The sequence below is a fragment of the Topomyia yanbarensis genome, unplaced genomic scaffold (genome assembly GCF_030247195.1).
Source record: "Topomyia yanbarensis strain Yona2022 unplaced genomic scaffold, ASM3024719v1 HiC_scaffold_171, whole genome shotgun sequence".
Classification (NCBI taxonomy): domain Eukaryota; kingdom Metazoa; phylum Arthropoda; class Insecta; order Diptera; family Culicidae; genus Topomyia; species Topomyia yanbarensis.
Window position 1 is genome coordinate 1 of NW_026683351.1, and position 71,745 is coordinate 71,745.

The following is a 71,745-nucleotide window of genomic DNA, read 5'->3' on the forward strand; positions in this document are numbered from 1 at the left end:
TGAAAAAGGCAGCGGATGCTTCCCCGGTCTATGCCGGTTGTCACTAACACGGGAGATTATCCGATCGATGGTAGAAACAGTTTTTTCACTTCGCAATGTTTTCACTTCCGATGGCAAATTTTATTTTCACTCCCGAACGGCGCTGCCCGACCGAAGGGCAGCGGAGGCTTTCCCGGTCTATGCCGGTTGTCACACTCGCGGGAACCGAAACAAAATGTTAATTTTTACACTTCACTTTTTCTGCTGATTGCTTTTGCGCGCGTATTCAAGAGCGTCTGCTTGCTATGCTCGAGTACTTCAGAGCGTCCGCTCGGCTCGCTTGTCAGAAACAGACTGATGTGATGATAACCGAGGGCCCGGTGTCTGTTGTTTAGGATCGTATTCATCGGCTCTGTTTGGGAAAGCGTAGATGACGGTTGAAAGTTACTATTCGATCGGTGCCGGTAAAATTTTACGGACTGTTGTTTTAAATCAACTCGAATCGAATTACTGCTTGTGAAAAGTACACTGGAAGTTTGCTTTCAATTTACTGCACTGTCCGCACCGTCCAAACTAACACCCGCTGAACATTCTATTTTAAGCGTATGGGCGCATATTATCAAATCATGTATCCGACTATGGCGGCACGTGCAAACTGAATTGTGGTAAATAGGTTAATTTGAACCTTCTAGCAATTGGAAAACCTTTTCGGTGCTATCCAATCGAAAGAAAACTTCTCTCTATATAAAATTATTTCATTTTTGTATATATTTGCTCGAGCGGAAGTGCTCGTAATTTGGCGACCTGCGGAAAACGTTTCGGTCGGCTGGTCCTTTGCTGAAAACTTTCGTTATTAAAATTACTAAAAAGAAAAAGCTAACGGGTGGCAACACAAATTTCGGATTTTTTTTTTTTCGCAACCTGTCAAAAAAAAAAAGACAAACGATTTGATTGAAATCGAAATTAGAAGATACGTTCTCCATTGTTGACCAAAAATTAGTGAACATTTCAAACCGATCCGTAATTGGATGCTGTTCGACGAAGTTTCCGTTTGATGTCGGAACAGGCGCGTAGTACGGCGTCTACGTCAACTTTGCTAATGCATTTCGTGATCTTCTACCAATCAACTGTTTGCAATTCGTGGCTCTCATAACAAAAAAAAACTCCCGCAGAAATCGGCGATAGGGCGACACTGAAGCAAATTGTGAAGCGGGCTGTGATTTTTAGGGTACAAATGGGATCGAATGGGCATTCGGGAGCGATTGTGTTTTTTTGGCCAGGCAAACAGCTTTCTTCGTGCAAAACAAAATATTTACGCAAAATAATTTTTATCAACCGGCAAGCGGCAATGAGATTGCCGCGTCGAAAGGTGTTGTAAACAGTCGATGACGCAACATTTTCGCTTTTAAAATATTGTACCGTACACTTTTCGCCGGGGGATCCTGTGTTGCTCGTAGAACCGTACAACGCGCTTGCGAAATGCTTTCTTGTTTCGACGGCAGAGAGAGAGAGAGAGAGAGAGAGAGAGAGAGAGAGAGAGAAATACCTTGAAAAAAAATCCAACATTTTAGTTGCGGATTTTGATTTTAGTGCACTAATCATCAGTGTTATTTCGCATTGCTTAGGCTAACTCAAAATTCTATTATTTAGAATATACTGATCAACTCGCTACATCGTTCTGTAGCAGACTTCTCGCATACATAGTCGTCGACATGGCTGTGAGCTAATAAACCGCACGCGTCGACCATCACATCGAAGGTGCTTCAGCGCACGCATCGATGGGAACGATTGTCCCCCGACGCAGATCACAAACTGGTCTTTTTTACGATTGCTCAATCTCTCTCCCTGTGTGTGTGTGTGTGTGTGTTGTAATTGCTTCCTGTTTGATACAGTACTAACTCACCAGCCATCAACTTTACCTAACTTTCAGACCAGTTAAAGGTACGCAAATTCATAGGTAGACACAGATAGGTGAAAGCGTGGTAAGCTGAAACGAGCGCGCGCGAACAAAAGAGTCGGTCGGCGGTTCGTTGCTATCGAGAAACGAGCAGTTTTGTCCCATGATACGCAAGCTCAGGAGAAAGAAAAAGGAAATGCGTATATGAAAAAAAAAAGATGGGTGGGTAATGTCTAGGACATAACCGGAGTGTCGTGACTACTCGTTTGACTTGTAATTCAAATCGAATGATACTCAATGAAATATGTGGGAATGTTTCAAGTTATTCTTTATAATAATTATGGTGGTTCTGAAAAGAACCTTTGTTGTTGGCGTCTGCGTTGATCGGGGATGCGCTGGATTCTAAGCTCGTTGAGACATTCATTCATGAAATGAACAAATTTCATATTTTCTTGCTTTGAACTATCAATGTTAAAATCTCTCGAAACAACCATCGGAATCTTTTCCGTACAGAAATGAACACGCTTAGCGAAAAACTAGGGGCGGGTAATGTCCGGGACATAACCGCGATGCTCATATTCTTAAAATTCTGCTTGTATCTCCTTCAAATGGCTAAATTTTGCGCATTAAGTTCGATTCACCGGGCTCAGCGAAATTTTCCTGGGGATCCCGTTCGTTAGTATATTCAGCAAAACAATTTTATTACCGAGTTCTCCGCGTTGAATACAGGTCAATAATTTCATATAATGATTTCAACATGCAGACAATGTACATGTATGACAGGTGGGAGTGTTCTGAAGTGGTTTTAGTGGAGGTAACAACATAAAATCATGTATTGGACATTTTACAATGATTCTCCTTAACCCTGCAAAACCACGTGGTTGGCAGCAGAGGGTTAAGTTGTTTGGAAGAGATGACAGTTAATATATGATAACTAAAAATATAAAATTGTTCTATAAATTGCAAAGTTATTGCCGCGTTGACCTGAAAATTTGTCATTTCATTCATAAAGGAACAATCATTGAAATTATGTCAATTTATGCTTTGCAAGATTTGAAATAACTTCGAAGTGTGGTCACGACACCCCTGTTATGTCATATACATTACCAACCCATCTTTTTCCATTTTGCCTTTGTCCTAATAAGGACGGTTTGTGGATAACTATGTTGATACAAGACGGGAATCTTTTAAAACAATTCAAACCTTGCAGACGATTGTTTTTACTGCGTACATCCATACGATCTTTCCCCTTTCGCAGCTCACGCCGAATGAGCACACTTTTCATCAAGCTGTTCCTATTTATTGACTTTACAATGCAGATGGAAGGATGTCCTTTTGTTCGATAAATGAAAATATTTTCATCATTCGTTTTGGTGTAGCTTTCGCTTAGTGGCAGAGTTGCCACATTCACTGATTTTCTTGGAAGGATTTGCAAAAACCTTCGGGTTTGTAGATTGGAAAAACATTTTCTTATGATTCACTGGTAAAAGTACAGAATTACCAAGTGCAAACTTAATACTAGTTAATAAAAGAAACTTTCTAATTAAATTCTTTTTCCATTTTGCCTTCGTCCTAATAAGGACGGTTTGTGGATAACTATGTTGATACAAGACGGGAATCTTTTAAAACAATTCAAACCTTGCAGACGATTGTTTTTACTGCGTACATCCATACGATCTTTCCCCTTTCGCAGCTCACGCCGAATGAGCACACTTTTCATCAAGCTGTTCCTATTTATTGACTTTACAATGCAGATGGAAGGACGTCCTTTTGTTCGATAAATGAAAATATTTTCATCATTCGTTTTGGTGTAGCTTTCGCTTAGTGGCAGAGTTGCCACATTCACTGATTTTCTTGGAAGGATTTGCAAAAACCTTCGGGTTTGTAGATTGGAAAAACATTTTCTTATGATTCACTGGTAAAAGTACAGAATTACCAAGCGCAAACTTAATACTAGTTAATAAAAGAAACTTTCTAATTAAATTCTTTTTCCATTTTGCCTTTGTCCTAATAAGGACGGTTTGTGGATAACAATGTTGATTCAAGACGGGAATCTTTTAAAACAATTCAAACCTTGCCGACGATTGTTTTTACTGCGTACATCCGTACGATCTTTCCCCTTTCGCAGCTCACACCGAATGAGCACGGTTTTCATCATGGTGTTCCTTTTTATTGACTTTACAATGCAGATGGAAGGACGTCCTTTTGTTCGATAAATGAAAATATTTTCATCATTCGTTTTGGTGTAGCTTTCGCTTAGTTGCCACATTCACTGATTTTCTTGGAAGGATTTGCAAAAACCTTCGGGTTTGTAGATTGGAAAAACATTTTCTTATGATTCACTGGTAAAAGTACAGAATTACCAAGCGCAAACTTAATACTAGTTAATAAAAGAAACTTTCTAATTAAATTCTTTTTCCATTTTGCATTCGTCCTAATAAGGACGGTTTGTGGATAACTATGTTGATACAAGACGGGAATCTTTTAAAACAATTCAAACCTTGCCGACGATTGTTTTTACTGCGTACATCCATACGATCTTTCCCCTTTCGCAGCTCACACCGAATGAGTACGCTTTGCAGTCTTCGATGTTTTGGTGGCATTTTTAGTGGCAGTTACTACCGCTTTTTCAGTGACTGCGTTTCTTAGCCTTTGGCTTTTTGGCCTTCTCACCGCCACCACCTCCACCAACGTTTTTCTGCTTCTCTCCGATGGTAGCTGATTTGATTGGTCGTCCGATGCAGCTTCTCACGACCACGCACGTCTGTTATGCACTGCGTCTTACACACGTCTGGTTTTGAGAAAAACTGCGACACCCCTATTTATAGGTTTTATCATTAATGTTGATTCTCATTTAAAGTAGTTTTTGAACTATTTAAACAAATTTTATATAGCAAACAACGTATCGGTAGCAAGCGTTGAACGTTTTCCTTCCGATTTATGAAACAAGATTGGCAATCCGTTTAGTAGAAGAAAAGTTATTAACGTTCAAAATGTACGTAACGCTTTCGCTAATATGCACTACTATCGCTTTCTCGCTCGTTCTCGTGGCGTGCATGAGCCTTTCCTTTCCGTCCGACTTCTAATGGCTTAACCAAAATTAATATCCCGGCTTTCCCCCACCAACTGCTCTCGTCAAGCAACCCAATACGAATAATCATAGGAACAAATGATTTGATATTGATAAATGATATTTATTTTTAGTTTTTGTCGATGGCTAACATATTAAATTTTTAAGTGACACAGAATATTTCTTTACATCTTTAGTACTAAGCTATTTGTAATTTATATTGAAATTTTTTAGACTAATTTGTCTTGAAATGATGGACCACCTTGGTGGATAGTTTTGTTTAGAAGCAAAGTTGGGAAATAAACTACTTAAAACTACTATATACACCTTAAATCTACTATATACAACTTAACCTACTATTTACACTTAACCTACTATGTACAAATTGCTTATTAAAGCATATTCTGATGTGCGGCATTTTTCCACGAATTTTGTTCTGATATCCTCGATGCTTGAGTCGATTTTTGGAACATTTGCCTCCTCATGTAGGTCTGATATTCTGGTGTCAAATGGACGATTTAGGATCATCCTCAACACTCGATTTTGTGCTACCTGGATCTTGTTCCTGTGAGTTTGAGCACATGATTCCCACACTGGTGTTGCGTAGAAGATCGCGGGTGCTATTATTTGTTTGTAGACAGCCAGTTTGTTCACCCCTGAGAGGCGGGATCGGCGGCAAATCAGCGGATACAAACACCTAACCAAAGTGGAGACCTTAACTAGGGTTCTCTGAACATGCGATCGAAAGAGAAGTTTCTCGTCAAACAGCAGCCCTAAGTAAACTACTTCGGTGGACCACTCAACCCTTATGCCGTCCATGGTTATTGTGCAAGACTCGGGTGGTTTTAATTTTGGGGACTGTCGATGTAAGAACATAATTGTTTGGGTTTTAGAGGCATTGATTTTAATTTTCCATATATTACAATACTCAGCAAAGGCGTTAAGGCATCGTTGGAGTTTGTTAGTAATTTCGCGAGGCATTCTTCCTTTGACTGCTATTGCAGTATCATCTGCGAACTGGAAGAACACACAACCGTCCCCGAGAGGAGGAACGTCGGAGGTGTAGATGCTATACAGCAGGGGACCTAGCAAGCTGCCTTGCGGCACCCCCGCTGGGATGGAGAACGTGTCTGAGAGGCAACCATTTAGTGATACCCTAAACGACCTTTGCTGGAGATAGTTACGGGTGATTTTGACTAGATGTGAGGGAAAATTGGAGTTGCAAAGCTTGTATACAAGTCCGTCGTGCCAGACATTGTCAAACGCTTTTTCGACGTCTAGCAAGGCCATGGCTGTAGACTTGGATACAGATTTGTTCCTCCTGATATTATTTATCACCCGTACTAGTTGATGTGTGGTGGAATGTCCCTTCCTAAACCCAAACTGTTCCGGTAGGAGGATGTTCTGTTCATCGACAAACTTGAGTAAGCGATTGAGAATCAATTTCTCAAACAATTTGCTCAGCGCTGAAAGTAGGCTAATTGGTCTGTAGCTGGAAGGTGATGTTGGATCCTTCCCGGGTTTTCGGATTGGTATAATTTTTGCTACCTTCCAGCTGCTTGGAAAGTAGTGCAGCTCTAGGCATCTGTTGAAGATAGTACTTAGTAGTGTGTAAAATTTGATGTTCAATCTTTTTAGTACCAAGTTGAAAATTCCATCAAACCCGGGGGCCTTCATATTTTTGGTATATTTCAGCGCTGAGACAATTTGTTCGGATGTTATTCTATCCTCTGCTGGAACGACACAAGGGGAGGCATCGATATTCTGGACGCATTGCGCAACCTGATTTTCAAGCGGACTTGGGATGTTCGAGCCAATCAAATGCGATGAGGCAATGTGATCACCAATCGCATTTGACTTCTCTAGTGGGGTAATAAGAAGCGAACGATCAACCCTAAGAGGAGGAACGGGCTTGGGGTGGGTTCTCAGGACTTTAGCAACCTTCCAGAATGGTCTTGAGCGATCGTCCAGATTTTGGACAACACGTCCGAAACTTTCGTTTCGGAGTGAGTCCATTCTGGAAGCAATCTGCCTGTTCAGATCGGCCATTTCGCGCTTTTTATTCAGATCACCAGACCTCTGAAACTGGCGTCTACAAACATTTCTTGATCGAATAAGGAATTTAGTGTGGGAATCAATGGCAATAAACTTACCCCTCACAGGAACTTGTCGAACGTGCATCTGGTCGGCCACGGAAATGGCTCGTTGAAGCGCCTCCAGCGCACGGTCGATGTCTTCTACGGTGTCTAGCTGCGGGTTTTCATCGATGTTCCTGTCCACCGTGTTGCTGAACTGCACCCAGTTGACGTGGTGGTAATCCTTCCTCATGCAGCTCGGAGCAGGAACCACGTTGACACCGATCTCCGTCACCACCGGTTGATGGTCGGAACTGAGGTCGTTGAGAGCCACTGGCTTTGTCATGTTGATGTTCGATAAGAAGAAATCCAGTGTTGAGGGATTACCCGACGGAGAGATAAACGTTGGTTCATCTGGAAACTGCACTGTATACAGCCCATGCTGCGCGTGATCAAACAGCAGACATCCATTTTGGTTCCGCTGATAGTTCCGCCAATCCTCGTGTCGAGCGTTCAGGTCTCCTCCGATGACGAAACGAGAGTTTGTACGAGTGATGAGGGTCAGGTCGTTCTTGAATTTCGCCGCTAAGCCGTTGCTTATGTTGCACTGTCGAGGGCAGTATACTGCAATGAACCGAACGTCTCCAGTTGATGTTTCCACCTCCACACTAAGAGCTTCGATGACAGAAGTGCGGACGTGGGGCAAGGTGCGGTACTTAATGCCTTTCTTGATGATGACCGCAACACCACCCCCCCTGGAGTTGGTGCGATCAATCCGTACGGTGTTATAATCTGGCATCCAAAAGCTGTCACCAGATTTTAGGTGGGTCTCGGTGATTAGTCCCACGTCGATGTTGTGCCTGCGGACGAAGTCAGCAAGCTCGATTCTTTTTGCCCGTACAGAGCAAGCGTTCCATGTGACGATGGTTAGCGGTTTACACACCATACTGGATGATAAATTTTCCTAGCACTTGAATCTGCTCGGGCTTATTTCGGCACTTGCGAAGCGCACCGGTCATGTTGACGAATATTTCCATCAGTTCATCTGCAGAGAACAGATCGGGGTTGTTGTTTTGTGGTGTTGGTCTCCGGAATCCAGGGGGGAGGGGTGGAGATCCTTGCTCGGCGGAAGCACTAGGAGTATCTGGACGGAACGCAGATTGCACCTGCGAAGGTAGCGGCGGAAAATCAGTTGCATTGAAGACTGGAGCTTTTTCCTTCTTGCGACCCGGTTGGTTGATGGCTGCAGCCTGCTTTCGAATGCGTTTGAACTCCTCTCGTTTCGGACACTGTTTGTCTGTACTTTGATGAGCACATTTGCAGTTGGCGCATTTAAACGGCGCAGTTTTGTCCTTAAGGCAGTCAGACGTGGCATGATTTTTAGCGCAATTGTTGCAGCGTGGGTTGATGTTACAGTTGCGGGTACCGTGCCCGAAGTTAAGACAACGCTGGCACTGTGTTACGTCACGACGACCGCCACGATATGGTTCCCAGCGGATGATGATCGAGAATAAGGTACGGATTGCTTTCAGAGCGTTGAGCGTTACCGTTCCCTTCCGAAAGTGAACTAGGAAAAGGCTGTCCGGATACTTTTTATCCTCTTCGTCTTTTCTCGTCATCCGGAAAACAGCAGTTGGTTCTAGTTTGTACCGGTCCACGATTTCCCTTTCAATCGTCTTGACGTCAAAGTTCGGTAGACCCCTGATGACAACCTTGAAGAGCTTATCACCGGGAATGTCATGTGTGAAATATTCCGCTTTGGATTCCTGCAGAAATTTCACAACCAGATCGAAATCGTCTTTCTTTTGTAGCATCACCTTGGTTCCAATGCGCGTTAATTTATATTCTGCTTTTACACCCATAGCAGCGAAGTTGCTTACGAGCGTCTCAAGCGGCACTTTTTTAACCACCAATGGTGGAAGTTTTATCTTAACTGCATCCTGTACAGCAGCATGGTTTGGAGAAGGCTTTTGCGTGGTTGGAAGTGGGTCCGGTGGGGCAGTAGTACTGCAAATGCTGACGTCGTCAACCGAACCGAACGATGAACGCTCGCTTCTAGAGCGAACAGAATTTTGTTTCCTCTTTAGGCTGGCAGCCTGCTGCGATGAATCACTGCCCGACGATAGGATTCCAGCGCCAGGCTTCTTCTTCCTCTTCGGCCTGTTACGGCCCTTCCCTTTACTCATCTCACGGGTTGAACGAACAAAATAAGAGCGAATGTAAAAACACGTCTATACCGCGCGAACAAATAACGAACACTCCATCATAGGAACAAACATGTAGTGGACCTTTATATAAACTTTTCATTATTTTATTGTTCATTTGCTGCACCATTTTGACGGCTCTGTGCGGGATGGGCTGAAAATTTTCACTTTTCCGAGTCGTTTTCGAAATATTTTTCAAAACACTATTTTTCCGTTGATAATGAATATCCTACATATTCCAAAATTTAATACAACATTGGTACAAATATTTTCGACAAAATGCCGAAGAAATTGATTAAATCCATTCAGTACAACAAAAGATATAAGCGTTCAAAATCTTACATCATTTTTCTTCCGAAATTTTGAAAAGGGGCCCCTATATTGAAAGGTAAGTCGTTAGTCACGACAAAAAATCGGTCGGTCTGTTTTGGTCATCATTCGTCGTTTGAACAGCATCACAGTGGTAGCTACTACTGTAGAGCAGCATTTTCGCGACATGGCCCGTACGAAACAGACCGCCCGCAAGTCCACCGGAGGGAAAGCTCCCCGCAAGCAGTTGGCAACGAAGGCTGCCCGTAAAAGTGCCCCAGCTACGGGTGGCGTTAAGAAGCCCCATCGCTACCGACCAGGAACCGTCGCGCTACGAGAAATTCGTCGCTATCAGAAGTCGACAGAGCTACTAATCCGCAAGCTGCCCTTCCAGCGTCTGGTTCGTGAGATCGCGCAGGACTTCAAAACCGATCTGCGCTTCCAGAGCTCAGCCGTCATGGCCCTTCAAGAAGCCAGCGAGGCTTACCTGGTTGGTTTGTTCGAGGATACCAATCTGTGCGCTATCCATGCCAAGCGAGTGACCATCATGCCGAAAGACATCCAACTGGCTCGCCGGATCCGTGGGGAGCGGGCCTAAATTTGGTGTGTGCCCAGAACGAAAAAAAAAAACAGCAACAAACGGTCCTTTTCAGGACCAACCAATCATATTTTACTAAGAATTATTAGCAGAAATTTTCCGTTTCCCTCCAAAAATGCTCAGGCACCTGCATGGCTGTGTGTGTGCGTGTGTTAGAAAGCACGCGGATGGGGGGATTTTTTGCCAGCACCACCTCGTACCGATCGACAGTAGTAGCGTGTGCAAAACAGAGGACCCATTGAGGGAAAACTTGCGCGGCCGATTTGTGATTTAGCACCAATTCGATGAGTGAGAACTTTTGAGAGATAAGAGTGCGGGGTTAAATGAAATCGTCAATGCCATGATAATTATTATTAAGTGTCTGACGAGCATTGCAAAGAAACTTGTGCAATGCTCACAGAAATGTACGTTGATGATTATCGGAGTGAAAATCAAATTAACTCTTTTTATCAGAAGAAAATAGTCGCCCTGAAAAGGGCGGTTTTTTCGGCTAGAAAGGAGCGGGATTTAGGTTGCTGCGGAGGCCCTCTTTTCAGTCTTCTTCGGCAGCAGAACGGCCTGTATGTTAGGCAACACGCCACCCTGGGCAATGGTCACGCCGGAGAGCAGTTTGTTTAGCTCTTCGTCATTTCGAATGGCCAGCTGCAGATGACGGGGGATGATTCTGGTCTTTTTGTTATCGCGGGCAGCGTTTCCTGCCAGCTCCAGTACTTCGGCGGCAAGATATTCCATTACAGCTGCCAAGTATACTGGTGCTCCGGCACCGACACGTTCAGCATAATTTCCCTTCCTCAGCAGACGGTGAATTCGGCCAACAGGGAACTGGAGACCGGCACGAACTGAGCGGGATTTTGGCTTTCCCTTCGCTTTTCCTCCTTTACCGCGTGCAGACATTGTCGTAGGTTTATGCGTGTGTAGTCACGTAGACAATACGAGTAACACTGATGCCACTCGCGCACACAGCACCCCTTGTTATGCATTCGCTTCATTGCACATCGTTCGCCAAAGGGGCGGAGTAGCGAACGAACGAAACGCGCTAAACACAAAAAAGGACGAACCTTCGTCTCGCTACACGATCGTATATAAGCGATATGTAGTGATTTTTGCTACCAAAGTTCCGTTTGTAACGCGAGCAGATTAAGACGTGTATTTAATAGTTGGAAAGTGGTAAAGTTGAAAAGTCGTACAGTTGGATCGGCCTCATGGGCAAGCGCAAAAAGAAAATACCGGGTGCTAGCCCCAATTCGGCTAATGTCACAGCTAGCACGCCAGAGCAATTAACAAAGAAGCAGTGCAATTTTGATGACGTTGAGTCCGTTCTATCGAAAAATCGGTTCAGCATCCTCAGTGAGGAAACGGCCAACAATATTAGTGACCTGAACGGGTTCGGGGATACAGATGCAGGCATACAAAAACCCGCAGCACCCCGCCGAGAGAAACTTCCACCAATTGTTGTACAGTCAATTCGGTTGGACAAATTATCGGAAATCATCAGTTCGATGAAAATCGTTGCAGAGTATAAGCTGACCAGGACAGGGATCAAGGTGATGACCCAGTCGCGCGAGAGTTACGACAGAATTAGAGGCTATCTGAACAAACATAATGCAGAGTATTTCACCCACGACGTAGTATCTGAAAAACCATTCAAGGTGATTGTCCGAGGTCTACCAAACATGAAGACGGATTACATAAAATCAGAGCTGGAGGAGCGGTACAAGCTGAAACCGATTGAAGTGTATGCAATAACCAGAAAGCCGGATGATAAAAAAACTTACAGAGATAGTTTATACCTTATCCACTTCAAGAAAGGCACTGTTACTCTCGGGGCGCTGAAGGCAGTGCGCTCATTGTTCAACATCATCGTTTCATGGGAAGCGTATAGAGGAACATGGAATGACGTCACGCAGTGCATGAGGTGTTTACACTTTGGTCATGGATCTAGGAACTGCCGCATGAAGGTACGATGCAATGTGTGCGCTCAACAACACGAAACAAAAAGCTGCCCAGTCGCAGACGTTGCTGCCTACAAATGTGGAAATTGCCTTAAAAATCATCGAGCTACTGATCGTGCGTGCCCAAAACGCGAGGAATACAAACGTATCCGTAAGGAGGCTTCAAGTAAAAATCAACCAGGACGAAGGCCAACTAAAGGGCCGATGCTGACACCGGAAAACTTCCCGCCCCTCCCTTTGCAGGGAAACCAACACAACGGTCGTGTTCAGAATTGGAACACTCATCAACCGCCCGGTCCCTCCCCCCAGCAACAACAACAAGAGCCCGCAGTCTGGCCCTCTACGAGCAATCGCAACGAAACAGAAGCAGGAAATGCACCAATGTTCACCGCTGAGGAATTGCTACCAATTTTCAGCACGATGTGGACTAAAATGAATCAGTGTCGCACGCGAGCGGACCAAATCCTTTGTCTTGGTGAATTTCTAATTAAATATGGACATTAGTGAATTCAAGATTCTCCTTTGGAATGCCCACGCTGTTAAAAACAAAGCCGTGGAACTACTTGACCTGACGGTAAGAGAAGAAGTGCAAATAATCGTCATCACAGAAACATACCTGAAGCCCGGTGACAATTTCAGTCTCCCGGGATATACTGTAACAAGGCTCGATCGGACACACTCAAAGGGAGGAGGTGTAGCCATCGCAATCAAACAACCAATCAAATTCACGACGCAGCCACACTATCGAACATCCACAATCGAAGCATTGGGAATCGAAATAGACACCACAAATGGACCACTCCTAATTATTGCTGCCTACTGCCCCCGGCAGTGTTACGAAGGACAAGGTAAAGCGCAACAATTCAAGAACGACCTGGTGAAACTGACGCGGCACAAGAAAAAATTCATCGTAGCAGGCGACATAAACGCGAAGCATGAAGCATGGGGAAACCATCGCCGAAACAAGAACGGTAATCTACTTTTCGACGAGTTACAATTGGGATACTTCTCGGTTCAGGCTCCAAACGAACCAACGTATACATCGCCGGCTGGTGCCCCGGCTATCATCGATATTTTCCTCTCAAACGTTACGGTCTCTACACCATCAACAATCAACGAGTTGAGCTCCGATCACCTACCAGTCATACTGCGGGTTGGTGGTGAAGCAGCAGTTCGACAGCGTCGAGAACGGAAGGACTACCATCGTGTAAACTGGGTGGAATTCCAGCGAAGAGTCGACGCCAGAATCGACAGCGAAGCCCAGCTAGAGTCCATCGAAGACATCGACCTTGCGGTGGCAAATCTTCAAAATGCCATTGCGACCGCCGAAGAAGAATGCGTCCCTAAGGTAGCTATCGTAAGTAAACAACTCCAACTCGATCCTGAAACGAAAAGTATCATCCGAGCTAGAAATGTGTTTAGGCGACAGTTCCAGCGTACTGGAGACTTGTCAAAAAGGTCAGCAGCTAATTACCTAACCAGTTTAATAGCCTTTCATGTCCAGGAACTCAAAAATTCTAACTTCAGGCAGGAACTTAGTAAAATGAACCCCTACTCAAGGCCATTTTGGAAGGTGGCAAAAGTGCTTAAAAGTAAACCACAACAAATTCCACCTCTCAAGTGCAATGATAGCCTCCTTGTAGCTCCCTTGGAAAAAGCAAATGCAATAGCAACACAATTGTCCCAAGCTCATCTGTTAGGTAGCAACATAATTAGCCCCATGGAACAAGCAGTTGCAGACACCTTGTCCATCCTGAATAATACCCCATGCTATGTTCCTGAAAACAGAAAAATCACAACTGAACAAGTAGTGTCAGCGCTCAAAGGTTCCAGAAACATGAAGGCACCCGGTTTCGATGCAATTTTTAACCTTGTCCTCAAGAAGCTTAGTATATCTTCCCTTGCCCACATAGCAAAAATTTTCAACAAGTGTCTTGACCTTAATTACTTCCCGTCCTGCTGGAAACTGGCCAAAATTGTCCCAATCTTGAAGCCGGGTAAAGACCCCACAAGCCCGAAGAGCTACAGACCCATTAGCCTGTTGTCCGCTCTAAGTAAGCTGTTTGAGAGGCTAATACTCGACCGTATCCAGACCCACGTGCTAAATAACAACATCATCCCCCCAGAACAGTTCGGTTTCCGTAAAGGACACTCGACATGTCATCAACTATATAGAGTAACGAAGATGATTAAGAGGAACAAAGCTGTTGCTAAGTCCACCGTCATGGCTCTTCTCGATGTAGAGAAAGCCTTTGACAATGTGTGGCACGAAGGACTGATCTTTAAACTCTACAGATACAATTTCCCAAATTATCTGATAAAAATGGTACAAAGTTACTTGAAGGATAGAAAATTTCGAGTGTCCCTAGGCGGAGTCCTCTCAGAAAGTCTCCTCATACCTGCTGGCGTCCCTCAGGGCAGTTTATTGGGTCCCATAATGTACAGCATTTACACATCTGATGTTCCCCGACTTCCGGATGGTTGCTACCTGTCTCTCTTTGCTGACGACTCAGCAATAATGGTCAAAGGAAGATCGACCAAAACTACTACTAAAAAGCTGCAGGAATGCCTAAACTCGTTCCAGGAATATGCGTCTACGTGGAAAATCAAGCTGAATGCGAGCAAAACACAAGTGATCATTTTCCCATATAATCGCTCCCAACGATTGGTTCCCAATGAAAGCTGTAAAATTGTCATGGGGGGTTCTACGATAGAATGGTCCCTTGAAGTTGTATATCTGGGACTCACGATAGACCAGAAACTGCTCTTCCGTTCCCACTTGGAAAAAGTAAAAACAAAATGCAGCAAAATTGTTGGAGCACTATTCCCCCTAATCAATAGAAACTCTCGAATGTGTTTGAAAAATAAAATGGCAATATACACGCAAATCATTTCCCCTGTTATTTGCTATGCGATGCCAATCTGGCAAACAGTAGCAGGATCTTACAAAAGGATCCTACAAGCGTTTCAAAACAAAACGCTACGAATTATATTAGATTTGCCATATAACTCAAGAACCAATGAACTGTACAACCTCTCGGGTGTCCAGACCATAGAACAACAAATTACAAATTCTTGTAACAAATTCCAACAAAAATGTTTGCAATCAGAACACGAAACAATAAATACACTCTTCGAGTAGATAGGTTTAGTTTTAAGTTAGTTAGTAAGTAGTTTTAAGGAACATAAAAATCAACATTTGCTCTAAAGCAAAACACACTAGAAAGAATAAAAAGAACAAATTAAACGAAATCATAAATTAGAAAAACGAAGATGAAAAGTTGACAACTGAATCACTTGATATGTAAATCATACACAAATGTAAAATTGAAGAAAATAAATTATAATTGAAGTTAAAAAAAAAAAAAAAAAGTTTTTGCTACCAATCAGTCAGCGCAGTTCGCATCGAGAGCGTTAACAGCAGCACAACCACGTCGTTACTATGGCACCGAAAGCCAGCGGAAAGGCTGTGAAAAAATCCGGCGGCGGCGGTGGCAAGGCACAGAAGAACATCGCCACAAAAGCAGGAGGAGGAGAGAATAAGAAGCGAAAGCAACGCCGCAAGGAAAGCTACGCTATCTACATCTACAAGGTGCTGAAGCAGGTCCATCCGGACACCGGTGTCTCGTCGAAGGCGATGAGCATCATGAATAGCTTCGTGAACGACATCTTCGAGCGTATTGCTAACGAAGCATCTCGTCTGGCCCATTACAACCGACGGTCGACGATCACCTCCCGCGAGGTACAGACCGCCGTTCGTTTGCTGTTACCGGGCGAGCTGGCCAAACATGCCGTATCGGAAGGTACCAAGGCCGTTACCAAGTATACCAGCTCGAAGTAAATCGTCGCCCGCCCCGCCGCCGGATGTCACACACCATCGTCATCGGCCCTTTTCAGGGCCACCAAAACACGTTCTGGTAAAGAGTTGAATTGAAATGTACACATAGTTTATATAAACATTAGTTGTTGTTGTTTGTTTCATTAGAGCTAAAAAGGTTGTCATTTTTTTCTCTGTCCATTTTTCAAATCAAATGTGTTTTGCTGTAGTTTGTGGAAGTAGTCTTTCCCCTTACCGCGCTAGTTGACTGTTTTTCGTTAAGACGGAAAACGGTCTTTTTGTCGTCTATTCTATTCAGTTTAAAACAGCCCATTATATGACCGACCCCCAGCGTGTGAGAAAATTCTGCCGCAAAAAGAACACACTTCTGGATCATACTTGTTAATACAATAAACTTCCCAGTCTTCAAACTTTTGATCTTCGTAGAAACCGTACCCAACACAATTTGTAATCTCAAAGTTGATCGATCAATACAATACGTTCGCCAATTTAGGCTAAAAAATCGGTAATTATCGTTCGTTCGTTTGTTTATTGTGCCAGCCAATTTTTCTCTGTTTTATTATAGCCAAAATAAGCGCGTTGTTTGCTAATCAGAGTAATATTATACTTGCTCTGTTTGTTTGCTAGGGCAACAGAAAACCACGGCCTACTATTAATTTACCTGTACGTACGTTTATCTGAGCAAGAAACCGCGCCTATTTACTATAGTGATTTGTTTAATCAAACTAACGACTGATTTATCTTGCCAATCGGCGGGCCAGTTGAATGCGGGTGTGCTGCTCAAGCTAGAAAACTCATGGGGGGAACGGAGCATTGACGGAAAATAAGCATCAATCAATTCTTTACAATTTTGTTAGTCCTGAAAAGGACTGTTGTTTTGGGAGGACGCGCACGTTGTCGGGAATTTACTTCTTGCCGGCGGTGACCTTCTTCGGGGCGGTGGCGGCCTTCTTTGGCTTAGGGGCCTTCGGCTTGTTCGCTGCAGCCTTCGATGGTTTGGTGGCTTTCTGTTTAGTGGCAGCCGTTACCGCCTTGGCAGGAGCAGCAGCTTTCGTTTTCTTCGCAGCCGATTTCTTAGCGGCCGGGATCGCCGCCTTTGGCTTGCTGGTCTTCTCACCACCACCACCAGCCGGCGGATTTTTCTTCTCTCCGGATTTAGTAGCCGATTTCTTCGGTTTTTTCGCTGCACCCGATGGTGGTTTCTTATCGCCGCCAGCCGGTTTCTTTGCTTCGACCGTCACCTTAAACGATCCGGAAGCACCGGTACCCTTGGTCTGGGTGATGTTTCCCTTCTCGACACCCGTTTTCAAAGCCTTCCGGATAAACGGAGCCAGCCTGGCGACGTCACACATGTAGTTGGCGGCGATGTACTTTTTGATCGCCTGCAGTGATGATCCGCTCCGTTCCTTCAGGGTCCGGATGGCAGCCAGAACCATCTCACTCACTGGTGGATGGGTTGAAGATTTTTTCGGTTTCTTGGCGTCACTCTTGCTAGCCTTGGCCGCCTGCTTCGGTGGTGCTTTGGCAGCTGGCGGAGAGGCGACGACGGCAGGGGCCGTAGCAGCAACGTCGATAGCAGTTTCAGCCATTGCGCGTTCGTTTCGTTTGGTTTTCTTCCACACACAGTTGTAGACGACGAATTGATGGATGGACGATGCACGATGATGCAAGTCTGCGAATATGGTAACCGAGGGCCCGGTGTCTGTTGTTTAGGATCGTATTCATCGGCTCTGTTTGGGAAAGCGTAGATGACGGTTGAAAGTTACTATTCGATCGGTGCCGGTAAAATTTTACGGACTGTTGTTTTAAATCAACTCGAATCGAATTACTGCTTGTGAAAAGTACACTGGAAGTTTGCTTTCAATTTACTGCACTGTCCGCACCGTCCAAACTAACACCCGCTGAACATTCTATTTTAAGCGTATGGGCGCATATTATCAAATCATGTATCCGACTATGGCGGCACGTGCAAACTGAATTGTGGTAAATAGGTTAATTTGAACCTTCTAGCAATTGGAAAACCTTTTCGGTGCTATCCAATCGAAAGAAAACTTCTCTCTATATAAAATTATTTCATTTTTGTATATATTTGCTCGAGCGGAAGTGCTCGTAATTTGGCGACCTGCGGAAAACGTTTCGGTCGGCTGGTCCTTTGCTGAAAACTTTCGTTATTAAAATTACTAAAAAGAAAAGGCTAACGGGTGGCAACACAAATTTCGGATTTTTTTTTTCGCAACCTGTCAAAAAAAAAAAAAAAGACAAACGATTTGATTGAAATCGAAATTAGAAGATACGTTCTCCATTGTTGACCAAAAATTAGTGAACATTTCAAACCGATCCGTAATTGGATGCTGTTCGACGAAGTTTCCGTTTGATGTCGGAACAGGCGCGTAGTACGGCGTCTACGTCAACTTTGCTAATGCATTTCGTGATCTTCTACCAATCAACTGTTTGCAATTCGTGGCTCTCATAACAAAAAAAAACTCCCGCAGAAATCGGCGATAGGGCGACACTGAAGCAAATTGTGAAGCGGGCTGTGATTTTTAGGGTACAAATGGGATCGAATGGGCATTCGGGAGCGATTGTGTTTTTTTGGCCAGGCAAACAGCTTTCTTCGTGCAAAACAAAATATTTACGCAAAATAATTTTTATCAACCGGCAAGCGGCAATGAGATTGCCGCGTCGAAAGGTGTTGTAAACAGTCGATGACGCAACATTTTCGCTTTTAAAATATTGTACCGTACACTTTTCGCCGGGGGATCCTGTGTTGCTCGTAGAACCGTACAACGCGCTTGCGAAATGCTTTCTTGTTTCGACGGCAGAGAGAGAGAGAGAGAGAGAGAGAGAGAAATACCTTGAAAAAAAATCCAACATTTTAGTTGCGGATTTTGATTTTAGTGCACTAATCATCAGTGTTATTTCGCATTGCTTAGGCTAACTCAAAATTCTATTATTTAGAATATACTGATCAACTCGCTACATCGTTCTGTAGCAGACTTCTCGCATACATAGTCGTCGACATGGCTGTGAGCTAATAAACCGCACGCGTCGACCATCACATCGAAGGTGCTTCAGCGCACGCATCGATGGGAACGATTGTCCCCCGACGCAGATCACAAACTGGTCTTTTTTACGATTGCTCAATCTCTCTCCCTGTGTGTGTGTGTGTGTGTGTTGTAATTGCTTCCTGTTTGATACAGTACTAACTCACCAGCCATCAACTTTACCTAACTTTCAGACCAGTTAAAGGTACGCAAATTCATAGGTAGACACAGATAGGTGAAAGCGTGGTAAGCTGAAACGAGCGCGCGCGAACAAAAGAGTCGGTCGGCGGTTCGTTGCTATCGAGAAACGAGCAGTTTTGTCCCATGATACGCAAGCTCAGGAGAAAGAAAAAAAGATGGGTGGGTAATGTCTAGGACATAACCGGAGTGTCGTGACTACTCGTTTGACTTGTAATTCAAATCGAATGATACTCAATGAAATATGTGGGAATGTTTCAAGTTATTCTTTATAATAATTATGGTGGTTCTGAAAAGAACCTTTGTTGTTGGCGTCTGCGTTGATCGGGGATGCGCTGGATTCTAAGCTCGTTGAGACATTCATTCATGAAATGAACAAATTTCATATTTTCTTGCTTTGAACTATCAATGTTAAAATCTCTCGAAACAACCATCGGAATCTTTTCCGTACAGAAATGAACACGCTTAGCGAAAAACTAGGGGCGGGTAATGTCCGGGACATAACCGCGATGCTCATATTCTTAAAATTCTGCTTGTATCTCCTTCAAATGGCTAAATTTTGCGCATTAAGTTCGATTCACCGGGCTCAGCGAAATTTTCCTGGGGATCCCGTTCGTTAGTATATTCAGCAAAACAATTTTATTACCGAGTTCTCCGCGTTGAATACAGGTCAATAATTTCATATAATGATTTCAACATGCAGACAATGTACATGTATGACAGGTGGGAGTGTTCTGAAGTGGTTTTAGTGGAGGTAACAACATAAAATCATGTATTGGACATTTTACAATGATTCTCCTTAACCCTGCAAAACCACGTGGTTGGCAGCAGAGGGTTAAGTTGTTTGGAAGAGATGACAGTTAATATATGATAACTAAAAATATAAAATTGTTCTATAAATTGCAAAGTTATTGCCGCGTTGACCTGAAAATTTGTCATTTCATTCATAAAGGAACAATCATTGAAATTATGTCAATTTATGCTTTGCAAGATTTGAAATAACTTCGAAGTGTGGTCACGACACCCCTGTTATGTCATATACATTACCAACCCATCTTTTTCCATTTTGCCTTTGTCCTAATAAGGACGGTTTGTGGATAACTATGTTGATACAAGACGGGAATCTTTTAAAACAATTCAAACCTTGCAGACGATTGTTTTTACTGCGTACATCCATACGATCTTTCCCCTTTCGCAGCTCACGCCGAATGAGCACACTTTTCATCAAGCTGTTCCTATTTATTGACTTTACAATGCAGATGGAAGGATGTCCTTTTGTTCGATAAATGAAAATATTTTCATCATTCGTTTTGGTGTAGCTTTCGCTTAGTGGCAGAGTTGCCACATTCACTGATTTTCTTGGAAGGATTTGCAAAAACCTTCGGGTTTGTAGATTGGAAAAACATTTTCTTATGATTCACTGGTAAAAGTACAGAATTACCAAGTGCAAACTTAATACTAGTTAATAAAAGAAACTTTCTAATTAAATTCTTTTTCCATTTTGCCTTCGTCCTAATAAGGACGGTTTGTGGATAACTATGTTGATACAAGACGGGAATCTTTTAAAACAATTCAAACCTTGCAGACGATTGTTTTTACTGCGTACATCCATACGATCTTTCCCCTTTCGCAGCTCACGCCGAATGAGCACACTTTTCATCAAGCTGTTCCTATTTATTGACTTTACAATGCAGATGGAAGGACGTCCTTTTGTTCGATAAATGAAAATATTTTCATCATTCGTTTTGGTGTAGCTTTCGCTTAGTGGCAGAGTTGCCACATTCACTGATTTTCTTGGAAGGATTTGCAAAAACCTTCGGGTTTGTAGATTGGAAAAACATTTTCTTATGATTCACTGGTAAAAGTACAGAATTACCAAGCGCAAACTTAATACTAGTTAATAAAAGAAACTTTCTAATTAAATTCTTTTTCCATTTTGCCTTTGTCCTAATAAGGACGGTTTGTGGATAACAATGTTGATTCAAGACGGGAATCTTTTAAAACAATTCAAACCTTGCCGACGATTGTTTTTACTGCGTACATCCGTACGATCTTTCCCCTTTCGCAGCTCACACCGAATGAGCACGGTTTTCATCATGGTGTTCCTTTTTATTGACTTTACAATGCAGATGGAAGGACGTCCTTTTGTTCGATAAATGAAAATATTTTCATCATTCGTTTTGGTGTAGCTTTCGCTTAGTTGCCACATTCACTGATTTTCTTGGAAGGATTTGCAAAAACCTTCGGGTTTGTAGATTGGAAAAACATTTTCTTATGATTCACTGGTAAAAGTACAGAATTACCAAGCGCAAACTTAATACTAGTTAATAAAAGAAACTTTCTAATTAAATTCTTTTTCCATTTTGCATTCGTCCTAATAAGGACGGTTTGTGGATAACTATGTTGATACAAGACGGGAATCTTTTAAAACAATTCAAACCTTGCCGACGATTGTTTTTACTGCGTACATCCATACGATCTTTCCCCTTTCGCAGCTCACACCGAATGAGTACGCTTTGCAGTCTTCGATGTTTTGGTGGCATTTTTAGTGGCAGTTACTACCGCTTTTTCAGTGACTGCGTTTCTTAGCCTTTGGCTTTTTGGCCTTCTCACCGCCACCACCTCCACCAACGTTTTGACGTAGGACTTACGTCTTTCTTTACTATACTGGGTGTCATTTCAAAATTTTCAAAACGGATGCGTTACGTACACTTTGAACCTTAATAACTTTTCTCCTACTAAAGGAATTACTAATATTGTTTCATAAATCGAAAGGAAAACGTTCAACGCTTGCTATTGATACCTTGTTTGCTATGTAAAACTTGTTTAAAAAGTTCAAAAACTACTTTTAATGCGAATCAACATTAATGCTAGAACCTATAAATATGGGTGTCACAGTTTTTCTTAAAGCCAGACGTGTCTAAGCCACAGAGCAGAACACACGTACGTGTGCTGCTCAACGAGAAGCTGCATTTGGACTATCAACCAAATCATAGCTACTGCCTTATTGCTGCCAACCAAGAACTGTCGTCGCCCTGCGTGAAATTCATCGCTCTCAGAAGTGGACAGAGTTACTAATTCACAAGCTGCTCTTCCAGTGCCTGGTCCGTGAGATTGCACAGCATTTCAAAACCGATCTACTCTTCCGGAGCTCGGCCGTAATGGCCCTCTAAGAAGCCAGCGAGGCCTGCCTGGTTAGTTTGTTAGAAGATACCAATCTTTGCGCTATCCATACCAAGCGAATAATCATCATGCCGAGCGGGAAACGGCGAAATAATATTCACAACAAACGGTTCTAATTAGGACCACAAAATCGTTCTCAGAAGAATTACAATTGAAATTTCCATTTCGTGCTATGGAAAATAACTTCCCTCTTATCGGGTTAGTTATTTTCTATAATAATATCCGAAAAATGTACGATAAAACTAATAAACTGACCAAGTTTATTGAAGTTGCCGATTTGTTTTCCAACGTCAATTATTTGCGCTGTGTTGTACGGAACAAACAGATTTTTGCGCGATTCGTTGGGAAATAATCAAAACAATTGTGTAGTAGATTCCGTAGATTTTACCGTAAATTTTGATAGATTTTGTAAAAGCATTAATTAGCCTGCTTTGATTGGTGGTTTTTGATAATCTTTCAAGAACATTAGTAAATGTGGCAACCCTGCTACTAAGCGAAAGCTACACCAAAAAGAATGATGAAAATATTTCCATTTGTCGCACAAAAGGATGGACTTCCATCTGCACTAAGAAGTTTATAAAAGAGATCGCATTGCGATATACAATGCTCATTCGATGTGAGCTGCGAAAGGGGAATGTTCGTGTATGTACGCAGCAGAAGCGAGTTCGGGCAAGGTTCGAATCGTTAGAAAGGATTCTCGTCTGGTATCACCAAAAATAGTTATCTGCAAACCGTTATTTTTAGGATGAAAACATAATGGAGAAAGAATTGAATTAGAAAGTTCCATTTAACAACTTGCATTGAGTTTGCGCCTGCCAAGTCTGCTGTACTTTATCAGTGACACATATAAACCAATGTTTACCGAATTAATCTACAAACTACTAAGCGAAAGCCACACCAAAAAGAATGATGAAAATATTTCCATTTGTCGCACAAAAGGATGGACTTCCATCTGCACTAAGAAGTTTATAAAAGAGATCGCATTGCGATATACAATGCTCATTCGGTGTGAGCTGCGAAAGGGGAATGTTCGTGTATGTACGCAGCAGAAGCGAATTCGGGCAAGGTTCGAATCGTTAGAAAGGCTTTTCGTCTGGTATCACCAAAAATAGTTATCTGCAAACCGTTCTTTTTAGGATGAAAACATAATGGAGAAAGAATTGAATTATAAAGTTCCATTTAATAACTTGGATTGAGTTTGCGCCTGTCAAGTCTGCTGTACTTTATCAGTGACACATATAAACCAATGTTTATCGAATTAATCTACAAACCCGTAGGTTTTCGCAAATCTTTCAAGAACATTAGTGAATGTGGCAACCCTGCTACTAAGCGAAAGCCACACCAAAAAGAATGATGAAAATATTTCCATTTGTCGCACAAAAGGATGGACTTCCATCTGCACTAAGAAGTTTATAAAAGAGATCGCATTGCGATATACAATGCTCATTCGATGTGAGCTGCGAAAGGGGAATGTTCGTGTATGTACGCAGCAGAAGCGAATTCGGGCAAGGTTCGAATCGTTAGAAAGGCTTTTCGTCTGGTATCACCAAAAATAGTTATCTGCAAACCGTTCTTTTTAGGATGAAAACATAATGGAGAAAGAATTGAATTATAAAGTTCCATTTAATAACTTGGATTGAGTTTGCGCCTGTCAAGTCTGCTGTACTTTATCAGTGACACATATAAACCAATGTTTATCGAATTAATCTACAAACCCGTAGGTTTTCGCAAATCTTTCAAGAACATTAGTGAATGTGGCAACCCTGCTACTAAGCGAAAGCCACACCAAAAAGAATGATGAAAATATTTTCATTTGTCGCACAAAAGGATGGACTTCCATCTGCACTAAGAAGTTTATAAAAGAGATCGCATTGCGATATACAATGCTCATTCGATGAGAGCTGCGAAAGGGGAATGTTCGTGTATGTACGCAGCAGAAGCGAGTTCGGGCAAGGTTCGAATCGTTAGAAAGGATTCTCGTCTGGTATCACCAAAAATAGTTATCTGCAAACCGTTCTTTTTAGGATGAAAACATAATGGAGAAAGAATTGAATTATAAAGTTCCATTTAATAACTTGGATTGAGTTTGCGCCTGTCAAGTCTGCTGTACTTTATCAGTGACACATATAAACCAATGTTTATCGAATTAATCTACAAACCCGTAGGTTTTCGCAAATCTTTCAAGAACATTAGTGAATGTGGCAACCCTGCTACTAAGCGAAAGCCACACCAAAAAGAATGATGAAAATATTTCCATTTGTCGCATAAAAGGATGGACTTCCATCTGCACTAAGAAGTTTATAAAAGAGATCGCATTGCGATATACAATGCTCATTCGGTGTGAGCTGCGAAAGGGGAATGTTCGTGTATGTACGCAGCAGAAGCGAATTCGGGCAAGGTTCGAATCGTTAGAAAGGCTTTTCGTCTGGTATCACCAAAAATAGTTATCTGCAAACCGTTCTTTTTAGGATGAAAACATAATGGAGAAAGAATTGAATTATAAAGTTCCATTTAATAACTTGGATTGAGTTTGCGCCTGTCAAGTCTGCTGTACTTTATCAGTGACACATATAAACCAATGTTTATCGAATTAATCTACAAACCCGTAGGTTTTCGCAAATCTTTCAAGAACATTAGTGAATGTGGCAACCCTGCTACTAAGCGAAAGCCACACCAAAAAGATGGGTGGGTAATGTCTAGGACATAACCGGAGTGTCGTGACTACTCGTTTGACTTGTAATTCAAATCGAATGATACTCAATGAAATATGTGGGAATGTTTCAAGTTATTCTTTATAATAATTATGGTGGTTCTGAAAAGAACCTTTGTTGTTGGCGTCTGCGTTGATCGGGGATGCGCTGGATTCTAAGCTCGTTGAGACATTCATTCATGAAATGAACAAATTTCATATTTTCTTGCTTTGAACTATCAATGTTAAAATCTCTCGAAACAACCATCGGAATCTTTTCCGTACAGAAATGAACACGCTTAGCGAAAAACTAGGGGCGGGTAATGTCCGGGACATAACCGCGATGCTCATATTCTTAAAATTCTGCTTGTATCTCCTTCAAATGGCTAAATTTTGCGCATTAAGTTCGATTCACCGGGCTCAGCGAAATTTTCCTGGAGATCCCGTTCGTTAGTATATTCAGCAAAACAATTTTATTACCGAGTTCTCCGCGTTGAATACAGGTCAATAATTTCATATAATGATTTCAACATGCAGACAATGTACATGTATGACAGGTGGGAGTGTTCTGAAGTGGTTTTAGTGGAGGTAACAACATAAAATCATGTATTGGACATTTTACAATGATTCTCCTTAACCCTGCAAAACCACGTGGTTGGCAGCAGAGGGTTAAGTTGTTTGGAAGAGATGACAGTTAATATATGATAACTAAAAATATAAAATTGTTCTATAAATTGCAAAGTTATTGCCGCGTTGACCTGAAAATTTGTCATTTCATTCATAAAGGAACAATCATTGAAATTATGTCAATTTATGCTTTGCAAGATTTGAAATAACTTCGAAGTGTGGTCACGACACCCCTGTTATGTCATATACATTACCAACCCATCTTTTTCCATTTTGCCTTTGTCCTAATAAGGACGGTTTGTGGATAACTATGTTGATACAAGACGGGAATCTTTTAAAACAATTCAAACCTTGCAGACGATTGTTTTTACTGCGTACATCCATACGATCTTTCCCCTTTCGCAGCTCACGCCGAATGAGCACACTTTTCATCAAGCTGTTCCTATTTATTGACTTTACAATGCAGATGGAAGGACGTCCTTTTGTTCGATAAATGAAAATATTTTCATCATTCGTTTTGGTGTAGCTTTCGCTTAGTGGCAGAGTTGCCACATTCACTGATTTTCTTGGAAGGATTTGCAAAAACCTTCGGGTTTGTAGATTGGAAAAACATTTTCTTATGATTCACTGGTAAAAGTACAGAATTACCAAGCGCAAACTTAATACTAGTTAATAAAAGAAACTTTCTAATTAAATTCTTTTTCCATTTTGCCTTTGTCCTAATAAGGACGGTTTGTGGATAACTATGTTGATTCAAGACGGGAATCTTTTAAAACAATTCAAACCTTGCCGACGATTGTTTTTACTGCGTACATCCGTACGATCTTTCCCCTTTCGTAGCTCACACCGAATGAGCACGGTTTTCATCATGGTGTTCCTTTTTATTGACTTTACAATGCAGATGGAAGGACGTCCTTTTGTTCGATAAATGAAAATATTTTCATCATTCGTTTTGGTGTAGCTTTCGCTTAGTTGCCACATTCACTGATTTTCTTGGAAGGATTTGCAAAAACCTTCGGGTTTGTAGATTGGAAAAACTAGGAGTGGGTAATGTCCGGGACATAACCGCGGTGTTGACGTAGGACTAAACTTGGGCATATCATATGACATTCATGGATAATTTGAACCAATGCACTTTTTGAATGAATGTTTACGGAAATTTCATGTCGAATGAGATTGCCACATTCACTGATTTTCTAGGACTTGCAAAAACCTTCGGGTTTGTAGATTAATTTGATAAACATTTGCTTATATGAATCACTGGTACATGTACAGAAGAATTGACAGGCGCAAACTCAATCCAAGTTATTAAATGGAACTTTCTAATTCAATTCTTTCTCCATTATGTTTTCATCCTAATAAGAACGGTTTGCAGATAACTATTTTTGGTGATACCAGACGAGAATCCTTTCTAACGATTCGAACCTTGCCCCCGAATTCGCTTCTGCTGCGTATATACATGAACCCCTTTCGCAGCTCACATCGAATGAGCATTGTATATCGCAATGCGATCTCTTTTATAAACTTCTTAGTGCAGATGGAAGTCCATCCTTTTGTGCGACAAATGGAAATATTTTCATCATTCTTTTTGGTGTGGCTTTCGCTTAGTAGCAGGGTTGCCACATTCTCTAATGTTCTTGAAAGATTTGCGAAAACCTACGGGTTTGTAGATTAATTCGATAAACATTGGTTTATATGTGTCACTGATAAAGTACAGCAGACTTGACAGGCGCAAACTCAATCCAAGTTATTAAATGGAACTTTATAATTCAATTCTTTCTCCATTATGTTTTCATCCTAAAAAGAACGGTTTGCAGATAACTATTTTTGGTGATACCAGACGAGAATCCTTTCTAACGATTCGAACCTTGCCCGAACTCGCTTCTGCTGCGTACATACACGAACATTCCCCTTTCGCAGCTCACATCGAATGAGCATTGTATATCGCAATGCGATCTCTTTTATAAACTTCTTAGTGCAGATGGAAGTCCATCCTTTTGTGCGACAAATGGAAATATTTTCATCATTCTTTTGTCGTGACTAACGACTTACCTTTCAATATAGGGGCCCCTTTTCAAAATTTCGGAAGAAAAATGATGTAAGATTTTGAACGCTTATATCTTTTGTTGTACTGAATGGATTTAATCAATTTCTTCGGCATTTTGTCGAAAATATTTGTACCAATGTTGTATTAAATTTTGGAATATGTAGGATATTCATTATCAACGGAAAAATAGTGTTTTGAAAAATCTTTCGAAAACGTCTCGGAAAAGTGAAAATTTTCAGCCCATCCCGCACAGAGCCGTCAAAATGGTGCAGCAAATGAACAATAAAATAATGAAAAGTTTATATAAAGGTCCACTACATGTTTGTTCCTATGATTATTCGTATTGGGTTGCTTGACGAGAGCAGTTGGTGGGGGAAAGCCGGGATATTAATTTTGGTTAAGCCATTAGAAGTCGGACGGAAAGGAAAGGCTCATGCACGCCACGAGAACGAGCGAGAAAGCGATAGTAGTGCATATTAGCGAAAGCGTTACGTACATTTTGAACGTTAATAACTTTTCTTCTACTAAACGGATTGCCAATCTTGTTTCATAAATCGGAAGGAAAACGTTCAACGCTTGCTACCGATACGTTGTTTGCTATATAAAATTTGTTTAAATAGTTCAAAAACTACTTTAAATGAGAATCAACATTAATGATAAAACCTATAAATAGGGGTGTCGCAGTTTTTCTCAAAACCAGACGTGTGTAAGACGCAGTGCATAACAGACGTGCGTGGTCGTGAGAAGCTGCATCGGACGACCAATCAAATCAGCTACCATCGGAGAGAAGCAGAAAAACGTTGGTGGAGGTGGTGGCGGTGAGAAGGCCAAAAAGCCAAAGGCTAAGAAACGCAGTCACTGAAAAGCGGTAGTAACTGCCACTAAAAATGCCACCAAAACATCGAAGACTGCAAAGCGTACTCATTCGGTGTGAGCTGCGAAAGGGGAAAGATCGTATGGATGTACGCAGTAAAAACAATCGTCGGCAAGGTTTGAATTGTTTTAAAAGATTCCCGTCTTGTATCAACATAGTTATCCACAAACCGTCCTTATTAGGACGAATGCAAAATGGAAAAAGAATTTAATTAGAAAGTTTCTTTTATTAACTAGTATTAAGTTTGCGCTTGGTAATTCTGTACTTTTACCAGTGAATCATAAGAAAATGTTTTTCCAATCTACAAACCCGAAGGTTTTTGCAAATCCTTCCAAGAAAATCAGTGAATGTGGCAACTAAGCGAAAGCTACACCAAAACGAATGATGAAAATATTTTCATTTATCGAACAAAAGGACGTCCTTCCATCTGCATTGTAAAGTCAATAAAAAGGAACACCATGATGAAAACCGTGCTCATTCGGTGTGAGCTACGAAAGGGGAAAGATCGTACGGATGTACGCAGTAAAAACAATCGTCGGCAAGGTTTGAATTGTTTTAAAAGATTCCCGTCTTGAATCAACATAGTTATCCACAAACCGTCCTTATTAGGACAAAGGCAAAATGGAAAAAGAATTTAATTAGAAAGTTTCTTTTATTAACTAGTATTAAGTTTGCGCTTGGTAATTCTGTACTTTTACCAGTGAATCATAAGAAAATGTTTTTCCAATCTACAAACCCGAAGGTTTTTGCAAATCCTTCCAAGAAAATCAGTGAATGTGGCAACTCTGCCACTAAGCGAAAGCTACACCAAAACGAATGATGAAAATATTTTCATTTATCGAACAAAAGGACGTCCTTCCATCTGCATTGTAAAGTCAATAAATAGGAACAGCTTGATGAAAAGTGTGCTCATTCGGCGTGAGCTGCGAAAGGGGAAAGATCGTATGGATGTACGCAGTAAAAACAATCGTCTGCAAGGTTTGAATTGTTTTAAAAGATTCCCGTCTTGTATCAACATAGTTATCCACAAACCGTCCTTATTAGGACAAAGGCAAAATGGAAAAAGATGGGTTGGTAATGTATATGACATAACAGGGGTGTCGTGACCACACTTCGAAGTTATTTCAAATCTTGCAAAGCATAAATTGACATAATTTCAATGATTGTTCCTTTATGAATGAAATGACAAATTTTCAGGTCAACGCGGCAATAACTTTGCAATTTATAGAACAATTTTATATTTTTAGTTATCATATATTAACTGTCATCTCTTCCAAACAACTTAACCCTCTGCTGCCAACCACGTGGTTTTGCAGGGTTAAGGAGAATCATTGTAAAATGTCCAATACATGATTTTATGTTGTTACCTCCACTAAAACCACTTCAGAACACTCCCACCTGTCATACATGTACATTGTCTGCATGTTGAAATCATTATATGAAATTATTGACCTGTATTCAACGCGGAGAACTCGGTAATAAAATTGTTTTGCTGAATATACTAACGAACGGGATCTCCAGGAAAATTTCGCTGAGCCCGGTGAATCGAACTTAATGCGCAAAATTTAGCCATTTGAAGGAGATACAAGCAGAATTTTAAGAATATGAGCATCGCGGTTATGTCCCGGACATTACCCGCCCCTAGTTTTTCGCTAAGCGTGTTCATTTCTGTACGGAAAAGATTCCGATGGTTGTTTCGAGAGATTTTAACATTGATAGTTCAAAGCAAGAAAATATGAAATTTGTTCATTTCATGAATGAATGTCTCAACGAGCTTAGAATCCAGCGCATCCCCGATCAACGCAGACGCCAACAACAAAGGTTCTTTTCAGAACCACCATAATTATTATAAAGAATAACTTGAAACATTCCCACATATTTCATTGAGTATCATTCGATTTGAATTACAAGTCAAACGAGTAGTCACGACACTCCGGTTATGTCCTAGACATTACCCACCCATCTTTTTGGTGTGGCTTTCGCTTAGTAGCAGGGTTGCCACATTCACTAATGTTCTTGAAAGATTTGCGAAAACCTACGGGTTTGTAGATTAATTCGATAAACATTGGTTTATATGTGTCACTGATAAAGTACAGCAGACTTGACAGGCGCAAACTCAATCCAAGTTATTAAATGGAACTTTATAATTCAATTCTTTCTCCATTATGTTTTCATCCTAAAAAGAACGGTTTGCAGATAACTATTTTTGGTGATACCAGACGAAAAGCCTTTCTAACGATTCGAACCTTGCCCGAATTCGCTTCTGCTGCGTACATACACGAACATTCCCCTTTCGCAGCTCACACCGAATGAGCATTGTATATCGCAATGCGATCTCTTTTATAAACTTCTTAGTGCAGATGGAAGTCCATCCTTTTATGCGACAAATGGAAATATTTTCATCATTCTTTTTGGTGTGGCTTTCGCTTAGTAGCAGGGTTGCCACATTCACTAATGTTCTTGAAAGATTTGCGAAAACCTACGGGTTTGTAGATTAATTCGATAAACATTGGTTTATATGTGTCACTGATAAAGTACAGCAGACTTGACAGGCGCAAACTCAATCCAAGTTATTAAATGGAACTTTATAATTCAATTCTTTCTCCATTATGTTTTCATCCTAAAAAGAACGGTTTGCAGATAACTATTTTTGGTGATACCAGACGAGAATCCTTTCTAACGATTCGAACCTTGCCCGAACTCGCTTCTGCTGCGTACATACACGAACATTCCCCTTTCGCAGCTCTCATCGAATGAGCATTGTATATCGCAATGCGATCTCTTTTATAAACTTCTTAGTGCAGATGGAAGTCCATCCTTTTGTGCGACAAATGAAAATATTTTCATCATTCTTTTTGGTGTGGCTTTCGCTTAGTAGCAGGGTTGCCACATTCACTAATGTTCTTGAAAGATTTGCGAAAACCTACGGGTTTGTAGATTAATTCGATAAACATTGGTTTATATGTGTCACTGATAAAGTACAGCAGACTTGACAGGCGCAAACTCAATCCAAGTTATTAAATGGAACTTTATAATTCAATTCTTTCTCCATTATGTTTTCATCCTAAAAAGAACGGTTTGCAGATAACTATTTTTGGTGATACCAGACGAAAAGCCTTTCTAACGATTCGAACCTTGCCCGAATTCGCTTCTGCTGCGTACATACACGAACATTCCCCTTTCGCAGCTCACATCGAATGAGCATTGTATATCGCAATGCGATCTCTTTTATAAACTTCTTAGTGCAGATGGAAGTCCATCCTTTTGTGCGACAAATGGAAATATTTTCATCATTCTTTTTGGTGTGGCTTTCGCTTAGTAGCAGGGTTGCCACATTCACTAATGTTCTTGAAAGATTTGCGAAAACCTACGGGTTTGTAGATTAATTCGATAAACATTGGTTTATATGTGTCACTGATAAAGTACAGCAGACTTGACAGGCGCAAACTCAATCCAAGTTATTAAATGGAACTTTATAATTCAATTCTTTCTCCATTATGTTTTCATCCTAAAAAGAACGGTTTGCAGATAACTATTTTTGGTGATACCAGACGAAAAGCCTTTCTAACGATTCGAACCTTGCCCGAATTCGCTTCTGCTGCGTACATACACGAACATTCCCCTTTCGCAGCTCACACCGAATGAGCATTGTATATCGCAATGCGATCTCTTTTATAAACTTCTTAGTGCAGATGGAAGTCCATCCTTTTGTGCGACAAATGGAAATATTTTCATCATTCTTTTTGGTGTGGCTTTCGCTTAGTAGTTTGTAGATTAATTCGGTAAACATTGGTTTATATGTGTCACTGATAAAGTACAGCAGACTTGGCAGGCGCAAACTCAATGCAAGTTGTTAAATGGAACTTTCTAATTCAATTCTTTCTCCATTATGTTTTCATCCTAAAAATAACGGTTTGCAGATAACTATTTTTGGTGATACCAGACGAGAATCCTTTCTAACGATTCGAACCTTGCCCGAACTCGCTTCTGCTGCGTACATACACGAACATTCCCCTTTCGCAGCTCACATCGAATGAGCATTGTATATCGCAATGCGATCTCTTTTATAAACTTCTTAGTGCAGATGGAAGTCCATCCTTTTGTGCGACAAATGGAAATATTTTCATCATTCTTTTTGGTGTAGCTTTCGCTTAGTAGCAGGGTTGCCACATTTACTAATGTTCTTGAAAGATTATCAAAAACCACCAATCAAAGCAGGCTAATTAATGCTTTTACAAAATCTATCAAAATTTACGGTAAAATCTACGGAATCTACTACACAATTGTTTTGATTATTTCCCAACGAATCGCGCAAAAATCTGTTTGTTCCGTACAACACAGCGCAAATAATTGACGTTGGAAAACAAATCGGCAACTTCAATAAACTTGGTCAGTTTATTAGTTTTATCGTACATTTTTCGGATATTATTATAGAAAATAACTAACCCGATAAGAGGGAAGTTATTTTCCATAGCACGAAATGGAAATTTCAATTGTAATTCTTCTGAGAACGATTTTGTGGTCCTAATTAGAACCGTTTGTTGTGAATATTATTTCGCCGTTTCCCGCTCGGCATGATGATTATTCGCTTGGTATGGATAGCGCAAAGATTGGTATCTTCTAACAAACTAACCAGGCAGGCCTCGCTGGCTTCTTAGAGGGCCATTACGGCCGAGCTCCGGAAGAGTAGATCGGTTTTGAAATGCTGTGCAATCTCACGGACCAGGCACTGGAAGAGCAGCTTGTGAATTAGTAACTCTGTCCACTTCTGAGAGCGATGAATTTCACGCAGGGCGACGACAGTTCTTGGTTGGCAGCAATAAGGCAGTAGCTATGATTTGGTTGATAGTCCAAATGCAGCTTCTCGTTGAGCAGCACACGTACGTGTGTTCTGCTCTGTGGCTTAGACACGTCTGGCTTTAAGAAAAACTGTGACACCCATATTTATAGGTTCTAGCATTAATGTTGATTCGCATTAAAAGTAGTTTTTGAACTTTTTAAACAAGTTTTACATAGCAAACAAGGTATCAATAGCAAGCGTTGAACGTTTTCCTTTCGATTTATGAAACAATATTAGTAATTCCTTTAGTAGGAGAAAAGTTATTAAGGTTCAAAGTGTACGTAACGCATCCGTTTTGAAAATTTTGAAATGACACCCAGTATAGTAAAGAAAGACGTAAGTCCTACGTCAAAACATTTTCTTATGATTCACTGGTAAAAGTACAGAATTACCAAGCGCAAACTTAATACTAGTTAATAAAAGAAACTTTCTAATTAAATTCTTTTTCCATTTTGCATTCGTCCTAATAAGGACGGTTTGTGGATAACTATGTTGATACAAGACGGGAATCTTTTAAAACAATTCAAACCTTGCCGACGATTGTTTTTACTGCGTACATCCATACGATCTTTCCCCTTTCGCAGCTCACACCGAATGAGTACGCTTTGCAGTCTTCGATGTTTTGGTGGCATTTTTAGTGGCAGTTACTACCGCTTTTTCAGTGACTGCGTTTCTTAGCCTTTGGCTTTTTGGCCTTCTCACCGCCACCACCTCCACCAACGTTTTTCTGCTTCTCTCCGATGGTAGCTGATTTGATTGGTCGTCCGATGCAGCTTCTCACGACCACGCACGTCTGTTATGCACTGCGTCTTACACACGTCTGGTTTTGAGAAAAACTGCGACACCCCTATTTATAGGTTTTATCATTAATGTTGATTCTCATTTAAAGTAGTTTTTGAACTATTTAAACAAATTTTATATAGCAAACAACGTATCGGTAGCAAGCGTTGAACGTTTTCCTTCCGATTTATGAAACAAGATTGGCAATCCGTTTAGTAGAAGAAAAGTTATTAACGTTCAAAATGTACGTAACGCTTTCGCTAATATGCACTACTATCGCTTTCTCGCTCGTTCTCGTGGCGTGCATGAGCCTTTCCTTTCCGTCCGACTTCTAATGGCTTAACCAAAATTAATATCCCGGCTTTCCCCCACCAACTGCTCTCGTCAAGCAACCCAATACGAATAATCATAGGAACAAACATGTAGTGGACCTTTATATAAACTTTTCATTATTTTATTGTTCATTTGCTGCACCATTTTGACGGCTCTGTGCGGGATGGGCTGAAAATTTTCACTTTTCCGAGACGTTTTCGAAAGATTTTTCAAAACACTATTTTTCCGTTGATAATGAATATCCTACATATTCCAAAATTTAATACAACATTGGTACAAATATTTTCGACAAAATGCCGAAGAAATTGATTAAATCCATTCAGTACAACAAAAGATATAAGCGTTCAAAATCTTACATCATTTTTCTTCCGAAATTTTGAAAAGGGGCCCCTATATTGAAAGGTAAGTCGTTAGTCACGACAAAAGAATGATGAAAATATTTCCATTTGTCGCACAAAAGGATGGACTTCCATCTGCACTAAGAAGTTTATAAAAGAGATCGCATTGCGATATACAATGCTCATTCGATGTGAGCTGCGAAAGGGGAATGTTCGTGTATGTACGCAGCAGAAGCGAATTCGGGCAAGGTTCGAATCGTTAGAAAGGCTTTTCGTCTGGTATCACCAAAAATAGTTATCTGCAAACCGTTCTTTTTAGGATGAAAACATAATGGAGAAAGAATTGAATTATAAAGTTCCATTTAATAACTTGGATTGAGTTTGCGCCTGTCAAGTCTGCTGTACTTTATCAGTGACACATATAAACCAATGTTTATCGAATTAATCTACAAACCCGTAGGTTTTCGCAAATCTTTCAAGAACATTAGTGAATGTGGCAACCCTGCTACTAAGCGAAAGCCACACCAAAAAGAATGATGAAAATATTTTCATTTGTCGCACAAAAGGATGGACTTCCATCTGCACTAAGAAGTTTATAAAAGAGATCGCATTGCGATATACAATGCTCATTCGATGTGAGCTGCGAAAGGGGAATGTTCGTGTATGTACGCAGCAGAAGCGAGTTCGGGCAAGGTTCGAATCGTTAGAAAGGATTCTCGTCTGGTATCACCAAAAATAGTTATCTGCAAACCGTTCTTTTTAGGATGAAAACATAATGGAGAAAGAATTGAATTATAAAGTTCCATTTAATAACTTGGATTGAGTTTGCGCCTGTCAAGTCTGCTGTACTTTATCAGTGACACATATAAACCAATGTTTATCGAATTAATCTACAAACCCGTAGGTTTTCGCAAATCTTTCAAGAACATTAGAGAATGTGGCAACCCTGCTACTAAGCGAAAGCCACACCAAAAAGAATGATGAAAATATTTCCATTTGTCGCACAAAAGGATGGACTTCCATCTGCACTAAGAAGTTTATAAAAGAGATCGCATTGCGATATACAATGCTCATTCGATGTGAGCTGCGAAAGGGGTTCATGTATATACGCAGCAGAAGCGAATTCGGGGGCAAGGTTCGAATCGTTAGAAAGGATTCTCGTCTGGTATCACCAAAAATAGTTATCTGCAAACCGTTCTTATTAGGATGAAAACATAATGGAGAAAGAATTGAATTAGAAAGTTCCATTTAATAACTTGGATTGAGTTTGCGCCTGTCAATTCTTCTGTACATGTACCAGTGATTCATATAAGCAAATGTTTATCAAATTAATCTACAAACCCGAAGGTTTTTGCAAGTCCTAGAAAATCAGTGAATGTGGCAATCTCATTCGACATGAAATTTCCGTAAACATTCATTCAAAAAGTGCATTGGTTCAAATTATCCATGAATGTCATATGATATGCCCAAGTTTAGTCCTACGTCAACACCGCGGTTATGTCCCGGACATTACCCACTCCTAGTTTTTCTGCTTCTCTCCGATGGTAGCTGATTTGATTGGTCGTCCGATGCAGCTTCTCACGACCACGCACGTCTGTTATGCACTGCGTCTTACACACGTCTGGTTTTGAGAAAAACTGCGACACCCCTATTTATAGGTTTTATCATTAATGTTGATTCTCATTTAAAGTAGTTTTTGAACTATTTAAACAAATTTTATATAGCAAACAACGTATCGGTAGCAAGCGTTGAACGTTTTCCTTCCGATTTATGAAACAAGATTGGCAATCCGTTTAGTAGAAGAAAAGTTATTAACGTTCAAAATGTACGTAACGCTTTCGCTAATATGCACTACTATCGCTTTCTCGCTCGTTCTCGTGGCGTGCATGAGCCTTTCCTTTCCGTCCGACTTCTAATGGCTTAACCAAAATTAATATCCCGGCTTTCCCCCACCAACTGCTCTCGTCAAGCAACCCAATACGAATAATCATAGGAACAAATGATTTGATATTGATAAATGATATTTATTTTTAGTTTTTGTCGATGGCTAACATATTAAATTTTTAAGTGACACAGAATATTTCTTTACATCTTTAGTACTAAGCTATTTGTAATTTATATTGAAATTTTTTAGACTAATTTGTCTTGAAATGATGGACCACCTTGGTGGATAGTTTTGTTTAGAAGCAAAGTTGGGAAATAAACTACTTAAAACTACTATATACACCTTAAATCTACTATATACAACTTAACCTACTATTTACACTTAACCTACTATGTACAAATTGCTTATTAAAGCATATTCTGATGTGCGGCATTTTTCCACGAATTTTGTTCTGATATCCTCGATGCTTGAGTCGATTTTTGGAACATTTGCCTCCTCATGTAGGTCTGATATTCTGGTGTCAAATGGACGATTTAGGATCATCCTCAACACTCGATTTTGTGCTACCTGGATCTTGTTCCTGTGAGTTTGAGCACATGATTCCCACACTGGTGTTGCGTAGAAGATCGCGGGTGCTATTATTTGTTTGTAGACAGCCAGTTTGTTCACCCCTGAGAGGCGGGATCGGCGGCAAATCAGCGGATACAAACACCTAACCAAAGTGGAGACCTTAACTAGGGTTCTCTGAACATGCGATCGAAAGAGAAGTTTCTCGTCAAACAGCAGCCCTAAGTAAACTACTTCGGTGGACCACTCAACCCTTATGCCGTTCATGGTTATTGTGCAAGACTCGGGTGGTTTTAATTTTGGGGACTGTCGATGTAAGAACATAATTGTTTGGGTTTTAGAGGCATTGATTTTAATTTTCCATATATTACAATACTCAGCAAAGGCGTTAAGGCATCGTTGGAGTTTGTTAGTAATTTCGCGAGGCATTCTTCCTTTGACTGCTATTGCAGTATCATCTGCGAACTGGAAGAACACACAACCGTCCCCGAGAGGAGGAACGTCGGAGGTGTAGATGCTATACAGCAGGGGACCTAGCAAGCTGCCTTGCGGCACCCCCGCTGGGATGGAGAACGTGTCTGAGAGGCAACCATTTAGTGATACCCTAAACGACCTTTGCTGGAGATAGTTACGGGTGATTTTGACTAGATGTGAGGGAAAATTGGAGTTGCAAAGCTTGTATACAAGTCCGTCGTGCCAGACATTGTCAAACGCTTTTTCGACGTCTAGCAAGGCCATGGCTGTAGACTTGGATACAGATTTGTTCCTCCTGATATTATTTATCACCCGTACTAGTTGATGTGTGGTGGAATGTCCCTTCCTAAACCCAAACTGTTCCGGTAGGAGGATGTTCTGTTCATCGACAAACTTGAGTAAGCGATTGAGAATCAATTTCTCAAACAATTTGCTCAGCGCTGAAAGTAGGCTAATTGGTCTGTAGCTGGAAGGTGATGTTGGATCCTTCCCGGGTTTTCGGATTGGTATAATTTTTGCTACCTTCCAGCTGCTTGGAAAGTAGTGCAGCTCTAGGCATCTGTTGAAGATAGTACTTAGTAGTGTGTAAAATTTGATGTTCAATCTTTTTAGTACCAAGTTGAAAATTCCATCAAACCCGGGGGCCTTCATATTTTTGGTATATTTCAGCGCTGAGACAATTTGTTCGGATGTTATTCTATCCTCTGCTGGAACGACACAAGGGGAGGCATCGATATTCTGGACGCATTGCGCAACCTGATTTTCAAGCGGACTTGGGATGTTCGAGCCAATCAAATGCGATGAGGCAATGTGATCACCAATCGCATTTGACTTCTCTAGTGGGGTAATAAGAAGCGAACGATCAACCCTAAGAGGAGGAACGGGCTTGGGGTGGGTTCTCAGGACTTTAGCAACCTTCCAGAATGGTCTTGAGCGATCGTCCAGATTTTGGACAACACGTCCGAAACTTTCGTTTCGGAGTGAGTCCATTCTGGAAGCAATCTGCCTGTTCAGATCGGCCATTTCGCGCTTTTTATTCAGATCACCAGACCTCTGAAACTGGCGTCTACAAACATTTCTTGATCGAATAAGGAATTTAGTGTGGGAATCAATGGCAATAAACTTACCCCTCACAGGAACTTGTCGAACGTGCATCTGGTCGGCCACGGAAATGGCTCGTTGAAGCGCCTCCAGCGCACGGTCGATGTCTTCTACGGTGTCTAGCTGCGGGTTTTCATCGATGTTCCTGTCCACCGTGTTGCTGAACTGCACCCAGTTGACGTGGTGGTAATCCTTCCTCATGCAGCTCGGAGCAGGAACCACGTTGACACCGATCTCCGTCACCACCGGTTGATGGTCGGAACTGAGGTCGTTGAGAGCCACTGGCTTTGTCATGTTGATGTTCGATAAGAAGAAATCCAGTGTTGAGGGATTACCCGACGGAGAGATAAACGTTGGTTCATCTGGAAACTGCACTGTATACAGCCCATGCTGCGCGTGATCAAACAGCAGACATCCATTTTGGTTCCGCTGATAGTTCCGCCAATCCTCGTGTCGAGCGTTCAGGTCTCCTCCGATGACGAAACGAGAGTTTGTACGAGTGATGAGGGTCAGGTCGTTCTTGAATTTCGCCGCTAAGCCGTTGCTTATGTTGCACTGTCGAGGGCAGTATACTGCAATGAACCGAACGTCTCCAGTTGATGTTTCCACCTCCACACTAAGAGCTTCGATGACAGAAGTGCGGACGTGGGGCAAGGTGCGGTACTTAATGCCTTTCTTGATGATGACCGCAACACCACCCCCCCTGGAGTTGGTGCGATCAATCCGTACGGTGTTATAATCTGGCATCCAAAAGCTGTCACCAGATTTTAGGTGGGTCTCGGTGATTAGTCCCACGTCGATGTTGTGCCTGCGGACGAAGTCAGCAAGCTCGATTCTTTTTGCCCGTACAGAGCAAGCGTTCCATGTGACGATGGTTAGCGGTTTACACACCATACTGGATGATAAATTTTCCTAGCACTTGAATCTGCTCGGGCTTATTTCGGCACTTGCGAAGCGCACCGGTCATGTTGACGAATATTTCCATCAGTTCATCTGCAGAGAACAGATCGGGGTTGTTGTTTTGTGGTGTTGGTCTCCGGAATCCAGGGGGGAGGGGTGGAGATCCTTGCTCGGCGGAAGCACTAGGAGTATCTGGACGGAACGCAGATTGCACCTGCGAAGGTAGCGGCGGAAAATCAGTTGCATTGAAGACTGGAGCTTTTTCCTTCTTGCGACCCGGTTGGTTGATGGCTGCAGCCTGCTTTCGAATGCGTTTGAACTCCTCTCGTTTCGGACACTGTTTGTCTGTACTTTGATGAGCACATTTGCAGTTGGCGCATTTAAACGGCGCAGTTTTGTCCTTAAGGCAGTCAGACGTGGCATGATTTTTAGCGCAATTGTTGCAGCGTGGGTTGATGTTACAGTTGCGGGTACCGTGCCCGAAGTTAAGACAACGCTGGCACTGTGTTACGTCACGACGACCGCCACGATATGGTTCCCAGCGGATGATGATCGAGAATAAGGTACGGATTGCTTTCAGAGCGTTGAGCGTTACCGTTCCCTTCCGAAAGTGAACTAGGAAAAGGCTGTCCGGATACTTTTTATCCTCTTCGTCTTTTCTCGTCATCCGGAAAACAGCAGTTGGTTCTAGTTTGTACCGGTCCACGATTTCCCTTTCAATCGTCTTGACGTCAAAGTTCGGTAGACCCCTGATGACAACCTTGAAGAGCTTATCACCGGGAATGTCATGTGTGAAATATTCCGCTTTGGATTCCTGCAGAAATTTCACAACCAGATCGAAATCGTCTTTCTTTTGTAGCATCACCTTGGTTCCAATGCGCGTTAATTTATATTCTGCTTTTACACCCATAGCAGCGAAGTTGCTTACGAGCGTCTCAAGCGGCACTTTTTTAACCACCAATGGTGGAAGTTTTATCTTAACTGCATCCTGTACAGCAGCATGGTTTGGAGAAGGCTTTTGCGTGGTTGGAAGTGGGTCCGGTGGGGCAGTAGTACTGCAAATGCTGACGTCGTCAACCGAACCGAACGATGAACGCTCGCTTCTAGAGCGAACAGAATTTTGTTTCCTCTTTAGGCTGGCAGCCTGCTGCGATGAATCACTGCCCGACGATAGGATTCCAGCGCCAGGCTTCTTCTTCCTCTTCGGCCTGTTACGGCCCTTCCCTTTACTCATCTCACGGGTTGAACGAACAAAATAAGAGCGAATGTAAAAACACGTCTATACCGCGCGAACAAATAACGAACACTCCATCATAGGAACAAACATGTAGTGGACCTTTATATAAACTTTTCATTATTTTATTGTTCATTTGCTGCACCATTTTGACGGCTCTGTGCGGGATGGGCTGAAAATTTTCACTTTTCCGAGTCGTTTTCGAAATATTTTTCAAAACACTATTTTTCCGTTGATAATGAATATCCTACATATTCCAAAATTTAATACAACATTGGTACAAATATTTTCGACAAAATGCCGAAGAAATTGATTAAATCCATTCAGTACAACAAAAGATATAAGCGTTCAAAATCTTACATCATTTTTCTTCCGAAATTTTGAAAAGGGGCCCCTATATTGAAAGGTAAGTCGTTAGTCACGACAAAAGGAAATGCGTATATGAAAAAAAAAGGGAAACCCAGCGACTGAGCGCGTTGTCGTAACACTGGTCTCTCGCATATCAATCAAAATCGCACACTAAACAGTACGCCCCTGCAACATGAATGAAAATATGAAGGATACATTTCAAACTAATTCTTTTTTCTAAACATTTGGTGACCCTGAAAAGGGCCTTTTGTGTTGTCGTGAACGGTAGAGGGCTTAACCACCAAAACCGTACAATGTGCGTCCCTGGCGTTTAAGCGCATAGACGACATCCATCGCAGTGACGGTCTTCCGTTTGGCATGTTCAGTGTACGTCACAGCGTCCCGGATAACGTTTTCCAGAAAAATCTTCAGCACACCACGGGTTTCCTCGTATATCAAACCGGAGATTCGCTTCACTCCTCCACGTCGAGCCAGACGACGAATGGCGGGTTTGGTGATGCCCTGGATGTTGTCACGAAGCACCTTGCGGTGCCGCTTAGCGCCTCCCTTGCCGAGCCCTTTGCCTCCTTTGCCACGGCCAGTCATCTTCTTGGTTGTAGGTAATAACTTAGTAGGCTAGCACAGCACACCTGCAGCAGTAGCAGCAGCAGCGAGATTCCAATACCGAATGTTGCAATTCGGCATATTTTTTTTTTTTTTTTTACATTAAAGTTTATTTTATTTTCGGTTTTTATAACAATTTCTGTTCGTTCATACATTTTAATTGATCTGCTATGCTTACATCTTTGGTTGTATGTACTTTTGTTGTTTTATAATTTTTGATTGGATGCCAGTTTACATTTTCAATGTCTTCGCATTGTCGGTATATTTCTTAGCCTAATTTCCTAAACCTATAGTGGAAACAATCCACGAATTGATTCATGCTCTGAATTTATGCATTTTTCCGCAAACTTTTGTTTGATGTTTTGTATTTTTTCTTCTATTGTGTTAATTTCTGCTATTTCGTGTATGGTTCTGATGCTAGTATACCTGGACAGGTTGTATATCATTCGCAAAAAGGTATTTTGAATGATTTGTAGCTTCTTTATGTGCGTCGCAGCACAGCTGTCCCATATGGGAGAACCATATAGGATTACTGGGAGAACAATTTGGTTGTAGACTGCTGACTTGTTGATAATTGATAGTCTGGAGTTTCTGTTTATCAAAGGGTATAATTTTTTGAGAAGTATTTGGCATTTGGTTCTGGTTTTTTCTATGTGTGTTCTAAAGAGAAGTTTGCTATCCAGCGTAAGGCCTAGGCTTACTACTTCGTTAGTCCATTCAACTGAGTTGCCTTCTACTGAGATTTTACAACCATTGGGAGGTTTTAGCCTCGTTGAGTTATTGTATGGGAACAAAATAGCCTGCGTTTTACTGTTATTAATTTTGATTTTCCATTTTTCCATGTAGTTTATGATTGTGTTAAGATAATTTTGAAGTTTCCTAGTCGTGCCTTTAGTGTTTCTACCTTTTGCCATTATGGACGTATCGTCTGCGTATAGTGATAGGTGGCATTCCTCGGGGGGTTGTGGAATATCTGAAGTGTAGATATTGTACAGTGTGGGACCTAGCAGGCTTCCTTGGGGGACACCTGCTGGTATTGAGAAAATTTCTGAGAAAGTGCTGTTTGCTGCTACCTTGAAGCTTCTTTCGGTTAGATAATTTTTTATAATTTTTATCAAGTAGATCGGAAAATTATATCTGTACAACTTATAGAGAAGACCCTCATGCCAGACATTATCGAAGGCCTTTTCTATGTCTAGCTGCACCATTATCGTGGACTTGGATACGGTCTTATTTCGTCGGATGAATTTAGTGACCCTGGAAAGCTGGTGTGAACTAGAATGCTTTTTCTTAAAACCAAACTGTTCTTCTGGAATGATTCTATTGTTGTTGACATGTTCTAGAAGGCGATCAAGGATGAGCCGCTCGTAGAGTTTGCTCAATGAGGACAGTAAGCTAATTGGCCTATAGCTGGAGGGCAACGTTGGGTCTTTTCCCGGCTTCCGAATAGGGACAATTTTTGCACATTTCCAGTTGGTCGGGAAATATTGGATGTCCATACATTTGTTGAGAATATTGGTCAGGTGAGTCAGGCTTCGATTGCTTAGATTTTTTAAAACAATGTTGAATATGGAATCCAGTCCCGGGGCCTTCATATTTTTGGAGTTTTTGAGAGCTAATCTAACTTCGTCTAGGGAAATCTTTTTGTTGTTTGGTACATAACAGGGCGTGTTATTGAGTATCACCATTGTTTCGCGCACTTGTGGTTCCATGGGACTGTTCATAGTATTGCCTAAGTTGTGCGACGCTACAAAGTGTTGTGCAATAGCATTTGATTTTTCTTCAGGGGAGATCAGAAGAGATTCATTCACTTTCAACGGGGGGATTTGTTGAGGTTTAGATTTTAGCACTTTCGAAAGTTTCCAGAAGGGATTGGAACGGGAGTCTAGTTTGTACAGATCGTTTTGAAATTTTTCGTTTTTCAGGCGTTCAATTTTGTCACGAATTATTTCTGTTAGCCTAGCTGCTAGATGTTTCTCGTTTAAATTACCGGATCTTTGGAATTTTCTTCTGATAGTGTTTCTTTTTGTAATCAGCGTTTTTGTCACTGGGTCAATTTGGAAGGGATTACTCACGTTAGTAGTTGTTCGCGGGATGCACTCGTTCTCGGCTGCTTCGATGGCACTTTGGAGTGTCGCTAATTCACGGTCGATGTCCTCGCGCGTTGCCAGGGAGACTTCTGTGTTGATTCGATGGTCGACTCTTCGTTGGAATTCGACCCAGTTGACGTGGTGGTAATCCTTCCTATGATTTCTTGGCCGACGTAACGGAGTGGATCTAATCTGGAGCTCAACGGGATAGTGGTCCGAACTCAGCTCACCAATTGTGACTGGGTCATTGATGTGGGAGTCAGCATTTGTCAGGAATAGGTCGATGGTTGATGGAATTCCGGATGGCGATATATATGTTGGGTCCAAAGGAACGTTGATTGTATAGTACCCCAACTGGGAGTCGTTGAACAGCAGCTCTCCATTTTTATTCCGGCGGTGGTTTCTCCAGGCTTCATGACGAGCATTTAAGTCACCGGCGACGATGAACTTTTTGTTTGTTCTGGTTAACTTTACCAAATCATTCTTAAATTTTCTGCTTGTTCCGTTGCTGTCAACGCATTGCTTTGGACAGTAGGCCCCAATGATTAGCAATTCTCCTGCATTAGTTGTTACTATTACCCCTAGTGCTTCGATTGTGGTGGTTTGATAATGTGGTTGAATGTTGTATTTAATGTTGTTTCTTACCGCTATCATCACTCCGCCCCCGCTTGTGTGTGTGCGATCTAGTCTGACGACGATGAACCCGGGTAAGTGAAAGTTGGTACCGGGTTTCAGGTGTGTTTCGGTTGCTACGAGGATGTCAATGTTGTGACGAGTCAGCAGATCCTGTAGCTCAAGACTTTTCCGCATTATGGAGCGGGCATTCCAAAGTAACAATTTGAGATTGTTAGTATCCATAGGTTAGAACTAGGTTGCCAATCAAACGAACTTGTTCCAGGCGGGTGGAACACTGTTGAAGTTGCAATTCGGCCCATTGAGTAGCGCTTTTATACTGATGCACACACATTCTCAGTCGCCGCCGCGCTGGCATAGGTAGATTACCATGGCTATCTATATGCTTGCAGATGTGTTGGTTTGAAGGGGAAATAGCGCGAACACGAAGTTCACTGTTGCCACTGTTTTAGTATCTTGGGATTGCCGAAATCTGCTTTAAGCGCGATTCAGACGATACATCAGCTTCCGTCAACGTCAACGGAACGTCACCGTTCCGTCAGGATAAGTTAAATACTTTCCTCTTGCGTCCGTTCACACATGCCGTACGTCAAAACGTTCCGTGCCGTTGATGCTGTGTGTGAATGCCTCCATTTAACTGCATGTAACTTATCCTGACGGAACGGTGACGTTCCGTTGACGTTGACGGAAGCTGATGTATCGTCTGAATCGTCCTTTATCCGGACTAATGCTGACATGGTAGCATTTTCCCTGGAAAACGATTGCCCGGAAATTGATTCTCCTGAAAAAGAAAGAAAGAAAAAGTAAATCGAAAATAGCAGACTCTACTCTACAAACGGGTTTTTTTAAAAGATTTTTAAAGATTTTCTATACATCCGTCTACATGGTACGTTATTTTGGCTTCTATGGTACTTAAATATCGATATCTGATACTGATCTATGATGGAACAAATTGTTACTGTTGAACAAACCATTTCTGGTTTGATATTCTTCTACTGTTGGAATTTTATTGATTTCTAGGCGATTTTTTGCTCATACATACAGTTTTTCTTTTTGGGAATATTTTTTAGCAAATCTGATGAAAAGCTGAAAAATTCAAGCCTGGCAACACTGGCTCCGGAATGGAAATGGTGGGGGAAGTATAGTAGCCGAATCGAACCGTATACAGAACGAAAAGGCACATGGCACGGACACGAGCGAGACAGGCGATAGTAGTGTGTACTCGCGACTATAAAAAAGATGGGTGGGTAATGTCTAGGACATAACCGGAGTGTCGTGACTACTCGTTTGACTTGTAATTCAAATCGAATGATACTCAATGAAATATGTGGGAATGTTTCAAGTTATTCTTTATAATAATTATGGTGGTTCTGAAAAGAACCTTTGTTGTTGGCGTCTGCGTTGATCGGGGATGCGCTGGATTCTAAGCTCGTTGAGACATTCATTCATGAAATGAACAAATTTCATATTTTCTTGCTTTGAACTATCAATGTTAAAATCTCTCGAAACAACCATCGGAATCTTTTCCGTACAGAAATGAACACGCTTAGCGAAAAACTAGGGGCGGGTAATGTCCGGGACATAACCGCGATGCTCATATTCTTAAAATTCTGCTTGTATCTCCTTCAAATGGCTAAATTTTGCGCATTAAGTTCGATTCACCGGGCTCAGCGAAATTTTCCTGGGGATCCCGTTCGTTAGTATATTCAGCAAAACAATTTTATTACCGAGTTCTCCGCGTTGAATACAGGTCAATAATTTCATATAATGATTTCAACATGCAGACAATGTACATGTATGACAGGTGGGAGTGTTCTGAAGTGGTTTTAGTGGAGGTAACAACATAAAATCATGTATTGGACATTTTACAATGATTCTCCTTAACCCTGCAAAACCACGTGGTTGGCAGCAGAGGGTTAAGTTGTTTGGAAGAGATGACAGTTAATATATGATAACTAAAAATATAAAATTGTTCTATAAATTGCAAAGTTATTGCCGCGTTGACCTGAAAATTTGTCATTTCATTCATAAAGGAACAATCATTGAAATTATGTCAATTTATGCTTTGCAAGATTTGAAATAACTTCGAAGTGTGGTCACGACACCCCTGTTATGTCATATACATTACCAACCCATCTTTTTCCATTTTGCCTTTGTCCTAATAAGGACGGTTTGTGGATAACTATGTTGATACAAGACGGGAATCTTTTAAAACAATTCAAACCTTGCAGACGATTGTTTTTACTGCGTACATCCATACGATCTTTCCCCTTTCGCAGCTCACGCCGAATGAGCACACTTTTCATCAAGCTGTTCCTATTTATTGACTTTACAATGCAGATGGAAGGATGTCCGTTTTGTTCGATAAATGAAAATATTTTCATCATTCGTTTTGGTGTAGCTTTCGCTTAGTGGCAGAGTTGCCACATTCACTGATTTTCTTGGAAGGATTTGCAAAAACCTTCGGGTTTGTAGATTGGAAAAACATTTTCTTATGATTCACTGGTAAAAGTACAGAATTACCAAGTGCAAACTTAATACTAGTTAATAAAAGAAACTTTCTAATTAAATTCTTTTTCCATTTTGCCTTCGTCCTAATAAGGACGGTTTGTGGATAACTATGTTGATACAAGACGGGAATCTTTTAAAACAATTCAAACCTTGCAGACGATTGTTTTTACTGCGTACATCCATACGATCTTTCCCCTTTCGCAGCTCACGCCGAATGAGCACACTTTTCATCAAGCTGTTCCTATTTATTGACTTTACAATGCAGATGGAAGGACGTCCTTTTGTTCGATAAATGAAAATATTTTCATCATTCGTTTTGGTGTAGCTTTCGCTTAGTTGCCACATTCACTGATTTTCTTGGAAGGATTTGCAAAAACCTTCGGGTTTGTAGATTGGAAAAACATTTTCTTATGATTCACTGGTAAAAGTACAGAATTACCAAGCGCAAACTTAATACTAGTTAATAAAAGAAACTTTCTAATTAAATTCTTTTTCCATTTTGCCTTTGTCCTAATAAGGACGGTTTGTGGATAACAATGTTGATTCAAGACGGGAATCTTTTAAAACAATTCAAACCTTGCCGACGATTGTTTTTACTGCGTACATCCGTACGATCTTTCCCCTTTCGCAGCTCACACCGAATGAGCACGGTTTTCATCATGGTGTTCCTTTTTATTGACTTTACAATGCAGATGGAAGGACGTCCTTTTGTTCGATAAATGAAAATATTTTCATCATTCGTTTTGGTGTAGCTTTCGCTTAGTTGCCACATTCACTGATTTTCTTGGAAGGATTTGCAAAAACCTTCGGGTTTGTAGATTGGAAAAACATTTTCTTATGATTCACTGGTAAAAGTACAGAATTACCAAGCGCAAACTTAATACTAGTTAATAAAAGAAACTTTCTAATTAAATTCTTTTTCCATTTTGCATTCGTCCTAATAAGGACGGTTTGTGGATAACTATGTTGATACAAGACGGGAATCTTTTAAAACAATTCAAACCTTGCCGACGATTGTTTTTACTGCGTACATCCATACGATCTTTCCCCTTTCGCAGCTCACACCGAATGAGTACGCTTTGCAGTCTTCGATGTTTTGGTGGCATTTTTAGTGGCAGTTACTACCGCTTTTTCAGTGACTGCGTTTCTTAGCCTTTGGCTTTTTGGCCTTCTCACCGCCACCACCTCCACCAACGTTTTTCTGCTTCTCTCCGATGGTAGCTGATTTGATTGGTCGTCCGATGCAGCTTCTCACGACCACGCACGTCTGTTATGCACTGCGTCTTACACACGTCTGGTTTTGAGAAAAACTGCGACACCCCTATTTATAGGTTTTATCATTAATGTTGATTCTCATTTAAAGTAGTTTTTGAACTATTTAAACAAATTTTATATAGCAAACAACGTATCGGTAGCAAGCGTTGAACGTTTTCCTTCCGATTTATGAAACAAGATTGGCAATCCGTTTAGTAGAAGAAAAGTTATTAACGTTCAAAATGTACGTAACGCTTTCGCTAATATGCACTACTATCGCTTTCTCGCTCGTTCTCGTGGCGTGCATGAGCCTTTCCTTTCCGTCCGACTTCTAATGGCTTAACCAAAATTAATATCCCGGCTTTCCCCCACCAACTGCTCTCGTCAAGCAACCCAATACGAATAATCATAGGAACAAATGATTTGATATTGATAAATGATATTTATTTTTAGTTTTTGTCGATGGCTAACATATTAAATTTTTAAGTGACACAGAATATTTCTTTACATCTTTAGTACTAAGCTATTTGTAATTTATATTGAAATTTTTTAGACTAATTTGTCTTGAAATGATGGACCACCTTGGTGGATAGTTTTGTTTAGAAGCAAAGTTGGGAAATAAACTACTTAAAACTACTATATACACCTTAAATCTACTATATACAACTTAACCTACTATTTACACTTAACCTACTATGTACAAATTGCTTATTAAAGCATATTCTGATGTGCGGCATTTTTCCACGAATTTTGTTCTGATATCCTCGATGCTTGAGTCGATTTTTGGAACATTTGCCTCCTCATGTAGGTCTGATATTCTGGTGTCAAATGGACGATTTAGGATCATCCTCAACACTCGATTTTGTGCTACCTGGATCTTGTTCCTGTGAGTTTGAGCACATGATTCCCACACTGGTGTTGCGTAGAAGATCGCGGGTGCTATTATTTGTTTGTAGACAGCCAGTTTGTTCACCCCTGAGAGGCGGGATCGGCGGCAAATCAGCGGATACAAACACCTAACCAAAGTGGAGACCTTAACTAGGGTTCTCTGAACATGCGATCGAAAGAGAAGTTTCTCGTCAAACAGCAGCCCTAAGTAAACTACTTCGGTGGACCACTCAACCCTTATGCCGTCCATGGTTATTGTGCAAGACTCGGGTGGTTTTAATTTTGGGGACTGTCGATGTAAGAACATAATTGTTTGGGTTTTAGAGGCATTGATTTTAATTTTCCATATATTACAATACTCAGCAAAGGCGTTAAGGCATCGTTGGAGTTTGTTAGTAATTTCGCGAGGCATTCTTCCTTTGACTGCTATTGCAGTATCATCTGCGAACTGGAAGAACACACAACCGTCCCCGAGAGGAGGAACGTCGGAGGTGTAGATGCTATACAGCAGGGGACCTAGCAAGCTGCCTTGCGGCACCCCCGCTGGGATGGAGAACGTGTCTGAGAGGCAACCATTTAGTGATACCCTAAACGACCTTTGCTGGAGATAGTTACGGGTGATTTTGACTAGATGTGAGGGAAAATTGGAGTTGCAAAGCTTGTATACAAGTCCGTCGTGCCAGACATTGTCAAACGCTTTTTCGACGTCTAGCAAGGCCATGGCTGTAGACTTGGATACAGATTTGTTCCTCCTGATATTATTTATCACCCGTACTAGTTGATGTGTGGTGGAATGTCCCTTCCTAAACCCAAACTGTTCCGGTAGGAGGATGTTCTGTTCATCGACAAACTTGAGTAAGCGATTGAGAATCAATTTCTCAAACAATTTGCTCAGCGCTGAAAGTAGGCTAATTGGTCTGTAGCTGGAAGGTGATGTTGGATCCTTCCCGGGTTTTCGGATTGGTATAATTTTTGCTACCTTCCAGCTGCTTGGAAAGTAGTGCAGCTCTAGGCATCTGTTGAAGATAGTACTTAGTAGTGTGTAAAATTTGATGTTCAATCTTTTTAGTACCAAGTTGAAAATTCCATCAAACCCGGGGGCCTTCATATTTTTGGTATATTTCAGCGCTGAGACAATTTGTTCGGATGTTATTCTATCCTCTGCTGGAACGACACAAGGGGAGGCATCGATATTCTGGACGCATTGCGCAACCTGATTTTCAAGCGGACTTGGGATGTTCGAGCCAATCAAATGCGATGAGGCAATGTGATCACCAATCGCATTTGACTTCTCTAGTGGGGTAATAAGAAGCGAACGATCAACCCTAAGAGGAGGAACGGGCTTGGGGTGGGTTCTCAGGACTTTAGCAACCTTCCAGAATGGTCTTGAGCGATCGTCCAGATTTTGGACAACACGTCCGAAACTTTCGTTTCGGAGTGAGTCCATTCTGGAAGCAATCTGCCTGTTCAGATCGGCCATTTCGCGCTTTTTATTCAGATCACCAGACCTCTGAAACTGGCGTCTACAAACATTTCTTGATCGAATAAGGAATTTAGTGTGGGAATCAATGGCAATAAACTTACCCCTCACAGGAACTTGTCGAACGTGCATCTGGTCGGCCACGGAAATGGCTCGTTGAAGCGCCTCCAGCGCACGGTCGATGTCTTCTACGGTGTCTAGCTGCGGGTTTTCATCGATGTTCCTGTCCACCGTGTTGCTGAACTGCACCCAGTTGACGTGGTGGTAATCCTTCCTCATGCAGCTCGGAGCAGGAACCACGTTGACACCGATCTCCGTCACCACCGGTTGATGGTCGGAACTGAGGTCGTTGAGAGCCACTGGCTTTGTCATGTTGATGTTCGATAAGAAGAAATCCAGTGTTGAGGGATTACCCGACGGAGAGATAAACGTTGGTTCATCTGGAAACTGCACTGTATACAGCCCATGCTGCGCGTGATCAAACAGCAGACATCCATTTTGGTTCCGCTGATAGTTCCGCCAATCCTCGTGTCGAGCGTTCAGGTCTCCTCCGATGACGAAACGAGAGTTTGTACGAGTGATGAGGGTCAGGTCGTTCTTGAATTTCGCCGCTAAGCCGTTGCTTATGTTGCACTGTCGAGGGCAGTATACTGCAATGAACCGAACGTCTCCAGTTGATGTTTCCACCTCCACACTAAGAGCTTCGATGACAGAAGTGCGGACGTGGGGCAAGGTGCGGTACTTAATGCCTTTCTTGATGATGACCGCAACACCACCCCCCCTGGAGTTGGTGCGATCAATCCGTACGGTGTTATAATCTGGCATCCAAAAGCTGTCACCAGATTTTAGGTGGGTCTCGGTGATTAGTCCCACGTCGATGTTGTGCCTGCGGACGAAGTCAGCAAGCTCGATTCTTTTTGCCCGTACAGAGCAAGCGTTCCATGTGACGATGGTTAGCGGTTTACACACCATACTGGATGATACATTTTCCTAGCACTTGAATCTGCTCGGGCTTATTTCGGCACTTGCGAAGCGCACCGGTCATGTTGACGAATATTTCCATCAGTTCATCTGCAGAGAACAGATCGGGGTTGTTGTTTTGTGGTGTTGGTCTCCGGAATCCAGGGGGGAGGGGTGGAGATCCTTGCTCGGCGGAAGCACTAGGAGTATCTGGACGGAACGCAGATTGCACCTGCGAAGGTAGCGGCGGAAAATCAGTTGCATTGAAGACTGGAGCTTTTTCCTTCTTGCGACCCGGTTGGTTGATGGCTGCAGCCTGCTTTCGAATGCGTTTGAACTCCTCTCGTTTCGGACACTGTTTGTCTGTACTTTGATGAGCACATTTGCAGTTGGCGCATTTAAACGGCGCAGTTTTGTCCTTAAGGCAGTCAGACGTGGCATGATTTTTAGCGCAATTGTTGCAGCGTGGGTTGATGTTACAGTTGCGGGTACCGTGCCCGAAGTTAAGACAACGCTGGCACTGTGTTACGTCACGACGACCGCCACGATATGGTTCCCAGCGGATGATGATCGAGAATAAGGTACGGATTGCTTTCAGAGCGTTGAGCGTTACCGTTCCCTTCCGAAAGTGAACTAGGAAAAGGCTGTCCGGATACTTTTTATCCTCTTCGTCTTTTCTCGTCATCCGGAAAACAGCAGTTGGTTCTAGTTTGTACCGGTCCACGATTTCCCTTTCAATCGTCTTGACGTCAAAGTTCGGTAGACCCCTGATGACAACCTTGAAGAGCTTATCACCGGGAATGTCATGTGTGAAATATTCCGCTTTGGATTCCTGCAGAAATTTCACAACCAGATCGAAATCGTCTTTCTTTTGTAGCATCACCTTGGTTCCAATGCGCGTTAATTTATATTCTGCTTTTACACCCATAGCAGCGAAGTTGCTTACGAGCGTCTCAAGCGGCACTTTTTTAACCACCAATGGTGGAAGTTTTATCTTAACTGCATCCTGTACAGCAGCATGGTTTGGAGAAGGCTTTTGCGTGGTTGGAAGTGGGTCCGGTGGGGCAGTAGTACTGCAAATGCTGACGTCGTCAACCGAACCGAACGATGAACGCTCGCTTCTAGAGCGAACAGAATTTTGTTTCCTCTTTAGGCTGGCAGCCTGCTGCGATGAATCACTGCCCGACGATAGGATTCCAGCGCCAGGCTTCTTCTTCCTCTTCGGCCTGTTACGGCCCTTCCCTTTACTCATCTCACGGGTTGAACGAACAAAATAAGAGCGAATGTAAAAACACGTCTATACCGCGCGAACAAATAACGAACACTCCATCATAGGAACAAACATGTAGTGGACCTTTATATAAACTTTTCATTATTTTATTGTTCATTTGCTGCACCATTTTGACGGCTCTGTGCGGGATGGGCTGAAAATTTTCACTTTTCCGAGTCGTTTTCGAAATATTTTTCAAAACACTATTTTTCCGTTGATAATGAATATCCTACATATTCCAAAATTTAATACAACATTGGTACAAATATTTTCGACAAAATGCCGAAGAAATTGATTAAATCCATTCAGTACAACAAAAGATATAAGCGTTCAAAATCTTACATCATTTTTCTTCCGAAATTTTGAAAAGGGGCCCCTATATTGAAAGGTAAGTCGTTAGTCACGACAAAAGGAAATGCGTATATGAAAAAAAAAGGGAAACCCAGCGACTGAGCGCGTTGTCGTAACACTGGTCTCTCGCATATCAATCAAAATCGCACACTAAACAGTACGCCCCTGCAACATGAATGAAAATATGAAGGATACATTTCAAACTAATTCTTTTTTCTAAACATTTGGTGGCCCTGAAAAGGGCCTTTTGTGTTGTCGTGAACGGTAGAGGGCTTAACCACCAAAACCGTACAATGTGCGTCCCTGGCGTTTAAGCGCATAGACGACATCCATCGCAGTGACGGTCTTCCGTTTGGCATGTTCAGTGTACGTCACAGCGTCCCGGATAACGTTTTCCAGAAAAATCTTCAGCACACCACGGGTTTCCTCGTATATCAAACCGGAGATTCGCTTCACTCCTCCACGTCGAGCCAGACGACGAATGGCGGGTTTGGTGATGCCCTGGATGTTGTCACGAAGCACCTTGCGGTGCCGCTTAGCGCCTCCCTTGCCGAGCCCTTTGCCTCCTTTGCCACGGCCAGTCATCTTCTTGGTTGTAGGTAATAACTTAGTAGGCTAGCACAGCACACCTGCAGCAGTAGCAGCAGCAGCGAGATTCCAATACCGAATGTTGCAATTCGGCATATTTTTTTTTTGTCGTGACTAACGACTTACCTTTCAATATAGGGGCCCCTTTTCAAAATTTCGGAAGAAAAATGATGTAAGATTTTGAACGCTTATATCTTTTGTTGTACTGAATGGATTTAATCAATTTCTTCGGCATTTTGTCGAAAATATTTGTACCAATGTTGTATTAAATTTTGGAATATGTAGGACATTCATTATCAACGGAAACATAGTGTTTTGAATAATCTTTCGAAAACGACTCGGAAAAGTGAAAATTTTCAGCCCATCCCGCACACAGCCGTCAATATTGTGCAGCAACCGAACAATAAAATAATGAAAAGTTTATATAAAGGTCCACTACATGTTTGTTCCTATGATTATTCGTATTGGGTTGCTTGACGAGAGCAGTTGGCGGGGGAAAGCCGGCATATTAGTTTTGGTTATGCCATTAGAAGCCGGACGGAAAGGAAAGGCCCATGCACGCCATGAGAACGAGCGAGACAGCGATAGTAGTGAATATTAGCGAAAGCGTTACGTACAATTTGAACCTTAATAACTTATCTTCTACTAAACGGATTGCCAATCTTGTTTCATAAATCGGAAGGAAAACGTTCAACGCTTGCTACCGATACGTTGTTTGCTATATAAAATTTGTTTAAATAGTTCAAAAACTACTTTAAATGAGAATCAACATTAATGATAAAACCTATAAATAGGGGTGTCGCAGCTTTTCTCAAAGCCAGACGTGTGTAAGACGCAGTGCATAACAGACGTGCGTGGTCGTGAGAAGCTGCATCGGACGACCAATCAAATTGGCTACCACCGGAGAGAGGAAAAACGGTGGTGGCGGTGAGAAGGCCAAAAAGCCAAAGGCTAAGAAACGCAGTCACTGAAAAGGCGGTAGTAACTGCCACTAAAAATGCTACCAAAACATCGAAGGCTGCAAAGCGTACTCATTCGGTGTGAGCTACGAAAGGGGAAAGATCGTATGGATGTACGCAGTAAAAACAATCGTCGGCAAGGTTTGAATTGTTTCAAAAGATTCCCGTCTTGTATCAACATAGTTATCTACAAACCGTCCTTATTAGGACGAATGCAAAATGGAAAAAGAATTTAATTAGAAAGTTTCTTTTATTAACCAGTATTAAGTTTGCGCTTGGTAATTCTGTACTTTTACCAGTGAATCATGAGAAAATGTTTTTCTAATCTACAAATCCGAAGGTTTTTGCAAATCCTTCCAAGAAAATCAGTGAATGTGGCAACTCTGCCACTAAGCGAAAGCTACACCAAAACGAATGATGAAAATATTTTCATTTATCGAACAAAAGGACGGCCTTCCATCTGCATTGTAAAGTCTATAAATAGGAACACCATGATGAAAACTGTGCTCATTCGGTGTGAGCTGCGAAAGGGGAAAGATGTATGTACGCAGTAAAAACAATCGTCGGCAAGGTTTGAATTGTTTTAAAAGATTCCCGTCTTGTATCAACATAGACAAACCGTCCTTATTAGGACGAATGCAAAATGGAAAAAGAATTTAATTAGAAAGTTTCTTTTATTAACCAGTATTAAGTTTGCGCTTGGTAATTCTGTACTTTTACCAGTGAATCATGAGAAAATGTTTTTCTAATCTACAAATCCGAAGGTTTTTGCAAATCCTTCCAAGAAAATCAGTGAATGTGGCAACTCTGCCACTAAGCGAAAGCTACACCAAAACGAATGATGAAAATATTTTCATTTATCGAACAAAAGGACGGCCTTCCATCTGCATTGTAAAGTCAATAAATAGGAACACCATGATGAAAACCGTGCTCATTCGGTGTGAGCTGCGAAAGGGGAAAGATGTATGTACGCAGTAAAAACAATCGTCGGCAAGGTTTGAATTGTTTTAAAAGATTCCCGTCTTGTATCAACATAGACAAACCGGCCTTATCAGGACGAAGGCAAAATGGAAAAAGAATTTAATTAGAAAGTTTCTTTTATTAACTAGTATTAAGTTTGCGCTTGGTAATTCTGTACTTTTACCAGTGAATCATGAGAAAATGTTTTTCTAATCTACAAACTCGAAGGTTTTTGCAAATCCTTCCAAGAAAATCAGTGAATGTGGCAACTCTGCTACTAAGCGAAAGCTACACCAAAACGAATGATGAAAATATTTTCATTTATCGAACAAAAGGACGGCCTTCCATCTGCATTGTAAAGTCTATAAATAGGAACACCATGATGAAAACTGTGCTCATTCGGTGTGAGCTGCGAAAGGGGAAAGATGTATGTACGCAGTAAAAACAATCGTCGGCAAGGTTTGAATTGTTTTAAAAGATTCCCGTCTTGTATCAACATAGACAAACCGTCCTTATCAGGACGAAGGCAAAATGGAAAAAGAATTTAATTAGAAAGTTTCTTTTATTAACTAGTATTAAGTTTGCGCTTGGTAATTCTGTACTTTTACCAGTGAATCATGAGAAAATGTTTTTCTAATCTACAAACTCGAAGGTTTTTGCAAATCCTTCCAAGAAAATCAGTGAATGTGGCAACTCTGCTACTAAGCGAAAGCTACACCAAAACGAATGATGAAAATATTTTCATTTATCGAACAAAAGGACGGCCTTCCATCTGCATTGTAAAGTCTATAAATAGGAACACCATGATGAAAACTGTGCTCATTCGGTGTGAGCTGCGAAAGGGGAAAGATGTATGTACGCAGTAAAAACAATCGTCGGCAAGGTTTGAATTGTTTTAAAAGATTCCCGTCTTGTATCAACATAGACAAACCGGCCTTATCAGGACGAAGGCAAAATGGAAAAAGAATTTAATTAGAAAGTTTCTTTTTTAACTAGTATTAAGTTTGCGCTTGGTAATTCTGTACTTTTACCTGTGAATCGTAAGAAAATGTTTTTCTAATCTACAAACCCGAAGGTTTTTGCAAATCCTTCCAAGAAAATCAGTGAATGTGGCAACTCTGCCACTAAGCGAAAGCTACACCAAAACGAATGATGAAAATATTTTCATTTATCGAACAAAAGGACGGCCTTCCATCTGCATTGTAAAGTCTATAAATAGGAACACCTTGATGCGAAGCGTACTCATTCGGAGTGAGCTGCGAAAGGGGAAAGATGTATGTACGCAGTAAAAACAATCGTCGGTAAGGTTTTAATTGTTTTAAAAGATTCCCGTCTTGTATCAACATAGTTATCTACAAACCGTCCTTATTAGGACGAATGTAAAATGGAAAAAGAATTTAATTAGAAAGTTTCTTTTATTAACTAGTATTAAGTTTGCGCTTGAGAATTTTGTACTTTTACCAGTGAATCATAAGAAAATGTTTTTCTAATCTGCAAACTCGAAGGTTTTTGCAAATCCTTTCAAGAAAATCAGTGAATGTCGCAACTCTGCCACTAAGCGAAAGCTACACCAAAACGAATGATGAAAAGATGGGTTGGTGATGTATATGACATAACAGGGGTGTCGTGACCACACTTCGAAGTTATTTCAAATCTTGCAAAGCATAAATTGACATAATTTCAATGATTGTTCCTTTATGAATGAAATGACAAATTTTCAGGTCAACGCGGCAATAACTTTGCAATTTATAGAACAATTTTATATTTTTAGTTATCATATATTAACTGTCATCTCTTCCAAACAACTTAACCCTCTGCTGCCAACCCCGTGGTTTTGCAGGGTTAAGGAGAATCATTGTAAAATGTCCAATACATGATTTTATGTTGTTACCTCCACTAAAACCACTTCAGAACACTCCCACCTGTCATACATGCACATTGTCTGCTTGTTGAAATCATTATATGAAATTATTGACCTGTATTCAATGCGGAGAACTCGGTAATAAAATTGTTTTGCTGAATATACTAACGAACGGGATCCCCAGGAAAATTTCGCTGAGCCCGGTGAATCGAACTTAATGCGTAAAATTTAGCCATTTGAAAGAGATACAAGCAGAATTTTAAGAATATGATCATCGCGGTTATGTCCCGGACATTACCCGCTCCTAGTTTTTTGCTAAGTGTGTTCATTTCTGTACGAAAAAGATTCCGATGGTTGTTTCGAGAGATTTTAACATTGATATTTCAAAGCAAGAAAATTGTTCATTTCATGAATGAATGTCTCAACCAGCTTAGAATCCAGCGCATCCCCTATCAACGCAGACGCCAACAATAAAGGTTCTTTTCAAAACCACCATAATTATTATAAAGAATAACTTGAAACATTCCCACATATTTCATTGAGTATCATTCGATTTGAATTACAAGTCAAACGAGTAGTCACGACACTCCGGTTATGTCCTAGACATTACCCACCCATCTTTTTTTTTTACATTAAAGTTTATTTTATTTTCGGTTTTTATAACAATTTCTGTTCGTTCATACATTTTAATTGATCTGCTATGCTTACATCTTTGGTTGTATGTACTTTTGTTGTTTTATAATTTTTGATTGGATGCCAGTTTACATTTTCAATGTCTTCGCATTGTCGGTATATTTCTTAGCCTAATTTCCTAAACCTATAGTGGAAACAATCCACGAATTGATTCATGCTCTGAATTTATGCATTTTTCCGCAAACTTTTGTTTGATGTTTTGTATTTTTTCTTCTATTGTGTTAATTTCTGCTATTTCGTGTATGGTTCTGATGCTAGTATACCTGGACAGGTTGTATATCATTCGCAAAAAGGTATTTTGAATGATTTGTAGCTTCTTTATGTGCGTCGCAGCACAGCTGTCCCATATGGGAGAACCATATAGGATTACTGGGAGAACAATTTGGTTGTAGACTGCTGACTTGTTGATAATTGATAGTCTGGAGTTTCTGTTTATCAAAGGGTATAATTTTTTGAGAAGTATTTGGCATTTGGTTCTGGTTTTTTCTATGTGTGTTCTAAAGAGAAGTTTGCTATCCAGCGTAAGGCCTAGGCTTACTACTTCGTTAGTCCATTCAACTGAGTTGCCTTCTACTGAGATTTTACAACCATTGGGAGGTTTTAGCCTCGTTGAGTTATTGTATGGGAACAAAATAGCCTGCGTTTTACTGTTATTAATTTTGATTTTCCATTTTTCCATGTAGTTTATGATTGTGTTAAGATAATTTTGAAGTTTCCTAGTCGTGCCTTTAGTGTTTCTACCTTTTGCCATTATGGACGTATCGTCTGCGTATAGTGATAGGTGGCATTCCTCGGGGGGTTGTGGAATATCTGAAGTGTAGATATTGTACAGTGTGGGACCTAGCAGGCTTCCTTGGGGGACACCTGCTGGTATTGAGAAAATTTCTGAGAAAGTGCTGTTTGCTGCTACCTTGAAGCTTCTTTCGGTTAGATAATTTTTTATAATTTTTATCAAGTAGATCGGAAAATTATATCTGTACAACTTATAGAGAAGACCCTCATGCCAGACATTATCGAAGGCCTTTTCTATGTCTAGCTGCACCATTATCGTGGACTTGGATACGGTCTTATTTCGTCGGATGAATTTAGTGACCCTGGAAAGCTGGTGTGAACTAGAATGCTTTTTCTTAAAACCAAACTGTTCTTCTGGAATGATTCTATTGTTGTTGACATGTTCTAGAAGGCGATCAAGGATGAGCCGCTCGTAGAGTTTGCTCAATGAGGACAGTAAGCTAATTGGCCTATAGCTGGAGGGCAACGTTGGGTCTTTTCCCGGCTTCCGAATAGGGACAATTTTTGCACATTTCCAGTTGGTCGGGAAATATTGGATGTCCATACATTTGTTGAGAATATTGGTCAGGTGAGTCAGGCTTCGATTGCTTAGATTTTTTAAAACAATGTTGAATATGGAATCCAGTCCCGGGGCCTTCATATTTTTGGAGTTTTTGAGAGCTAATCTAACTTCGTCTAGGGAAATCTTTTTGTTGTTTGGTACATAACAGGGCGTGTTATTGAGTATCACCATTGTTTCGCGCACTTGTGGTTCCATGGGACTGTTCATAGTATTGCCTAAGTTGTGCGACGCTACAAAGTGTTGTGCAATAGCATTTGATTTTTCTTCAGGGGAGATCAGAAGAGATTCATTCACTTTCAACGGGGGGATTTGTTGAGGTTTAGATTTTAGCACTTTCGAAAGTTTCCAGAAGGGATTGGAACGGGAGTCTAGTTTGTACAGATCGTTTTGAAATTTTTCGTTTTTCAGGCGTTCAATTTTGTCACGAATTATTTCTGTTAGCCTAGCTGCTAGATGTTTCTCGTTTAAATTACCGGATCTTTGGAATTTTCTTCTGATAGTGTTTCTTTTTGTAATCAGCGTTTTTGTCACTGGGTCAATTTGGAAGGGATTACTCACGTTAGTAGTTGTTCGCGGGATGCACTCGTTCTCGGCTGCTTCGATGGCACTTTGGAGTGTCGCTAATTCACGGTCGATGTCCTCGCGCGTTGCCAGGGAGACTTCTGTGTTGATTCGATGGTCGACTCTTCGTTGGAATTCGACCCAGTTGACGTGGTGGTAATCCTTCCTATGATTTCTTGGCCGACGTAACGGAGTGGATCTAATCTGGAGCTCAACGGGATAGTGGTCCGAACTCAGCTCACCAATTGTGACTGGGTCATTGATGTGGGAGTCAGCATTTGTCAGGAATAGGTCGATGGTTGATGGAATTCCGGATGGCGATATATATGTTGGGTCCAAAGGAACGTTGATTGTATAGTACCCCAACTGGGAGTCGTTGAACAGCAGCTCTCCATTTTTATTCCGGCGGTGGTTTCTCCAGGCTTCATGACGAGCATTTAAGTCACCGGCGACGATGAACTTTTTGTTTGTTCTGGTTAACTTTACCAAATCATTCTTAAATTTTCTGCTTGTTCCGTTGCTGTCAACGCATTGCTTTGGACAGTAGGCCCCAATGATTAGCAATTCTCCTGCATTAGTTGTTACTATTACCCCTAGTGCTTCGATTGTGGTGGTTTGATAATGTGGTTGAATGTTGTATTTAATGTTGTTTCTTACCGCTATCATCACTCCGCCCCCGCTTGTGTGTGTGCGATCTAGTCTGACGACGATGAACCCGGGTAAGTGAAAGTTGGTACCGGGTTTCAGGTGTGTTTCGGTTGCTACGAGGATGTCAATGTTGTGACGAGTCAGCAGATCCTGTAGCTCAAGACTTTTCCGCATTATGGAGCGGGCATTCCAAAGTAACAATTTGAGATTGTTAGTATCCATAGGTTAGAACTAGGTTGCCAATCAAACGAACTTGTTCCAGGCGGGTGGAACACTGTTGAAGTTGCAATTCGGCCCATTGAGTAGCGCTTTTATACTGATGCACACACATTCTCAGTCGCCGCCGCGCTGGCATAGGTAGATTACCATGGCTATCTATATGCTTGCAGATGTGTTGGTTTGAAGGGGAAATAGCGCGAACACGAAGTTCACTGTTGCCACTGTTTTAGTATCTTGGGATTGCCGAAATCTGCTTTAAGCGCGATTCAGACGATACATCAGCTTCCGTCAACGTCAACGGAACGTCACCGTTCCGTCAGGATAAGTTAAATACTTTCCTCTTGCGTCCGTTCACACATGCCGTACGTCAAAACGTTCCGTGCCGTTGATGCTGTGTGTGAATGCCTCCATTTAACTGCATGTAACTTATCCTGACGGAACGGTGACGTTCCGTTGACGTTGACGGAAGCTGATGTATCGTCTGAATCGTCCTTTATCCGGACTAATGCTGACATGGTAGCATTTTCCCTGGAAAACGATTGCCCGGAAATTGATTCTCCTGAAAAAGAAAGAAAGAAAAAGTAAATCGAAAATAGCAGACTCTACTCTACAAACGGGTTTTTTTAAAAGATTTTTAAAGATTTTCTATACATCCGTCTACATGGTACGTTATTTTGGCTTCTATGGTACTTAAATATCGATATCTGATACTGATCTATGATGGAACAAATTGTTACTGTTGAACAAACCATTTCTGGTTTGATATTCTTCTACTGTTGGAATTTTATTGATTTCTAGGCGATTTTTTGCTCATACATACAGTTTTTCTTTTTGGGAATATTTTTTAGCAAATCTGATGAAAAGCTGAAAAATTCAAGCCTGGCAACACTGGCTCCGGAATGGAAATGGTGGGGGAAGTATAGTAGCCGAATCGAACCGTATACAGAACGAAAAGGCACATGGCACGGACACGAGCGAGACAGGCGATAGTAGTGTGTACTCGCGACTATAAAAAAGATGGGTGGGTAATGTCTAGGACATAACCGGAGTGTCGTGACTACTCGTTTGACTTGTAATTCAAATCGAATGATACTCAATGAAATATGTGGGAATGTTTCAAGTTATTCTTTATAATAATTATGGTGGTTCTGAAAAGAACCTTTGTTGTTGGCGTCTGCGTTGATCGGGGATGCGCTGGATTCTAAGCTCGTTGAGACATTCATTCATGAAATGAACAAATTTCATATTTTCTTGCTTTGAACTATCAATGTTAAAATCTCTCGAAACAACCATCGGAATCTTTTCCGTACAGAAATGAACACGCTTAGCGAAAAACTAGGGGCGGGTAATGTCCGGGACATAACCGCGATGCTCATATTCTTAAAATTCTGCTTGTATCTCCTTCAAATGGCTAAATTTTGCGCATTAAGTTCGATTCACCGGGCTCAGCGAAATTTTCCTGGGGATCCCGTTCGTTAGTATATTCAGCAAAACAATTTTATTACCGAGTTCTCCGCGTTGAATACAGGTCAATAATTTCATATAATGATTTCAACATGCAGACAATGTACATGTATGACAGGTGGGAGTGTTCTGAAGTGGTTTTAGTGGAGGTAACAACATAAAATCATGTATTGGACATTTTACAATGATTCTCCTTAACCCTGCAAAACCACGTGGTTGGCAGCAGAGGGTTAAGTTGTTTGGAAGAGATGACAGTTAATATATGATAACTAAAAATATAAAATTGTTCTATAAATTGCAAAGTTATTGCCGCGTTGACCTGAAAATTTGTCATTTCATTCATAAAGGAACAATCATTGAAATTATGTCAATTTATGCTTTGCAAGATTTGAAATAACTTCGAAGTGTGGTCACGACACCCCTGTTATGTCATATACATTACCAACCCATCTTTTTCCATTTTGCCTTTGTCCTAATAAGGACGGTTTGTGGATAACTATGTTGATACAAGACGGGAATCTTTTAAAACAATTCAAACCTTGCAGACGATTGTTTTTACTGCGTACATCCATACGATCTTTCCCCTTTCGCAGCTCACGCCGAATGAGCACACTTTTCATCAAGCTGTTCCTATTTATTGACTTTACAATGCAGATGGAAGGATGTCCTTTTGTTCGATAAATGAAAATATTTTCATCATTCGTTTTGGTGTAGCTTTCGCTTAGTGGCAGAGTTGCCACATTCACTGATTTTCTTGGAAGGATTTGCAAAAACCTTCGGGTTTGTAGATTGGAAAAACATTTTCTTATGATTCACTGGTAAAAGTACAGAATTACCAAGTGCAAACTTAATACTAGTTAATAAAAGAAACTTTCTAATTAAATTCTTTTTCCATTTTGCCTTCGTCCTAATAAGGACGGTTTGTGGATAACTATGTTGATACAAGACGGGAATCTTTTAAAACAATTCAAACCTTGCAGACGATTGTTTTTACTGCGTACATCCATACGATCTTTCCCCTTTCGCAGCTCACGCCGAATGAGCACACTTTTCATCAAGCTGTTCCTATTTATTGACTTTACAATGCAGATGGAAGGACGTCCTTTTGTTCGATAAATGAAAATATTTTCATCATTCGTTTTGGTGTAGCTTTCGCTTAGTGGCAGAGTTGCCACATTCACTGATTTTCTTGGAAGGATTTGCAAAAACCTTCGGGTTTGTAGATTGGAAAAACATTTTCTTATGATTCACTGGTAAAAGTACAGAATTACCAAGCGCAAACTTAATACTAGTTAATAAAAGAAACTTTCTAATTAAATTCTTTTTCCATTTTGCCTTTGTCCTAATAAGGACGGTTTGTGGATAACAATGTTGATTCAAGACGGGAATCTTTTAAAACAATTCAAACCTTGCCGACGATTGTTTTTACTGCGTACATCCGTACGATCTTTCCCCTTTCGCAGCTCACACCGAATGAGCACGGTTTTCATCATGGTGTTCCTTTTTATTGACTTTACAATGCAGATGGAAGGACGTCCTTTTGTTCGATAAATGAAAATATTTTCATCATTCGTTTTGGTGTAGCTTTCGCTTAGTTGCCACATTCACTGATTTTCTTGGAAGGATTTGCAAAAACCTTCGGGTTTGTAGATTGGAAAAACATTTTCTTATGATTCACTGGTAAAAGTACAGAATTACCAAGCGCAAACTTAATACTAGTTAATAAAAGAAACTTTCTAATTAAATTCTTTTTCCATTTTGCATTCGTCCTAATAAGGACGGTTTGTGGATAACTATGTTGATACAAGACGGGAATCTTTTAAAACAATTCAAACCTTGCCGACGATTGTTTTTACTGCGTACATCCATACGATCTTTCCCCTTTCGCAGCTCACACCGAATGAGTACGCTTTGCAGTCTTCGATGTTTTGGTGGCATTTTTAGTGGCAGTTACTACCGCTTTTTCAGTGACTGCGTTTCTTAGCCTTTGGCTTTTTGGCCTTCTCACCGCCACCACCTCCACCAACGTTTTTCTGCTTCTCTCCGATGGTAGCTGATTTGATTGGTCGTCCGATGCAGCTTCTCACGACCACGCACGTCTGTTATGCACTGCGTCTTACACACGTCTGGTTTTGAGAAAAACTGCGACACCCCTATTTATAGGTTTTATCATTAATGTTGATTCTCATTTAAAGTAGTTTTTGAACTATTTAAACAAATTTTATATAGCAAACAACGTATCGGTAGCAAGCGTTGAACGTTTTCCTTCCGATTTATGAAACAAGATTGGCAATCCGTTTAGTAGAAGAAAAGTTATTAACGTTCAAAATGTACGTAACGCTTTCGCTAATATGCACTACTATCGCTTTCTCGCTCGTTCTCGTGGCGTGCATGAGCCTTTCCTTTCCGTCCGACTTCTAATGGCTTAACCAAAATTAATATCCCGGCTTTCCCCCACCAACTGCTCTCGTCAAGCAACCCAATACGAATAATCATAGGAACAAATGATTTGATATTGATAAATGATATTTATTTTTAGTTTTTGTCGATGGCTAACATATTAAATTTTTAAGTGACACAGAATATTTCTTTACATCTTTAGTACTAAGCTATTTGTAATTTATATTGAAATTTTTTAGACTAATTTGTCTTGAAATGATGGACCACCTTGGTGGATAGTTTTGTTTAGAAGCAAAGTTGGGAAATAAACTACTTAAAACTACTATATACACCTTAAATCTACTATATACAACTTAACCTACTATTTACACTTAACCTACTATGTACAAATTGCTTATTAAAGCATATTCTGATGTGCGGCATTTTTCCACGAATTTTGTTCTGATATCCTCGATGCTTGAGTCGATTTTTGGAACATTTGCCTCCTCATGTAGGTCTGATATTCTGGTGTCAAATGGACGATTTAGGATCATCCTCAACACTCGATTTTGTGCTACCTGGATCTTGTTCCTGTGAGTTTGAGCACATGATTCCCACACTGGTGTTGCGTAGAAGATCGCGGGTGCTATTATTTGTTTGTAGACAGCCAGTTTGTTCACCCCTGAGAGGCGGGATCGGCGGCAAATCAGCGGATACAAACACCTAACCAAAGTGGAGACCTTAACTAGGGTTCTCTGAACATGCGATCGAAAGAGAAGTTTCTCGTCAAACAGCAGCCCTAAGTAAACTACTTCGGTGGACCACTCAACCCTTATGCCGTCCATGGTTATTGTGCAAGACTCGGGTGGTTTTAATTTTGGGGACTGTCGATGTAAGAACATAATTGTTTGGGTTTTAGAGGCATTGATTTTAATTTTCCATATATTACAATACTCAGCAAAGGCGTTAAGGCATCGTTGGAGTTTGTTAGTAATTTCGCGAGGCATTCTTCCTTTGACTGCTATTGCAGTATCATCTGCGAACTGGAAGAACACACAACCGTCCCCGAGAGGAGGAACGTCGGAGGTGTAGATGCTATACAGCAGGGGACCTAGCAAGCTGCCTTGCGGCACCCCCGCTGGGATGGAGAACGTGTCTGAGAGGCAACCATTTAGTGATACCCTAAACGACCTTTGCTGGAGATAGTTACGGGTGATTTTGACTAGATGTGAGGGAAAATTGGAGTTGCAAAGCTTGTATACAAGTCCGTCGTGCCAGACATTGTCAAACGCTTTTTCGACGTCTAGCAAGGCCATGGCTGTAGACTTGGATACAGATTTGTTCCTCCTGATATTATTTATCACCCGTACTAGTTGATGTGTGGTGGAATGTCCCTTCCTAAACCCAAACTGTTCCGGTAGGAGGATGTTCTGTTCATCGACAAACTTGAGTAAGCGATTGAGAATCAATTTCTCAAACAATTTGCTCAGCGCTGAAAGTAGGCTAATTGGTCTGTAGCTGGAAGGTGATGTTGGATCCTTCCCGGGTTTTCGGATTGGTATAATTTTTGCTACCTTCCAGCTGCTTGGAAAGTAGTGCAGCTCTAGGCATCTGTTGAAGATAGTACTTAGTAGTGTGTAAAATTTGATGTTCAATCTTTTTAGTACCAAGTTGAAAATTCCATCAAACCCGGGGGCCTTCATATTTTTGGTATATTTCAGCGCTGAGACAATTTGTTCGGATGTTATTCTATCCTCTGCTGGAACGACACAAGGGGAGGCATCGATATTCTGGACGCATTGCGCAACCTGATTTTCAAGCGGACTTGGGATGTTCGAGCCAATCAAATGCGATGAGGCAATGTGATCACCAATCGCATTTGACTTCTCTAGTGGGGTAATAAGAAGCGAACGATCAACCCTAAGAGGAGGAACGGGCTTGGGGTGGGTTCTCAGGACTTTAGCAACCTTCCAGAATGGTCTTGAGCGATCGTCCAGATTTTGGACAACACGTCCGAAACTTTCGTTTCGGAGTGAGTCCATTCTGGAAGCAATCTGCCTGTTCAGATCGGCCATTTCGCGCTTTTTATTCAGATCACCAGACCTCTGAAACTGGCGTCTACAAACATTTCTTGATCGAATAAGGAATTTAGTGTGGGAATCAATGGCAATAAACTTACCCCTCACAGGAACTTGTCGAACGTGCATCTGGTCGGCCACGGAAATGGCTCGTTGAAGCGCCTCCAGCGCACGGTCGATGTCTTCTACGGTGTCTAGCTGCGGGTTTTCATCGATGTTCCTGTCCACCGTGTTGCTGAACTGCACCCAGTTGACGTGGTGGTAATCCTTCCTCATGCAGCTCGGAGCAGGAACCACGTTGACACCGATCTCCGTCACCACCGGTTGATGGTCGGAACTGAGGTCGTTGAGAGCCACTGGCTTTGTCATGTTGATGTTCGATAAGAAGAAATCCAGTGTTGAGGGATTACCCGACGGAGAGATAAACGTTGGTTCATCTGGAAACTGCACTGTATACAGCCCATGCTGCGCGTGATCAAACAGCAGACATCCATTTTGGTTCCGCTGATAGTTCCGCCAATCCTCGTGTCGAGCGTTCAGGTCTCCTCCGATGACGAAACGAGAGTTTGTACGAGTGATGAGGGTCAGGTCGTTCTTGAATTTCGCCGCTAAGCCGTTGCTTATGTTGCACTGTCGAGGGCAGTATACTGCAATGAACCGAACGTCTCCAGTTGATGTTTCCACCTCCACACTAAGAGCTTCGATGACAGAAGTGCGGACGTGGGGCAAGGTGCGGTACTTAATGCCTTTCTTGATGATGACCGCAACACCACCCCCCCTGGAGTTGGTGCGATCAATCCGTACGGTGTTATAATCTGGCATCCAAAAGCTGTCACCAGATTTTAGGTGGGTCTCGGTGATTAGTCCCACGTCGATGTTGTGCCTGCGGACGAAGTCAGCAAGCTCGATTCTTTTTGCCCGTACAGAGCAAGCGTTCCATGTGACGATGGTTAGCGGTTTACACACCATACTGGATGATAAATTTTCCTAGCACTTGAATCTGCTCGGGCTTATTTCGGCACTTGCGAAGCGCACCGGTCATGTTGACGAATATTTCCATCAGTTCATCTGCAGAGAACAGATCGGGGTTGTTGTTTTGTGGTGTTGGTCTCCGGAATCCAGGGGGGAGGGGTGGAGATCCTTGCTCGGCGGAAGCACTAGGAGTATCTGGACGGAACGCAGATTGCACCTGCGAAGGTAGCGGCGGAAAATCAGTTGCATTGAAGACTGGAGCTTTTTCCTTCTTGCGACCCGGTTGGTTGATGGCTGCAGCCTGCTTTCGAATGCGTTTGAACTCCTCTCGTTTCGGACACTGTTTGTCTGTACTTTGATGAGCACATTTGCAGTTGGCGCATTTAAACGGCGCAGTTTTGTCCTTAAGGCAGTCAGACGTGGCATGATTTTTAGCGCAATTGTTGCAGCGTGGGTTGATGTTACAGTTGCGGGTACCGTGCCCGAAGTTAAGACAACGCTGGCACTGTGTTACGTCACGACGACCGCCACGATATGGTTCCCAGCGGATGATGATCGAGAATAAGGTACGGATTGCTTTCAGAGCGTTGAGCGTTACCGTTCCCTTCCGAAAGTGAACTAGGAAAAGGCTGTCCGGATACTTTTTATCCTCTTCGTCTTTTCTCGTCATCCGGAAAACAGCAGTTGGTTCTAGTTTGTACCGGTCCACGATTTCCCTTTCAATCGTCTTGACGTCAAAGTTCGGTAGACCCCTGATGACAACCTTGAAGAGCTTATCACCGGGAATGTCATGTGTGAAATATTCCGCTTTGGATTCCTGCAGAAATTTCACAACCAGATCGAAATCGTCTTTCTTTTGTAGCATCACCTTGGTTCCAATGCGCGTTAATTTATATTCTGCTTTTACACCCATAGCAGCGAAGTTGCTTACGAGCGTCTCAAGCGGCACTTTTTTAACCACCAATGGTGGAAGTTTTATCTTAACTGCATCCTGTACAGCAGCATGGTTTGGAGAAGGCTTTTGCGTGGTTGGAAGTGGGTCCGGTGGGGCAGTAGTACTGCAAATGCTGACGTCGTCAACCGAACCGAACGATGAACGCTCGCTTCTAGAGCGAACAGAATTTTGTTTCCTCTTTAGGCTGGCAGCCTGCTGCGATGAATCACTGCCCGACGATAGGATTCCAGCGCCAGGCTTCTTCTTCCTCTTCGGCCTGTTACGGCCCTTCCCTTTACTCATCTCACGGGTTGAACGAACAAAATAAGAGCGAATGTAAAAACACGTCTATACCGCGCGAACAAATAACGAACACTCCATCATAGGAACAAACATGTAGTGGACCTTTATATAAACTTTTCATTATTTTATTGTTCATTTGCTGCACCATTTTGACGGCTCTGTGCGGGATGGGCTGAAAATTTTCACTTTTCCGAGTCGTTTTCGAAATATTTTTCAAAACACTATTTTTCCGTTGATAATGAATATCCTACATATTCCAAAATTTAATACAACATTGGTACAAATATTTTCGACAAAATGCCGAAGAAATTGATTAAATCCATTCAGTACAACAAAAGATATAAGCGTTCAAAATCTTACATCATTTTTCTTCCGAAATTTTGAAAAGGGGCCCCTATATTGAAAGGTAAGTCGTTAGTCACGACAAAAAATCGGTCGGTCTGTTTTGGTCATCATTCGTCGTTTGAACAGCATCACAGTGGTAGCTACTACTGTAGAGCAGCATTTTCGCGACATGGCCCGTACGAAACAGACCGCCCGCAAGTCCACCGGAGGGAAAGCTCCCCGCAAGCAGTTGGCAACGAAGGCTGCCCGTAAAAGTGCCCCAGCTACGGGTGGCGTTAAGAAGCCCCATCGCTACCGACCAGGAACCGTCGCGCTACGAGAAATTCGTCGCTATCAGAAGTCGACAGAGCTACTAATCCGCAAGCTGCCCTTCCAGCGTCTGGTTCGTGAGATCGCGCAGGACTTCAAAACCGATCTGCGCTTCCAGAGCTCAGCCGTCATGGCCCTTCAAGAAGCCAGCGAGGCTTACCTGGTTGGTTTGTTCGAGGATACCAATCTGTGCGCTATCCATGCCAAGCGAGTGACCATCATGCCGAAAGACATCCAACTGGCTCGCCGGATCCGTGGGGAGCGGGCCTAAATTTGGTGTGTGCCCAGAACGAAAAAAAAAAACAGCAACAAACGGTCCTTTTCAGGACCAACCAATCATATTTTACTAAGAATTATTAGCAGAAATTTTCCGTTTCCCTCCAAAAATGCTCAGGCACCTGCATGGCTGTGTGTGTGCGTGTGTTAGAAAGCACGCGGATGGGGGGATTTTTTGCCAGCACCACCTCGTACCGATCGACAGTAGTAGCGTGTGCAAAACAGAGGACCCATTGAGGGAAAACTTGCGCGGCCGATTTGTGATTTAGCACCAATTCGATGAGTGAGAACTTTTGAGAGATAAGAGTGCGGGGTTAAATGAAATCGTCAATGCCATGATAATTATTATTAAGTGTCTGACGAGCATTGCAAAGAAACTTGTGCAATGCTCACAGAAATGTACGTTGATGATTATCGGAGTGAAAATCAAATTAACTCTTTTTATCAGAAGAAAATAGTCGCCCTGAAAAGGGCGGTTTTTTCGGCTAGAAAGGAGCGGGATTTAGGTTGCTGCGGAGGCCCTCTTTTCAGTCTTCTTCGGCAGCAGAACGGCCTGTATGTTAGGCAACACGCCACCCTGGGCAATGGTCACGCCGGAGAGCAGTTTGTTTAGCTCTTCGTCATTTCGAATGGCCAGCTGCAGATGACGGGGGATGATTCTGGTCTTTTTGTTATCGCGGGCAGCGTTTCCTGCCAGCTCCAGTACTTCGGCGGCAAGATATTCCATTACAGCTGCCAAGTATACTGGTGCTCCGGCACCGACACGTTCAGCATAATTTCCCTTCCTCAGCAGACGGTGAATTCGGCCAACAGGGAACTGGAGACCGGCACGAACTGAGCGGGATTTTGGCTTTCCCTTCGCTTTTCCTCCTTTACCGCGTGCAGACATTGTCGTAGGTTTATGCGTGTGTAGTCACGTAGACAATACGAGTAACACTGATGCCACTCGCGCACACAGCACCCCTTGTTATGCATTCGCTTCATTGCACATCGTTCGCCAAAGGGGCGGAGTAGCGAACGAACGAAACGCGCTAAACACAAAAAAGGACGAACCTTCGTCTCGCTACACGATCGTATATAAGCGATATGTAGTGATTTTTGCTACCAATCAGTCAGCGCAGTTCGCATCGAGATCGTTAACAGCAGCACAACCACGTCGTTACTATGGCACCGAAAGCCAGCGGAAAGGCTGTGAAAAAATCCGGCGGCGGCGGTGGCAAGGCACAGAAGAACATCGCCACAAAAGCAGGAGGAGGAGAGAAGAAGAAGCGAAAGCAACGCCGCAAGGAAAGCTACGCTATCTACATCTACAAGGTGCTGAAGCAGGTCCATCCGGACACCGGTGTCTCGTCGAAGGCGATGAGCATCATGAATAGCTTCGTGAACGACATCTTCGA

At 41.7% G+C, this 71,745-nt stretch overlaps 8 protein-coding genes across 8 annotated transcripts in view; 4 read left to right on the forward strand and 4 right to left on the reverse strand.

Annotated features, from left to right (window-relative positions):
• Nucleotides 1–9,721: 9,721 nt before the first annotated feature.
• Nucleotides 9,722–10,132, forward strand: LOC131694861 (histone H3). The gene has a single exon (XM_058983368.1). It carries the CDS (start codon nucleotides 9,722–9,724, stop codon nucleotides 10,130–10,132), a length of 411 nt encoding a protein of 136 aa, XP_058839351.1.
• Nucleotides 10,133–10,639: 507 nt separating this feature from the next.
• Nucleotides 10,640–11,026, reverse strand: LOC131694856 (histone H2A-like). The gene has a single exon (XM_058983364.1). It carries the CDS (start codon nucleotides 11,024–11,026, stop codon nucleotides 10,640–10,642), a length of 387 nt encoding a protein of 128 aa, XP_058839347.1.
• A 4,500-nt stretch (nucleotides 11,027–15,526) lies between these two features.
• Nucleotides 15,527–15,958, forward strand: LOC131694858 (histone H2B-like). The gene has a single exon (XM_058983367.1). It carries the CDS (start codon nucleotides 15,527–15,529, stop codon nucleotides 15,923–15,925), a length of 399 nt encoding a protein of 132 aa, XP_058839350.1. The 3' UTR covers nucleotides 15,926–15,958.
• A 25,720-nt stretch (nucleotides 15,959–41,678) lies between these two features.
• LOC131694865 (histone H4-like) lies at nucleotides 41,679–41,993 on the reverse strand. Its single transcript, XM_058983373.1, has one exon. It carries the CDS (start codon nucleotides 41,988–41,990, stop codon nucleotides 41,679–41,681), a length of 312 nt encoding a protein of 103 aa, XP_058839356.1. The 5' UTR covers nucleotides 41,991–41,993.
• An 11,725-nt stretch (nucleotides 41,994–53,718) lies between these two features.
• On the reverse strand, nucleotides 53,719–54,033 carry LOC131694863 (histone H4-like). Its single transcript, XM_058983370.1, has one exon. It carries the CDS (start codon nucleotides 54,028–54,030, stop codon nucleotides 53,719–53,721), a length of 312 nt encoding a protein of 103 aa, XP_058839353.1. The 5' UTR covers nucleotides 54,031–54,033.
• Nucleotides 54,034–69,932: 15,899 nt separating this feature from the next.
• On the forward strand, nucleotides 69,933–70,343 carry LOC131694862 (histone H3). The gene has a single exon (XM_058983369.1). It carries the CDS (start codon nucleotides 69,933–69,935, stop codon nucleotides 70,341–70,343), a length of 411 nt encoding a protein of 136 aa, XP_058839352.1.
• Nucleotides 70,344–70,850: 507 nt separating this feature from the next.
• LOC131694857 (histone H2A-like) lies at nucleotides 70,851–71,237 on the reverse strand. The gene has a single exon (XM_058983366.1). The coding sequence runs from the start codon at nucleotides 71,235–71,237 to the stop codon at nucleotides 70,851–70,853; it is 387 nt and encodes a 128-aa protein (XP_058839349.1).
• Nucleotides 71,238–71,512: 275 nt separating this feature from the next.
• LOC131694855 (histone H2B-like) overlaps nucleotides 71,513–71,745 on the forward strand; it is a 432-nt gene continuing 199 nt past the window's right edge. Inside the window, exon 1 of the mRNA XM_058983363.1 lies at nucleotides 71,513–71,745. This exon is cut by the window's right edge and continues 199 nt beyond it. Coding sequence (XP_058839346.1) covers nucleotides 71,513–71,745 — 233 coding nt within the window.

Excerpts from the sequence above, each read along its gene's own strand:
- LOC131694861 (XM_058983368.1), top strand. The coding sequence starts at position 9,722 with ATGGCCCGTACGAAACAGACCGCCCGCAAGTCCACCGGAGGGAAAGCT.
- LOC131694856 (XM_058983364.1), bottom strand. The coding sequence starts at position 11,026 with ATGTCTGCACGCGGTAAAGGAGGAAAAGCGAAGGGAAAGCCAAAATCC.
- LOC131694858 (XM_058983367.1), top strand. The coding sequence starts at position 15,527 with ATGGCACCGAAAGCCAGCGGAAAGGCTGTGAAAAAATCCGGCGGCGGC.
- LOC131694865 (XM_058983373.1), bottom strand. The coding sequence starts at position 41,990 with ATGACTGGCCGTGGCAAAGGAGGCAAAGGGCTCGGCAAGGGAGGCGCT.
- LOC131694863 (XM_058983370.1), bottom strand. The coding sequence starts at position 54,030 with ATGACTGGCCGTGGCAAAGGAGGCAAAGGGCTCGGCAAGGGAGGCGCT.
- LOC131694862 (XM_058983369.1), top strand. The coding sequence starts at position 69,933 with ATGGCCCGTACGAAACAGACCGCCCGCAAGTCCACCGGAGGGAAAGCT.
- LOC131694857 (XM_058983366.1), bottom strand. The coding sequence starts at position 71,237 with ATGTCTGCACGCGGTAAAGGAGGAAAAGCGAAGGGAAAGCCAAAATCC.